The sequence below is a fragment of the Bos mutus genome, unplaced genomic scaffold (genome assembly GCF_027580195.1).
Source record: "Bos mutus isolate GX-2022 unplaced genomic scaffold, NWIPB_WYAK_1.1 CTG374, whole genome shotgun sequence".
Lineage (NCBI taxonomy): Eukaryota > Metazoa > Chordata > Mammalia > Artiodactyla > Bovidae > Bos > Bos mutus.
In genome coordinates this window covers 1-69690 of record NW_027219860.1, presented here as the reverse complement: position 1 = coordinate 69690, position 69690 = coordinate 1, and the positions used below count along the sequence as shown (strand labels likewise).

Genomic DNA, 69690 nt, shown 5'->3' with positions numbered 1-69690 from the left:
AAGTCCCTGTTTACCCGTCACTTCTCACAGAACACTGTCTGACAGGCCCACATACACTGCCATAACTCCTTCAACTCTCTCTTCCCTTTGCCCTGAGCCCCCAAAGGATAGGGCAGGCCTCTTTCCTCACTGAGCACTAACACAGGACACCTTCATTCCCCTCTGAGCCTTAGTTTTCATGTTGTCAAGTGTAACCTCTGGACAACACGATGGCTCATGCTGGGAGAGTGCCACCTGCCCTTTGAGTAAATGCAGAGTGGCCAGGGCTTGGTGGGGGAGGAGGGGAGAAAGCTGGTGGATTATCCAGAGAATGTCAACATTGCTGAGTAAGATAAAATGGCAGATGAAACTGATTAAAGTTTTCAAACTTAGAAAGATACTCAAAGTATCGGGGATCCTGGATGTTTTATTACTGATTTTAATAAACAAACAAAACACCCAGAAGCAAAATAAATCAAAATAGAATGAAATAAAATAAAATGCTCATGGGCTTCACATAAGACAACATTCAGAAAGAGCAAGCATGAGTTGGTGCAGTCACCATGGAGAACAGTATGGAGATTCCTCAGAAAAACAGAGGTACCAGAAGATCCAGCAATCCCACTCCTGGGCACAGATTCAGAGAAAACTGTAATTCAAAAATACATGCACCCCAATGTGCACCCCAACAGCAGCACTACTTACAATAGTCAAGACATGGAAACAACCTAAATGCCCACAGACAGATGAATGGGGAAAGAAGATGTGGTACATATATATTCAATACAATGGAGTTTTACCATTCTCTAGGTCCATCTAGGAACAGGGAATGGCAATCCCTACTCCAGTACTAAGTCAGATGGAAAAGACCCATCACGGAGATAACCTGGTAGGCTGCAGTCCAAAATAAGACTCAAATGAACTTATAGAAACAGACATGACTTACATAGAGTGACTTCACTTTCACTGGTCAGGGATGGAGTTCATTATATAAGGAATGGCAAAACACTTACCAGTGTTCTTGCCTGAGAGAATCCCAGGATGGGGAGCCCTGGTATAAATCATAATGGATATATGGGACTGAATTACTTTTCTGTACAGAGTCCGGACATTATAATCAGACTGAAGTGACAAATTTAAAAATTAAAGAAGAGCAGCAGCAAAAGCAGGTCCATCTAGGAACAGGGATGGGTGAATCCAGGGATGGGTGAATCCTACTAATGATTTAAAGAAGTAAAACAAGAGCTCAGATGGAGAAAGACAAATATCATATGATATCACTTATATGTGGAATCTAAAATAAGACTCAAATGAACTTATATATGAAACAGAAATAGATTTACATAGAGAACAGACTTGTGGTTGCCAAGAAGGAGGGGGCTGGAGGAGGGATGGAGTGGGAGGTTGGGACTAGCAGATGCAAACTATTATATATAGAATGGAAAAACAAGGTCCTACCATGTAGCACAGAGAACTGTATAGCACTGAGAATATATATCTCAGGATATATATTCAATATCTTGAGATAAATCATAATGGATATATGTATGACTGAATTACTTTGTTTGTACAGCAGAAATTAGGACATTATAAATCAGCTATACTTCAATTAAAAATTTCTTCAGGGATCAATGCAAAGAAATAGAGCAAAACAATAGAATGGGAGATTAGAATAAGCAAAAATTAAAAAAGAGGAAGCAGAAAAAAAAAATCCAAATTTGAGTTTGATATGGAATTATAATATGCAGATAAGAAATATTAAGCAGGTATAATAACTTTGATGATGGTGATGACAACCATGGTGCTAATGATCTAAAGGTCCTTTTAAGGAGGAAAAAATTATAAACAAGAGCTTTCCACAGAAACTAAGGGGAGCCTAGACTGGAGGGCACTTATTTGCCACGATGGCTGTTCATTGGACAGCTGAATAGACTAGCAATGCCCGTGTCCAAACTACCACACAATTGGCCATCTCACATACTAGTAAAGTAATGTGCTCCCACCAGTTCCACAGCACCAGGATGGCTCCCAGTCCTCACTGGTTTTAGAAAAGCCCCACTGGCCAGAGATTAAATTGCACTGCTGGAAAAAAAGGTCTGAAAAACATCTATTTCTGCCTCAGGAAATGTCTGCTTTCTTCTCAAGGGCTCAGACTTCCTCTCCTGACCTAGAGCAGTTGCCCGTGGTTCACGTTTCTAAGTCTGTTTAAGATAAGTAGAAGCAAAGATCTTGAGCAGCGCCTGGTCAGTGGCCCATGGGGAGGGGTCCTAAGTGAAGATTCAGAGGCCAGGCAAGGGCCCAGTGGGCTATCAATAATCTCAGATTGCAGATGACACATTCTGGTGAGAGGGTGGAGGCCCAACGAAACAGAAGCGAGAGATGGGGAAAAAAGTTACCTCAGAGCAAATTCAGAAAACGAAGATCATATTTCTTCCCCACTTTTATTTATTGATAAAACCATTATCACTTTATTTTTGTTCCTAAGGATTTTTTTTTTTATTTGAACAGAGGTAATTTATTTTTTTCAATTAAAAATAATTTTTTTTTTAGATTATTATTATTTTTTTTTGCCACAGTCATCTAGTCACAATTTTTTTTTTTGGATGTGAGAGTTGGACTGTGAAGAACTTTACAATATTGTGCTTGGTTTTGGTGTTGGAGAAGACTCTTGAGAGTCCCTTGGATACATCAACATGAATCCATTCTAAGGAGAGTGTACCTTGTGTTCCCATTCTGAACCCCAGTCCTCCCACCTCCTTCCCAATACCACTCATTGGGAAAAGACTTCTCCATTAGAACTACAGATTGAGAAAACTTGGACAATCTGACTCCTCTCATGGAGATTATGTCTGAAAAAAGTTTATTTGGAATAGATGGCTCATTTCAGATCACATACACACATATTACGTATTTTGTGAATGTGTGTGTTTTAAGATTTCCTGAATCTAAAGTTTATACAGAGAAATACTGCTCATTTCATCCCTACAGAGTCATTATTTAAATAGATGGAGATCTTTTAAATTTTGGAATAAACTCTGCTACTTGTTTTCCTACAAATTTGTGCCAGTGATTTATCTCTCAAATTTTGATTTAGCTCATTTAGTCATATTAGTAGTTGAAAGACTTGGTTTCCTTGAATGTATCTCCTGAGCACAGGGGAAATGGCCGGGATTGGACCAGGCAGGAAGGAAAGTAACCAACATACGATTTCAAAACTGTGACCAGCCTGAACAGATTGCTGAGGACAGGTGGGATGTTCAATTGTGGCCCACGATTAGGCCTAGTGGCTAATGTGATAAATTCTACTTACTTGCTTTTTTAAAAAAAATAGCTTTATTAAGATATCATTAACATATTATTAAATGTCCACTTAAAGTGGACAGCTCACGGGACTGAACAGGGAATTCCCTGGTAGTCTAAGGGTTAGGACTCAGCGGTGTCACTGCTGAGGGATTGTCAAGGATGAGGGGACTAAGACCCCACAAGCCACATGATGTGGCCAAAAAACAAACAAATAACAAAACAAACCAAACAACAGAAAAACCCATACCCCACACCCCACAAGGCTGTGCAGCTGTCTATTCTTAGAACATTCCACCCACCAAAGGAATCTTGTCAGAGGTTAATTCCCATTCCTTTCTGCCCCCAGCCCTCAACAAGGGCTAATCTACTTCCAGATCCTATATAAATACTTGCCAATTTTGGGTGTTTCATATAAATCAAATCGCACCATATAGTCTTCTGTGACCATCTTCTTTCGCTTAGCACAGCATTTTGAAGGCTTACCCATGTTACAGCACATATCAGTGCTTGATGTCTTTTCATCGTTGAGTGCTATTCCATTGTAAGGATGTGCTGTGTTTTGTCTATCCACTCATCTGCTGATGGACATTTGAGTTTGTTTCCAGCGTTCAGATGTTACGAGTAACACTGCTGTGTGTCCTCTTCCACGGTATCCCAGGAGGGAGCTGTGGACCTCATGGCAACTCTAGGCTGACCTTTTAAAAAATGTTTTGGCCGTGTCCTTCCAGGATGTGAGAGTCACAGACATTCAAAATTGAGTTTGATGTCTTATAACAGTTGCTTCTTAAGTGTTAATCAGACTTCAGCAGGCAAAACCAGTGAGTTAACTGCTCTTTGTCAAATAAAATGACCCAGCACGGATGGGTCTAATGCTGCCATCAGCTTCAAATCTGTTGTAGAGACTAACACCTGCGTCTTGGAGACGATCCTGCCCACCCCCTTCTCTCACAACTAGCTTCTGAGTACCCATTACTGACCCCGTGATCCCAAACTTTTAAAAATTTATTTTTAATTGGAGGATAATTGCTTTACAATGTTGTGTTGGTTTCTGCCATAAACAATGTCAATCAGCTATAAGCATACACATGTCCCCTCCCTCTTGAACTTCTCTCCCACCCCCTACTCCATCTAGGTTGTCACAGAGCACTGGATTGAGCTCCCTGTGTTATACACCAACTTCCCACTAGCTATCTATTTTACATATGATTTACATACATATGTTTCAATGCTACTCTCTCAGTGCTTTCCATTTCTCTCAGCTCCCCACTGCTCCGCCAGGTCTGAGTGTGCAGTGCCAAGCAGACAGGAAGAAGGATGTCTGGCCAGTGGGCTCCTCTGCTTGGGGGGCTCAAAGCCAGTCAGGAAGATGTCACAAGGGGGTGACTGGTGGGGCCCCTGAATTCTTACAGTTTTCACTACCTAAAAAATCCAGGCTCCAGTGAAGTCCAGACAAACCTAAGAATTTAGTTTTAGACAAATCTGGCCCTCCTCTTCCCACAGGTTATAACCATCACATTGAGAGGCTCCTAAAGAAATTGAAAATGACTTCCCAAATAATAGCTTGCTGGTAAAGGAATAGCTTACTTTAGGAATTATTTTCAGCTCACTGTTGTTTAGTCACTAAGTTGTGTCCAATTCTTTTGTGACCCCATGGACTGTAGACTGCCAGGCTCCTCTACCCATGGGATTTCCCAGACACTGATACTGGATTGGGTTGCCATGTCCTCCTCCAGGGTATCTTCCCAAACCAGGGATTGAAAACTGTGTCTCCTGCATTGACAGGGGTGTGTTTACCACTGAGCCGCCAAGGAAGCCCATTTTCAGCTCTTATAAACTCCATAATGTTATTTCTAATGAGCAATTTTTAAATATCTTTTCTCCATGAACCATACTTTGACCCCAATATGTTTTACTACAAACTTTGCTAATACATCAAAAAAACTTTTTAGCAAATGCTGAAGAGAAATTAATAATTGCTCAGATACCTTCATAAGTCTCTACAAACTCACGAGAAATGTTTAAATCCTTTTTCAAAGCAAAAAATGTCTGTGGACAAGCTCGAACCAGAACTTTTCAGGGTGAGTTTTTTCCATTTTTGAACATGAGGCTTTGAGAAAGGATTTTCCCCCAAATTTAAAAACATCTCTCGAAACATGATAAGATAAAGAAGCAAGTGCAGTGACTTTTTTCCATCTAACCTTCGCCTTAGAGTTTTACATCATTTTGGAGAATTAAGTTTTAGAAAATAATTTTTCTGATATCCACAGTCTCAGATCTTTTCTTCAGTTCAGTTCAGTCGCTCAGTTGTGTCCGACTCTTTGCGACCCCATGAATCGCAGCACGCCAGGCCTCCCTGTCCATCACCAACTCCCGGAGTTCACCCAGACTCACATCCATCGAGTCGGTGATGCCATCCAGCCATCTCATCCTCTGTCGTCCCCTTCTCCTCCTGCCCCCAGTCCCTCCCAGCATCAGAGTCTTTTCCAATGAGTCAACTCTTCGCATGAGGTGGCCAAAGTACTGGAGTTTCAGCTTAAGCATCATTCCCTCCAAAGAAATCCCAGGGCTGATCTCCTTCAGAATGGACTGGTTGGATCTCCTTGCAGTCCAAGAGACTCTCAAGAGTCTTCTCCAACACCACAGTTCAAAAGCATCAATTCTTTGGCACTCAGCCTTCTTCATAGTCCAACTCTCACATCCATACATGACCACAGGAAAAACCATAGCCTTGACTAGATGGACCTTTGTTGGCAAAGTAATGTCTCTGCTTTTGAATATGCTATCTAGGTTGGTCATAACTTTCCTTCCAAGGAGTAAGCGTCTTTTAATTTCATGGCTGCAGTCAGCATCTGCAGTGATCTTGGAGCCCAGAAAAACAGTCTGACACTGTTTCCACTGTTTCCCCATCCACTTCCCACGAAGCGATGGGACCAGATGCCATGATCTTCGTTTTCTGAATGTTGAGCTTTAAGTCAACTTTTTCACTCTCCACTTTCACTTTCATCAAGAGGCTTTTTAGTTCCTCTTCACTTTCTGCCATAAGGGTGGTGTCATCTGCATATCTGAGGTTATTGATATTTCTCCCGGCAATCTTGATTCCAGCTGTGCTTCTTCCAGTCCAGCGTTTCTCATGATGTACTCTGCATATAAGTTAAATAAGCAGGGTGACAATATACAGCCTTGACATACTCCTTTTCCTATTTGGAACCAGTCTGTTGTTCCATGTCCAGTTCTAACTGTTGCTTCCAAATGATAGGATACTGAAAGAGGAAATCCCCAGGTCAGTAGGTGCCCAATATGCTACTGGAGATCAGTGGAGAAATAACTCCAGAAAGAATGAAGGGATGGAGCCAAAGCAAAAACAATACCCAGCTGTGGATGTGACTGGTGATAGAAGCAAGGTCCGATGCTGTAAAGAGCAATATTGCATAGGAACCTGGAATGTCAGGTCCATGAATCAAGGCAAATTGGAAGTGGTCAAACAAGAGATGGCAAGAGTGAATGTCGACATTCTAGGAATCAGCATACTAAAATGGACTGGAATGGGTGAATTTAACTCAGATGACCATTATATCTACTACTGTGGGCAGGAATCCCTCAGAAGAAATGGAGTAGCCATCATGGTCAACAAAAGAGCCCAAAATGCAGTACTTGGATGCAATCTCAAAAATGACAGAATGATCTCTATTCGTTTCCAAGGCAAACCATTCAATATCACGGTAATCCAAGTCTATGCCCCAACCAGTAATGCTGAAGAAGCTGAAGTTGAATGGTTCTGTGAAGACCTACAAGACCTTTTAGAACTAACACCCAAAAAAGATGTCCTTTTCATTATAGGGGACTGGAATGCAAAAGTAGGAAGTCAAGAAACACCTGGAGTAACAGGCAAATTTGGCCTTGGAATACAGAACGAAGCAGGGCAAAGGCTAAAAGAGTTTTGCCAAGAAAATGCACTGATCATAACAAACACCCTCTTGCAACAACACAAGAGAAGATTCTACACGTGGACATCACCAGATGGTCAACACTGAAATCAGATTGATTATATTCTTTGCAGCCAAAGATGGAGAAGCTCTATACAGTCAGCAAAAACAAGACCAGGAGCTGACTGTGGCTCAGACCATGAACTCTTTATTGCCAATTCAGAATTAAATTGAAGAAAGTAGGGAAAACCACTAGACCATTCAGGTATGACATAAATCAAATCCCTTATGATTATACAGTAGAAGTGAGAAATAGATTTAAGGGCCTAGATCTGATGGATAGAGTGCCTGATGAACTATGGAATGAGGTTCATGACATTGTACAGAAGACAGGGATCAAGACCATCCCTGTGGAAAAGAAATGCAAAAAAGCAAAATGGCTGTCTGGGGAGGCCTTCCAAATAGCTGTGAAAAGAAGAGAAGCAAAAAGCAAAGGAGCAAAAGAAAGAGAAAGCAAAAAGCAAAGGAAAGCATCTGAATGCAGAGTTCCAAAGAATAGCAAGAAGAGATAAGAAAGCCTTCTTTAGCTATCAATGGAGATCTTTTCTTAGCCATGGCTTTTTGTAAATCATTTTAGGAGAAAGAAAGGGGGAAGTTTGCTTTCCTGATCTCTAAAATCTGGTTAACATAAGCTTGTCATGATGCAGCTGAGACTTAGACTTTTCTGACCTCCAAATTGTTCTAGTCAGGAACTCAAGATAACATGTGTGCAGAGGGTCCACTTCCTGTCATCTCTTGCTGCCTCTCCTGGTCCAGAGCATCACACCTTTCACCTGGGCCACCTCAGTTACTCCCAACTCGTTTCTCAATACCATGGTCCCCCATCTCCTACACAATTGGCCCAACTGTCTCTTCTGTGCATGAATCACATCAGGTCATTCCCTTTCAAAAGCCCTGGGAGAACTTTTACTGTACCCACGATAGAAGTCAGTCTGTTTGCATGACTGCAAGGGCCTCAATGGTCAGGTCCCTGCCTGTTCCCTCAGATTCATCTCATGACCTGGAGAGCAGTCAGTCTTTTCTGTCAGGCTCTGTGACCTTCCCACACCTCTGCCAGCCAGGCTCACCATCCTGCCCCTCACCAGCCTCAAGTTCTTTAGGTGTCAGCATAAATGTTGCCTCTTCAGAAAGGCCTCCTCTGACCACACTTTCTAAATGAAACTCTTCTGCTTTTCATTCTGCAAAATTGGTTCACTCTTTACTTTCCTCATAGTGATAATTTCAACCTATAATTTAAAAATGTGTGTGTTCACTTTTTTATTGTCTGCCTCTCTCACTAGAGGGTAAGATACTCCTGGCCAGGAAATTTGCCAAGCACACAGTAGGATGTAAATATTTGCTGAATTAATAAATTCATGAATTTAATTGCCTATTATATCTTAATACATATGAATTACTCCTTTAATGAGTGTATGTCATATTCCTTACACATTCCCAGGCTCCACTGGCCACTGTTCTGTCTTGTCATTTTCCAGCCAAGGCATCTGCTACAGGGATCAGAACTAGGAGGAAGGTTTCATTATGGGTCGTTTGTCTAGAAACTGACACCTGAATTAAAGGGGTAAGTGGTTGGCCAACTTCACGTACTGCTCCATATGACAGTGCTGAGTGGAGGTCCAAGAGGCAGCTCCACTTAGGTGTCCAACGAACACATGATTACAGAACAATAAGTCTGTCTCTTTAGCTCAAGTTTATTTTTCATTGCTTTGAAAATGGTTGCTTCCTTCTACTCTGATGACACCCCATTTCAATCTGAACGCACAGCTCATACGCATACAAATGATGGAAAAAGGAATGTCAGCACTGCACGAGGCACCTTCAGTTTAATGTGCGATACCCTAAGGCGGGGAACACAGACATTTGCCTCCAACCACAGACCCCTGGGGCTGAGACCAGATCCGACTGCCCCTCGCCTGCGCAGTGGGAGGAGTAGCTGCCCTTTCTCCTGGTTCCTCAGAGTAAATTAAATGAGCAAATTAAGTTAGACAGCACTTTAAGCACAACCCTTACTAATGCCATCACTGATTAATTAAAATGTCTCAAGCTGACTACAGATGAAATGGTGACAGGCCTCCCTGCATGATGGGGCTTGAGGCCTGGCTCCTGGAGATTGGTCTCCTCGTCTAGGACACTCTCACCCCCAGGACCACCTGGTACGCTCCTAATCAGATCTGCGTCAACAGAATTCTGGAGGAACTGATCCCCCTTGTTGCTTCCCCCGCCCGTCACACTGTACCAGGGCTAGGCTATCAGCTCCGGAGAGACAGGGTCGCCATCAAATGACCGAGGGTCTCCTAGGCCTCGAAACTCAACATGCAAGGAGATGATGACCACACGTCACACAACTGGACTCTGCCTAAAAACCAAGTCCAGCTATAACAGAGCATTTGCCGGCAATGAAGCTGTCTTGGGCACAACTGTCTCCCCCAGGACCATGGTGGTCATCCATCATGGTAGTTTTCCATCACTGTGGAAAGGCATGTGTTGACAGAGGGGATATATTATACACACACACACACACACACGTGTATAGCTGATTCACTTTGCTGTGTAGCAGAAACTAACACAACACTGCACAGTAACTACACTCCAATACACATTTTTTTAAATACAAAAAAAATAAAGGAAAGAAAAGCACCAGTGCCTCCAGCACCCTGTCTAAGTCACCTAGCTCCCATCCCCCGAGCCCCCTTAGCCTCCCGAGTGGTCGGTGCTGCTGATGGCCCCCTGGGGATGAGATGAGTCCCCTGGGTCCTCACATACAAACAATGTGCTTGGGCAGCATTCATGTCAGTTTGTCCCCATCTTCTGGATAGAGTCAGCTGACATTTAAAAAATTTATTTTTCATATTTTGTGTTGCTCAATAATAATGAGTCCAGATTTCTTTGGAGATGGACCTGTAATTAATAAGTATATAAAAGCCTAGTTCCACATACATGAAAAAAATTTTTTCTGACTCAAGACAAAACCAACAGGTCAGCTGTTTAAAGCATCAAGAGGAGTAGAGCATGATTTAAAACCAAGAAAGGACAGGTCACTTCAGCATCTTCAAACAAAAGTTCATCCTTGGACTCAGAATCAAGACATTTTACCAACCAAGAAGGCAACTGCATCACTTTAATGCCTTGCATTTACAGATATGTTCTTAACATGCCTTGTCAGAATGTCACATGACCTTGTGGGTCATCATAATCAGGAGGTCATTTTATTAAATGATGCACAACAGCCACTGAATATTGAGCACGGAGACACTGCCCTACATACTCTAATAATCTTGTTCAGTTATCGTCTCTCTGCAGGACAGCTATTACTGTCTCCACTTTGCTAACTCTGAAGCCATGCCTGTCTAGGGCTCAAGCCAGCAAGCGTGTGTGCATGCTAAGTCGCTTTAGTCATGTCCGACTCTTTAAGACCCCATGGACTGTAGCCCACCAGGCTCCTGTCCAAGGGATTCTCCAGGCAAGAATACTGGAATGGGTTCTCATGCCCTTTTCCACGGGATCTAGCTGACCAGGGATCAAACCTAAGTCTCTTACATCTCCTGCCTTGGAGATGGATTCTTTACCACTAGCACTTACCTGGGAAGCCAATAAAAACTCTGGTCTGGAAATGCTTGTGTTTCCCACACCCCATTGATTAGAAAGACAGCAGACCTTTTTCCCATAGACTAGAAACTCACCATTTCAAGAAATATATCTTTAAATCATATAAGTCATCAGAAAAAGCCAAAAATAATTACTACCACTCCATATTCAAACAATTAGTAATGATTTTTATAGAGTATTTACAACCTTAAAATATTATTCAATGTAAACATTACAAATTAGAGCAAGGAAAACTTGATCAGAAAGGAAAATTTCAACCACACCATTAAAACATCTTTAGAGTTCAAGACATGCTAAGACATTCTGGTAATTACACAGGTTATTTTTAAAGGCTTAATAAATTCGGGCTGGTAGAGCATCATTTACTTGCCCCTCCCCAACTCCAGTGACACTGCCAAGAAGGGGGTTGTCACTCACGGCAATCCTCTGCTCTGGCTGCAGGACTGCTGAACCAATCACAGTCCCTGCAGAACCAACCTCTGGCCACTGTGGCTGATCCAAAGATGAACACGACTCCTCTGGAATTCCTCTCTAGGATTTCTCTAGAAGCTCGAGAATGTCCCCTCCTCCTGAGTTGGGAGAATGTGAGCCAGGGCCAGACTGATGGCCTGGGGTCCACCCTTAAAGAAACAGCCTGGCCTGGAAATTGTGCTAAAGCACAGAGCGATTGGAGGGAGGGAGTTGAAAGGCAAGAGAAGGTGAGAGTGCAGATGAGAGAGAAAGAGAGGAGAAGAGGGAGCACAGGAGGAGGAGAGGACACTGAAAAGACAGGTGGAGGGTGGCAGGTACAGACACACGTGATCAACGCCCCTACCCAACCCCAGGCTGTGGTTGGCATTTCTGCAGTGAGGCACCCACAGACACCTTCCACCCTGTCCTCCAGAGGGCTAAGGAGCTCTCTCACCTCCATGGCTCCTCCTCAGTCCTCTGTTCAGAGCAAACGAGCCGTGTGCACTGGACAGCTCCTGTCACCTGCCTGTTAACATCACTACGAGATGAAATGAAGTCACCTCCAGCGAGCCAAAAAGCCCACTGGATTTTTTTAAGCACAGGAGAAGTATTAAAAGAGGATCGGGTTGATTGTATGAGATATTCAGCGAGCATGTCCAATGCCTAAAATCTCCTAAATGGTGGACTGTTGTCAACAGAGTTTCCTGGAAACCCAGCTCTATCTCAGGGACAAGGCCTTCGCCATTCCTGAAGGTGAATGACTTGCTCCAGGCCAACATCATCTCCATGGGAGCCGCTCAGCACTTCTGGACAGGCCACGTGGTGAAGAGAGCTTGGATGAGAGACCCCCTGTGATCTCCTGCCAGGACCTTAGCTGAGAATCCCTTGCTCACTTACGTGCCCTCAGGCCCTCTCCACTCCTGCTGTCTGTGCCTACCTCTCGCCATTTCCACTCTGTCAGTATTGAGGTAGGAGATAGCCGGCCTCTGGGCCAGACACCTGGTATTTGTCAAGTGGAGTAAAATTCAAGCTTTGTTCTCACCCAGACACTCCAAGGACAAAGCTAGTGGTAAAAGCTGAGTTCTGCTAAAGCAAAGAGAAAAGGTGCCCACTCCTGAGGTCAAGGAAGACTTCCCTGTCTGCACATGTTCAGGAAGTCTTCTTTGGGGTTGAAAAGGGAAGGGACCCCACCCCATAATAAGTGTGGACACGCACCCATAGGCCTCTATGGAGGGATACATCTTAGAAGAAACTTGCACACACATCTTTGGGAAGGTGTGTGGACCAGTCAGGTGTGAAGAAAGATACAAGGTAATTGGCCAAAGGTAAACAAAGGCCTAGAAGGGCTGTCCTATATAAGTGATTTAAACACGTCCAGACTGTGTTCCTCCTCACTCACTCCGCACTCCTCTGCAGGTGTGTATCTCTGCCCTCCTTCTGAGCTGGATGAACAAACTGTTTTCCTGTGTGCTCTCCCATACGTTGTGCTATGTATCTAATCATAAACGTTGGACCTGTTTTTACAGTTTTTGCCTCCTTGAAACAGTCTTGCTTACAAACAGGGGCAAGAGCCCGGGCCACTTTTGCTTCTCGCCTCTAGTCCCTGGTGGTCTAGCGGCTAGGACTCTTGGTTTTCATCCAGGTTGCCCAGGTTTAATTCCGGGCAGGGAACTAGGATCTCTCCCTCTGAGATCAGTATCATCCCAGCTCCTGTGCAAAGTGAAACACTGATCTTTCTATATTCTTTCCCAGTGTGACTGAGCCCCAGGCCCTTCCCAGGCTTAGGTCAGAGCTGAAAGGAGGCATGCGTGGGAGCAGTGAGCACCAGGGAGGGAGGCTGTCTGCGACATGCCAAAGTCATTCCTCACCATTTTCCAAACCGAGCAAGACTTGCTCGGTGAAAAGGTGGAAACATCCACGTCTGAACAGTGGTCCAGATAGGCCCATGTTCACTCAGTTCTCTCTCCTGCATCACCAACCTGGACTCCTGGCAAATGTCCTTTACAGTAACCTGGGTGATGCATCTTGAGGTAGAACAAGTTCACTGTCTCCAAATAGATGTTTACAGTGTTTCCCTTCCATTCAGACCGCTCTCTTTTCCATCCACTCGTCACCGAGGCAGACTTCCTGCTCTGATGGAGTCGTGGGCTCTAGGTACGTAATTCTATTAGTGAGAACGGTCCACTTGCTCAGCAAGTGTCAGCAATTAATCTCACCTGATTTTAAGACCGATTGAAATCTACTTACAAGTGAAAACTAGGTGAGCCAGCATGGTTTTGTATAACCAAGACCAAAATGAAGATGATATGAAAAAAAAAACTGTGGAACTTTGTGCTATATATCAATAAAGTCCCTTAAGAAGTACATTTTCTAAAGCAAAGTCCTTGTTAGGGTCAGGATGTGGGAAGTGCACTAATAGGCTCAGGATTAGGGTTTGGTTTCCCTTTCATTCTCCCTTCAGACCCCACAATTTGGGGACATGCTTCCCAACTTGGTAACAATGCACTTGTGTAAGCTTCATAATCAAGGGACAGGACTCTATTCCATGTACTTAAGAAGGGAAATTTCCCTTCATTTCTGAAGATTTACTTAAGGAAATGTGATACAATAATAAGTCTTGAAAATATCTCTTAAAAATATTGATCATCTTTTTCTTGGTGACACCTGGGAGAAATTTTGATATGAATGGTGAAATGTGCGACAATATCCCATGAATTGAGCAAAAGTTAATAAACCAAACTGATTCATCTTACCTTATCAAGGTTTTTTGGAAATGAGTGGGCCTGTCATCTCAGCAGGGCTCTTTCATTCCTCTTCTTGCCTGCCTGCTTCTGTGTGGTTTCCTCACCACATAATCTGGTCTACCAGACAGTGGTCCTGGCAAACCATCACCCCAGCTGCCCTTTGCAGCATCACAGCCACTGTGCTGACTCTTCTTATTTGAACTCCAAGTACTGCCCAACCTCAGCACCCTCTTAGACTGGAAACCCCAGGTGAGGACCTAGTTTTTCATTCAGGCTGTGAAAGTTGGCAACCCCTAACAGGTCACACCTGAGAAAACACCAGTTTTAAAATGCCACTGTGTAAATGAAAAACACCTACCTTTCTTGTAGAATAAGTTTGTTCTCTTTCTTCCAAAAGTCTTTAAAGTCAGAGCTGAATTCATGCCAGATACCGAAGAAAACGTTTGGGGACACTTCCTTCTCTCCAATTTTTGGTCTCATGAAGAAATAGGCTGTAGTCTCCAAAAAGCTGTGAAAGCACACACACACACACACACACACACACACACACACAAAGTGTAAAAGCTATAATTACTTTCCAATATGGGGTATTCTTTCTCCATCCAAAGGCTGATTTCATTCAGGCAGTTACTATTACCAAGAGGACTCAAATCTCAGGCACAGGAGTTCTCTTAAGGTTTCATGTTTGAGTTTTTGAACACAGATGTTAGCAGCAGATAAGAGTCTATCCATAACTATCCAGGTAACTATCCCTGGTCCATCCATTTTCAAAATTAATCACTATCTGTCTGACCTATTTCAGAAATGAACCTGTAATCAAGTTGGGACATAAGGGAAGTTTATGGGTCTACCTTTTTCTAGACTCTAAACAAATGAAACATCAGCCCTCTGCCCCTAAACTAACATGTATCTATATGTGTATTGTTCTCCTTCTATACTATCTGACTTCCTATATTGCTGATGGGGAAAAATCAACAGCCCTGGGAGATACTGACAGAGGCTGCCCCTGAAGATCACGGTAACACAGCTGAGTGGGTGTGAGCAGGGCGGCCAGCATCCTGACAGTGGCAGCAGTGCCCATCTCCAGGGCCATCAAGGCCGCTTCATATTACACGTACGCGATGCTCAGAAGAGTTTCAAAGGGTTGACAGCACACAACTAGTAAATCGTAGATTTATGCTGCATCTTGACGTGGACCTCCCCGACTCCAGAAGTGTGCACTGTGTAAGCCATCCAGTATGGTATTTTGTGATAACACTCAGAACTAAGGCAAATGATCTAGATTTTTAAATACATAAATTTCAGGGGGCAAAGTCTATTATAAACACTTAAAAGACACTGTCTAAGTATAATGGTTTGAATTTCTTTATATCTTGCTCCAAACAAACTAAGAAAATAAAATCATTTATTACATATATGAACTAATTGGAGTTTTGAAAAGAAACTGGGTATTTGATGAGATTAGAGGTTATTACTATTGTTGGGGATGAAACTGCTGGTGGTTATTTTTTAAAGGGGATCTTTTACAGACACATAGTAAAATATACATGGATGACATTATACCTGTTGAGGACTTGCTTAAAAACCAGTGGGGAGGGGGCAAGCGGGCAGGGGTATAGATGAAGCCAACTCAGGAACTGCTGAACCTGGGTGATGAATGCATGATGGTCACTGTACATTCTGTTTACTGCCTCTGAATCACAGTTAAGCTCTTCACCTGCATGGTGTTTAATTTACCTACCCCTGCTTCCTTTAGCAAAGTATCAAATTCAACAGGTATAAGCAAGTCCTCAACAGGTATAATGTCATCCATGTATCAAATCAAAAAATTGTCTTCTATTTCTGGCATCCAAGATCTCTTATTATTGGATTTTCCTCCAGATCCTAAGAGTATATGCAGATTTCTGCATCTATAAATAATATTCTTTCAGCCATGCAGACTCATTGAAAGATACTATTATTTATATACAAATGTTATTTGTAATTCAATGTTCCCATGTCCTCACTCATTTTAAAATCTGGCTTCATAGACCACAATTCCATTACTTTTCTCTCAAGAGTCTTTGATCTAAATGTATAATTTTTAGCAATTTTCCTTCTCATGACCTAAAATAATGGAACCATTATTGTTTTGTTTATTGAACTTGAAAGTGAGAAATTATTAACAGCTTTCTTTTGCTCCTTTAGGTTAAACTGATGCAAACTGAATTAAATATATTCCATTTTCCCCTTACAAAAGTCTCAGGAGTTTACAGGAGACAGTTGACATAATGGTCACCTATTTCATGGCCTAAGTTTGTATTAATTTTAGATTAAAAAAAAAGTTGAAAAGATAATGTAGAGAATTCCAATATAGCCTTCATTCAGCTTCTCCTAATATTAACATCTCACACAACCACCAAGAGATAACACTGAAAATGAAAGGATTCTCTTGTTAGGAGCCATTGCAAACTATCTGCTGAGTAAAGTGAGTGAAACTGTACAGATGAGTAGGGAGGACAGGTAAGGGTGGTCACCCCACTGTGGTGCCTGCTGACCTAAGAGACCCTAAAAAGACACAAAGGTATATAAAATTGACATATTAAAGGTATATATATTTAATTATTTTTTCAGATTCTTTTCCATTATTAGTTGTTCAGTTCAGTACTAATTTCAACTCTTTGGTAATACATCATGCCAGTGATTCAGTTATTTTTTCAGATTCTTTTCCATTATAGGTTATTACAAAATACTGACTATAATTTCTAAAATACTGACTATAAAGTAGGTCTTTGTTGCTAATCTATTTTATGCACAGTGGTTATGTCTGCTAATCCAAAACTTCTAATTACTTATATTACATGAAAGTAAGATCATAAGAGTATTTGCGTTACTCTGCCTGGTGATTTCAATAGGTGTAATGTTCTCTAGTCATGTCTAGCTCTTTGAAACATGGACTGCAGCACGCCAGGCTCCTGTTATTTACCATCTCCTGGAGTTTCCTCAAATTCATGCCCATTGAATCAATGATGCCATCCAACTATCTCATCCTCTGTCACCCCCTTCTCCTCCTGCCTTCAAACTTTCCCAGCATCAGCGTCTTTTCCAATGAGTTGACTCTTAAAATCAAGTAGACAAAGTATTGGAGTTTCAGCTTCAGCGTCAGTCCTTCCAATGAATATTCAAGATTGGTTTCCTTTAGGATTGACTTGTTTGATGTCCCTGCTGTCCAAGGCACTCTTAAGAGTCTTCTCCAGCACCACAGTTCAAAAACATCAATTCTTTGGCACTCAGTCTTCTTTATGGTCCAACTCTCACATCCATACTTCCGATGGTTACTAGAAAAACCATAACTTTGGCTACACAGACCTTTGTCAGCAAAGTGATGTCTCTGCTTTTTAATATGGTATCTAGGTTTGTCACATCTTTTCTTCCAAGGAGCAAGCATCCTTTAATTTCATGGCTGCAGTCACCATCCACAGAGATTCTGGAGCCCAAGAAGATAAAGTCTGTCACTGTTTCCACTTTCCACTATTTTCCCACCTATTTGCTACTGTTTCCATTTTCCCCCATCTATCAGGCAAAATAATGGGCTGGATAAAGCACAAGCTAGAATCAAGATTGCCAGGAGAAATATCAATAACCTCAGATATGCAGATGACATCACCATTATAGCAGAAAGCAAAGAGGAACTAAAGAGACTCTTGATGAAGGTCAAAGAGGAGAATGAAAAAGCTGGCTTAAAACTCAGCATTCAAAAAACTAAATCATGGCCTCCAGTCCCATCACTTCATTGCAAATAGATGGGGAAACAATGGAACAGTGACAGACTTTATTTTCTTGGGCTCCAAAATCACTGCAAATGGTGACTGCAGCCATGAAATAAAAAGATGCTTGCTCCTTGAAAGGAAAGGTTTGACAAATCTAATGTGATAATAGCTCAGTCATGTCCAACTCTTTGCAACTCCATGGACTGTAGCCCACCAGGCTTCTCTGTCCATGGAATTCTCCAGGTAAGAATACTGGAGTGAGTTGTCATGCCTTCTCTTCAGGGGATCTTCCTGACCTAGGGATCAAACCTGGGTCTCCAGCATTGCAGGCAGATTCTTTACCAGTGACAAACATAGTGTATTAAAAAGCTGAGACGTTATTTTTCTGACAAAGGTCTGTACAGTCAAAGCTATGGTTTTTCCAGTAATCATGTGTGGATGTGAGAGTTGGACCATAAAGAAGACTGAGCGTCAAAAAACTGATGGTTTTGAACTGTGCTGTTGGAGGAGACTCTTGAGAGTCCCTTGTACTGTAAGGAGATCAAACCAGTCAATCCTAAAGGAAACCAATCCTGTATATTCACTGGAAGAACTGATGTTGAAACTGAAGCTCCAATATTTTGGCTGCCTGAGGCCAAGAGATGACTCATTAGAAAAGACCCTGATGCTGGGAAAGATTGAAGGCAGGAGGAGAAGGGGATGACAAATGATGGGATAGTTGGATGGCATCACTGACTCAATGGACATAAGTTTGAGCAAGCTCCAGGAGATGGTGAAGGGCAGGGAAGCCTAGAGTGCTGCAGTCCACGGGGTCACAAAGAGTCGGACAGGACTGAACAACATTTGCCATGAGGTGATGGGACCGGATGCCATGATCCTAGTTTTTTGAATGTTGAGTTTTAAGTCAGCTTTTTCATTTTCATCTTTCACCCTCATCAAGAGGCTCTTGAGTTCCTCTTCACTTTCTGCCATGGGTGGTGTCATCCGCACATCTGTGGTTATTGACATTTCTCCCGGCAATCTTAGTTTCAGCTTGATCTTCATCCAGCCTGGGATTTTGCATGATTGTTCTGCATAAAAGTTAAATAAGCAGAGTGACAAATATAGCTTTGATGTACTCCTTTCCCAATTCTTAATCAGTTTGTTGTTCCATGTCTAGTTCTAACTATTGCTTCTTGACTTGCATACAGGTTACTCAGGTAAGTTGTTCTGGTAACCCCATCCCTTTAAGAATTTCCCAGTTTGTTGTGATCCACACAGTCAAAGACTTTAGCATAGTGAATGAACCAGAAGTAGATGATTTTCTGGAATTCTCTTGCTTTTTCTATGATCCAATGGATGTTGGCAATGTGATTTCTGGTTCCTCTGCCTTTTAAAATCCAGCTTGAACATCTGGAAGTTTTCAGTTCACATACTGTTGAAGCTTAGCTTGAAGGATTTTGAACATAACCTTGCTAGCATGTGAAATGAGTGCAGTAGTTTGAACATTCTTTGGCAGTGCCCTTCTTTGGGATTGGAATGAAAACTGACCTTTTCCAGTCCTGTGGCCACTGCTGAGTTTTTTCTTTCATATTGAGTGCAGTACAGCATTATCTTTTAGGATTTGAAATCATATGGTAACCCTATTTTTAGTTTTCTAAGGAACCACTGTAATGTTTCCCATAGAAGCTGCACCAGTTTACATTCCCACCAACAGTGTAGGAGGTTCTCTCTTTCTCTATAATTTCTCCAGCATTTATTATTTGTTGACTTTTTGAAAATGGCCATTTTGACAGGTGTGAGGAGATATTTCACTGTAGTTTTGATTTATGTCTCTCTAATAATTAGCCACACTGAGCATTTTTCATGTGCTGTTGACCACCTGTAAGTCTTCTTTGGAGAAATGTCTGTTTGTGTTTTCTGCCTACTTATTGGCTGGGTTGTTTGTTTCTTTAATACTGAGTTATAAGAGCTATTTTTATATTTTCCATGATAGCATCCTGTTGGTTACATTATTTGAAGATAATTTCTCTCCTTCTGTAGGTAGCCTTTCCATTAAAAAAATTTTTTTTATGTTTTTCTTTGCTGTGTGAAAGCTTTTAAATTTGATTAGGCCTCATTTATTTTATTTTTTTTAAATATTTATTTATTCCTGGCTATGCTGCCTTTTTTTAAAAATTTTATTTTATTTTTAAACTTTACAATATTGTATTAGTTTTGCCAAATATCAAAATGAATCTTGCACAGGTATACCTGTGTTCCCCATCCTGAACCCTCCTCCCTTCTCCCTCCCCATACCCTTTGAAGTCGTCCCAGTGCTCCAGCCCCAAGCATCCAGTATCGTGCATCAACCTGGACTGGCGACTCATTTCATACATGATAGTATACATGTTTCAATGCCATTCTCCAAAATCTCCCCACCCTCTCCCTCTCCCACAGAGTCCATAAGACTGATCTATACATCAGTGTCTTTTTGCTGTCTCTTATTGTTAGCATATTTCTAAATTCCATATATATGCTATACTGTATTGGTGTTTTTCCTTCTGGCTTACTTCACACTGTATAATAGGTTCCAGTTTCATCCATCTCATTAGAACTGATTCAAATGTATTCTTTTTAATGGCTGAGTAATACTCCATTGTGTATATGTACCACAGCTTTCTTATCCATTCATCTGCTGATGGGCATCTAGGTTGCTTCCATGTCCTGGCTATTGTAAACAGTGCTGCGATGAGCACTGGGGTGCACGTGTCTCTTTCCCCTCTGGTTTCCTCGGTGTGTATGCCCAGCAGTGTGCTGCCTCTTTGTTGCTGCACTCAGGCTTTCTCTAGTGGTGGCACATGGGGACCACTCTCCCGCTGGGGTGCATGGGTTTTTCATTGTGGCGGCTTCTCTTTGTGGAGAATGGACTCTAGAGCACGGGCTCAGTAGTTGTGGTGCAGGAGCCTACTCGTTCCATGGCAGGTGGGATCTCCCCAGACCAGGGATCAAACCCATGTCCCCTGCATCGGCAGGTGAATTCTTAACCACTGGACCACCAGGAAAGTCCAGGTCTCATTTATTTTTATTTGTTATTTTTATTTAAAAAGTTAATTAATTTAAAAATTTTTTTTTATTTTTAAACTTTTATTTAATTTTTTATTTATTTTTAATTTTTTATTTAAAATTTTTAATTATTATTTTCATTTTATTTAATAAACTATTTAAAAATTTTATTTGGCTGTGCTGGGTCTTAGCTGTAGCACACAGGATCTTAGTTGCAGCATGTGGGATCTAGTTCCCTGACCACAGATCAAACCTGGGACCTCTGCATTGGGAAGTCAGAGTCTTAACTACTGGACCACTAGGAAGTCCTGGTCTTATTTATTTTTGCTTTTATTTCTTTTGCCTTGGAAGACTGATCTAAGAAAATGTTGCTGTGATTTATGTCTGAGAATGTTTTGCCTATGTTCTCTTCTAGGAGTTTTATGATGTCATGTCTTGTATTTCAGTCTTTAAACAAGTTTATTTTTGTATATGGTGTGAGGAGTGTTCTAAAAAACACAAATTAGTAATGTAAATAATGAAAGAAGGATTGTCACTACTAATTCCATGGACATTTAAAGAAATGCTATGAATAATTCTTTGACAAAAATTTTGATAACTTAGATAAAATAAGTCAAATCTTGGAAAGACACTAACTACTAGAAATCTCACAGTAGAAATAATCTGAAAACATGTACATCTATTAAAGAAATTAATTCAATAATTTATAACCTTCCAGAAAACAAACCACATGGCCTAGGTATTTCCTAGAGAATTCTATCACATCTTTATAGGGAAAAAAAAAAAAAATCTCTCTCAGAAGGTAGCAGCAGAAGAAAGAGTTCCTAACTCATTCTATGAAGCCAGAAATTGTCTCATACCCAAACAAGATAATGATATTACAAGAAAAAAAAAAAGTGCAGGCCAATATGCCTCTTGAGAATCAATTAAAAAATTCAAAACAAAATTAGCCAATAGAATTCAACATGAATAAAAAGAACTATACACCATGACCAAGTGTTTTATTCTAGTTATGCAAATTAGTTCAATATTCAAATTAAAAAATTTAATTACTGCATCAATAAACTAAAGAAAAAATAATATGATGATATTAATTTATGCAGGAAAGATATTTGATAAAATACTCTCAGCAAACCAGGGATAGAGAATTTCCTTGACTTAAGAAGGAATATCTACAAAAGAACTTCTATAGCCAACACCATACTAAATGTTAAGATACTGAAATTTTTCCTCCTAAGAATGGTTATAAGGCTAGACTGTCCTCTCTTTTACTTCTGTTTCACATCACATTGGAAGTTGTAACTAATGCAATAAGACAAGAAAAGTAAATAAGGTTTACAGATTGGGAGGGAAGAAGTAAAACTGTATTTGCAGATGAATATGCCTAAGTAGGGGTTTCCCTGGTAGCTCAGCTGGTAAAGAATCCACCTGCTATGCAGGAATCAAATTTACCCAGTTTAATTCCTGGGTCAGGAAGATCCCTGTGGAGAAGGAGTAGGCTACCCACTCCAGTATTCTTCAGCTTCCCTGGTGGTTCAGACAGCAAAAATCTGCCTGCAACACAGAAGACCTCAGGTTCAATCCCTGGGTCTGGAAGATTCTCTGGAGGAGTGCATGGCAACCCACTCCAGTATTCTTGCCTGAGAATCCCAATGGATAGAGGAGCCTGGAGGGTTACAGTCCTTGGGGTCACAAAAAGTCAGACATGAGTGAACAATGACACACACAGCACAGCATGTCTATGTAGAAGTGCCAAAGAATCTACAAAATAATTCCTGGAACTAATAAACAAATATAGGAACATTGAAGGATACAGGTCAATAAATAAAACTCAAATGTTTTCTGATATACTAGCATTGAATAATTAAATTTTGAAATTAAAAACAAATAATTTCCTATAGCACAAAAAAATGGAATAATAAGGTATAAATCTAGTTACAGATATAAAGTCTGTGAGGAAAATTATAAAACTATGATGAAAATATCAAATAAGATCTAAATAAGTGGAGAGATATACTATGAACATGGGTTGTTGTTCAGTCACTAAGTTGCATCTGACTCTTTGTGACCCCGTGAACTGCAACACGCCAGGCTTCTCTGTCCATCACTATCTCCCTAAGTTTGCTCAAACTCATGTCCATTGAGTGAGTGGTGCCATCTAACCATCTCATCCTCTGTCACCCCATTCTCCTCTTTCCTTCAATTTTTTCCAGTATCAGAGTCCTTTCTGATAAGTTAGCTCTTCACATCAGGTGGCCAAAGTATTGGAGGTTCAGCATTGGTTCTTCCAATGAATATTCAGGGTTGATTTCCTTTAGGATTGACTGGTTTGATCTCTTTGCTGTTCAAGGGACCCTCAAGACTATTCTCCAGCACCACAGTTCAGAAGTGTCAATTCACTGGTGCTTAGTTTTCTTTATGGTCCAACTCTCAGATCCATACATGACTACTGGAAAAAACAGCAGGTTTGACTACACAGACCGTTGTCAGCAAAGTGATGTCTCTGCTTTTTAATACACTGTCTAGGTTTGACATAGCTATTCTTCCAAGGAGCAAGTGTCTTTTAATTTTGTGGCTACACTTACTGTCTGCATTGATTCTGGACCCCAAGAAAATGAAATCTGACATTGTTTCCACATTTCCCCATCTATTTGCCATGAAGTGGTAGGACTGGATGCCATGATCTTAGCTTTTTGAATCTTGAGTTTTAAGCCAGCTTTTTCACTCTCCTCTTTCACTTTCATCAAGAGACTCTTTAGTTCCTCTTCACTTTCTGCCATAGGTGGTGTCATCTGCATATCTGAGGCTGTTGATATTTCTCCTGCCAGTCTTGAGCAAAGCCTGTGATGCATCTAGCCCAGCATTTCACATGATGTGCTCTACCTATAAGCTTAAGTAAGCAGGGTGACAATATACAGCCTTGATGTCCCCCCTTCCCAATTTTGAACCAGTCCTTTGTTCCAATGAACATGGGTAGGAATAGTCAATATTGTAAAGATGCCAGTTCTTCCCAACTTAATTTTATCCATGTAATTCCAATAAAAATCCTAACAAGTTATTTTGTGGATGTTGACAAACTGATTCACTTTTAAGACACACTATAAAGTGGGACAGTGTGATATATTAGTGAAAGAGTAGACATATACATTAATGAAACAGAATAGAGTGTCCAAACGCAGGCTCAGAAATGTAGCTGACTGATCTTTGAAAAGAGAACAAAGGTAACTCAATGGAGAAATGATAGTCTTTTCAACAAATGTGCTGGAACAGCTGAATATTTATATGCAAAAAAATAACAAAATGAGTCTATAAACAGACATCACATCTTACACACACACACACACATAAACACACAAACCTAAAATACTGATCAACAACCTGTGGTGAGAAAAGTTAAACAATTTGAAGGTGTTATATTATTTTGGGAAGGGGCAAAGATATTAAATAAACATTGGTTAATTTAAAGGTATTAAAAATAGGAGAAATAAAAATATCATGTTTGTGGCAGCCAGAAGTATGCATCTTTCAGATCTCCCAGGTTCCAACTGTGGAAAATGGAAATGACCAAGGGCCTTAGATGCTGTTTTGAAGCCCATCACTTCATCTGTACGGAGGCCCAGGGTTGCTCCTGGCCAGCAAGTGCACTCAGCAGGGATGCTGGTGTGGGTGTCATCTAGGACACACAGGCTCCTCTAAATGGTGACTTTGGCTCAAGGACTTTCATTTGGCTTTACCAAAACTTTCTGGTAACTGCACTGCAGTCTAAGGCTTTTGCTATTTAGGCTTTCTTCCTTCGCTCTCCACCATGAGAGCTCGACCTGCATCTGGGTCTAATAGCTGCCCCAGCTTCCTCTGCCTCCATTACTGTTTTTCCCAGTAAATCCAGTCTTGGCAACAGGTTTGTGGAGAACTTGAAATAGTATAAGTGGAGCCACGAGGAGCCTGAGAAAACAAGCAGTAAGATGAGGTCTGAGACACAGTCAGCCAGCACCCCACTGTCCTGGGTGGTACACAAGGCAGACCCTGGCACAGTGGAGGAGGCCATGAACTTGTAAAGATATCAGCAGAGTGGCCTAGAAAATGTCCTCACAGGTGTGATGATTCAGGTTGCTGAAGATATGGTGAGAAAAAGCCACAGAGATAGTGGAATTGGCTGACTACAGCTGAGTTGGACTGACACCCCACAGAGAGATAATGAGGGATCCTGAGCAGTAACAGACAGCTAAAGACTAGGGGGCAACTCGATAATTGGAAAGAGGCCATTATCACCTGTAGTGAGAGAACAGAAACAGCAACACAGCAAAAAGATCTAACAGAACTGAAGATCTCCAGAGACATTTAGAAGCACAGCCAAGCAGGTCTGCTATGCTAAAATCAGATCCCTGGCTAGGAAAATCTTGGATCCTGAAACAAGTGAGAAAGATATGAGTCACCCTTACAGATCCCTGAAACTATCAGTAGTTTGTAGAGGGGGCCTACTCTTCTCTAGTAAAGGTGAGCTCCCCATCTAGAAAAGTGCCAGAACTGATGAAGGAAAAGAGATTATACACACAGGTGGCTGCAAGAAAACTTTCCTGAGGTAGCAGGACCCAGGGGTAGCTCTTACAGGTCTAGAGTAAATGGTGGCCAATGCAGAGAAAAGCAGACATGACTCAGCTGCTCTGGAAAACAGAAGAGGGAGTGAGGAGGCTGAGATCTGTGGGCATGTCCATATATAGTAAAAGAATCCAGAGCACTAAGCAACGGAACACTCCATGGGAAGTCCCAGAGGGCCCACTGTGCACCAAGGCAGTCAAGACTGCTGGTTACAGGGATACTGTTTTCAGTCCATGCTGTGGGCCAGGAAAGGAGAGGAGGTCATAGCTGAGCCCATTAACATCCATGGAGATGATGATGAATTAACAGGGGCCAATGGTGAAGCCCAGGGATCACAGTTACCATCCTGTCTGCCCCACAGGGAGTGTGGAGATAGTTAATAGATCATGGTATCCTTAGAGGTACATGGGCACATGCACGCACGTGTGTGCGTGCGCACACACACACACACACACACACACACACACAACACTGTTTAACATCTATAACCAGAGGAAAGGGCAAGAATAGAGAAACAGGAGGATAACAGTTGCTCTAATAAAAAATCAAGATGCCTTGCTCAGTTCCTGGAGTTGAGCTGATTTCAGATCCAGAACTCACTGACCAGAGGGATGACCCTGAAACACTGTGGGGAGCGTGTACTGTACTAATCCCCTGGTCCTTCTCCACTGCTCAGGGACAAAGGGAAATATTCAGGCATTTCAAGAGGTGTGGGACCCAGGGTCTGAGCAGCCACTACAGCCTCATCGTGGTCACCTGCACTGGAGGGGGTCCCACACACCAGTATGCAGACACCAGTCTCAGAAGTCCCTGGGCCTCACCCCACCCATCAGCAAGAAGGCAGGACTTGGCAATCAAAGGGCCCAGGGCCCAGCAATGCCTAGGAGACCATCCACAATAGCCAGCCTGCCTCAAGAGAAGGACCAAGGCAACCCAACAGGGGTAGTCCTAGATCATGAAGCTATGGTATCCAGAGAATGTGCTGCTGGAACCTACAGGATGCCACTGCTCCCAGGTCGGGAAATGTAACCAAGCCACCAGATACATAGAAGTAAGAACAGCAAATTAGGAAAAATGAGATGACAGAGGAACACATTCCAAGAAGAAAAAAATAAAACCCCAGAAGAACTAAGTGATGTGGAGATAGGCAATATATCTGATAGAGTTCAAGGTAATGATCATAATAATCAAACAATTTGGGAGAAGACTGGATGAACAGAGGGAGAAGGTAGTTTTTAAAAACGAATTAAAAAAATAAAAGAATTGAACAGAGATGAAGAATACAATAACTGAGTTCCAAAGAGGAGACTCAAGCAGTTAATGATGAGAGAAGTGAGAAAACGCAGAAACAGAGGAAGACTGGTTAAAGCCTGAAGATTGATGATGGAGATTCTCAAATCATCACCCTGTTACCTCATCACCAATCAGTCAGAAGAATAACTAGACATGATCATGTACCCTGTGACTCTTACCCCTAATGTGGTCTTTCAACCCATGTGTGAAAGCCATCAGGGAGTTCTAGTCCTTTGAGCATGACTGGCCTGTTCTCCTTGCTTGACACCTGCAATAAATGCTGTATTTTCCTTCATCACAACCCAGTATTAGCAGATTGACTTTTCTGCACATTGGTGAGCTGACCCAAGCTTGATTTGGTAACAAAGTGAGTTAAAACTTCACCTACCTGTATTGCAAATTAGTAATGAACTAGTAGTACAAGGTTATTATTGAGAAATATGGCAGAAATATGAGAGGAAACTGCTAAGAGAAATGTAATCGGGTGTAGGGAAGGGTGGAGCAGGGGAGGCCGCCTTTTGTTACAAGCCTGGTGGTACTAATTGACTTTTTCAATTCCGTCTACAATTAAAACCTTAAGAAAAATAAAAATTAATCAAAAGTGAAACGAACTGGAGAAACAGTGTATGCCTAGAAAATATGAGGATAACAAGCTGAAAAACCTTTCCTGAATGAACCTGACTATGTATCCTCTGCAGTTTGCTACTGAGAAGAACACCAACAAACAACAGGTAATTCAGGAACAGTAAGAAAAATAGAGATAAACATTGATACTCTGTGGCTACAATGCTTAGAAGACTTCCCCCAATTTTAAAATCTACAATATTTCCCATTATTTTCTTCTGGTTTAAGTTTCAATTTTAATGTTTATTTCCTTAATTCTTTTGCAATTTATTTGGTCAATGGCCTGAGGCAGAAATCTAGAAATCTAGGTCTACTTCTGGCAGAACCAATATCCTAAGGTTGATTTCCCCCTACTTCTTCTTTTTTCCCCCCATAACCAAGTTAGTTTGTTTCAGGATTGCAAGGTTGGCTCAACATTTTTTTAAAAAAACCAATGTATTTCACATTAACATGTTAAAGGAGAAAATTAATGCAACCATTCAATAGCTTTAGAAAAAATGTTTGAAAAAATTTAATCCCTATTCATAATTTTAAAGCTTAGCAAATGAGGTAACTGAAGGAGATTCTTAATTTGATAAGGAGTATTTACAAAACTTATAGCACAAGTAATGTTACTTAACTATACCTATCTTCTTTCCTGTTTGTCATTTATAGTTAATCTAGTTGATTTTATTTCTCCTTGTTTTCCTCCTTTCAGAGCTCTTCTCAGAAGCATCCTATGCAAAAAAGACCACTTCAAAGTGGTGAAAAGATAAATCCTTTCATTTTCCCCTGTTAACACAGGCCTTCTTCTCATTGTCTCCTTCTGAATGCTAACACCTTGTTCACTATTTCAGAGCCTTCATTTTGCTGCCCTATCACTGACTGTCAATTTTTCAGATTCCTTTATCTAGCTAGTGAGAAAATGCAAACAGAAAACTTTAAAGATAGTGTTTCACTTCTGAGCTGGCACTGAAATATGTCTTTTTTACGATGGAATTAAGAAATAATGATTTTTAAAATGCCAGTATCATTTTATATTACCTAGCAGCAAACCTTCTCTTTTTTCTTATTTATGAACTATTATCTGGGAGACAGGCTATCCCATCCTTCACTCATTGTTCTATAAATCTTATAATTAACATCACTACATTTATTCTGCACCAAATGATAAACATTATAATTGAAACAAGCTACGAAGTGCTGGATTTTGACATTTAGTTTTCTTTTAAAATTTATTTTCCATCAAAATAATTTGAGTGGGTAGTTATTTGTGGTTACTGATTCTAAAAAAATTTAACATTAAAAATTACTTAGATATGCATCCCCTGATATTTCTGGTAAATTTTGTTCTTGAACTATACAATAGGCTATGAAAAAAATGCCACTGTCTTAAATCAACATAGTAATATTTAACAACTGTAGATTTAGCAAAGCAATAAGGACATTTATGACTATTTTAACCTCTTGCTACTTGTTTTCCTTATTATCTGGTCATTTCTATTAAAATGATGGATAATTTATGGAGTTTACACAAATATTATAATGCTGAATAACTGTGTGTGTACAAATTATTGGGGAGGATAGGGGAGAAATTCTCCCCTCCCCCAGAGATTTATTTGAGGAAATTAGATCTCATAATCCATTAAAATAGAATCTCACATTTTTATATAGGCACTTTGTACAGAAAGAAGATTCAATAGCATGAAACTGTAAAATGCCCTATGCAAATACAAACTCGAACCATAGAGCTGCTTTTAACACGAGGTCCAAATTCTGAAAGCCTGGATTTGAGAACATGACTTAGCCACTTGAATAGCACGGGTGATAAAACACATATTTCATATTAAGTTAGTAGATGTGAAATATTATTTTCATCTGTACCTAACCTGCAATATGTGGGATATAGCTAAGGGAAAAAGGAAAGATATGTGGCATGAGTTTTGAAAAAAAAATGGGACCTATATTTTTATGTTTATTAAGTAAGGACAGGAATTAAAAGGTTCTTAACACCAATTTTAAAAATGTGTATGCCAACCTATAAGGCACTGTTTCTCCTAAGACATCAGTGGAGCCTTCAAGTGAAGAAAGAGTAGCTCAGTTTTAAAGTGTAGACTTGGAGGTACAAGGGGTTTGGATGATTTTTCTTCTGATTATATGAGCACGTTGATTCAACAAATCGCCAGTCCAGGTTTGATGCATGATACAGGATGCTTGGGGCTGGTGCACTGGGATGACCCAGAGGGATGGGATGGGAGGGAGGTGGAAGGGGTATTCAGGATGGGGAACATGTATACCCGTGGTGGATTCATGTCAATGTATGGCAAAACCAATACAATATTGCAAAGTAATTAGCCTCCAATTAAAATAAATAAATTTATATTAATAAAAAAAAGAAAAGTAAAAAAAGCATAGTGTCTAGGGAAAAAGCGGTGTGTATGGTGGATCTACTGCATGTTTGGCTTCTGTGTTAAAAACTGTCTGCTTGACCACGTTGACCTCCCATGCACATGAAGGAAACAGATCAGAAAGATGGATTGGCCTGCAGTCAGCCTAGGTGTATTGCTGTCTTCCTCCGGGACACTTTCTGCAGAAGTACAACTTCAGTGGGGCAAGAGTCTATGACGTGATTTCCTGCCAGCTCTGATGCAAAGTTTGCAAAGTAAATGCAGCTGAAATTTCCACTAGTCTAAGTCTGAAACTCTCAGGACAAATGGTGAGCAAATCAGGCAAAACAATTCTTCATGCTACTTTTCATGTAAGTTTACTCACATCTGATGTATGCAGCTACAGTCCCAAAAAGTGAAATGATGCGCTTTGTGATGTAAAATTCCCACAAAGAAACAAGTTCAACCTATAAAAGGTCATTGGCTATTCACCGAATTATCTCTTTTTAACCCTTACTGTTACACTACCTATGCCCCCTAAGTCAATGGGCCATTACTTCTTAGCTTGGCAAGACTTGCCGCACCAGCCACCCACAGCCTCAGCTGAACTTCGGGAGCCCATGCCACCTGTCTAGAAGTTAACCAAACTCACCCTTTTCAGAATCTGCAGTAATAGCCACAGGGAAAATTCAAACTTGGGTCATTAGTGGCAGGTCCCCATAGTAAACATCATGAAGTGAGAAGAATACCAAGAATACCAAGAATACTAAGAATACCAATATACGGTGCTGATACTGTGCCTGGCACTGTTCTATTATTCTCCTCATTTTAGAAGTGAGGAAATGGAGGTACAGTTCAATAAATATCTCCAAATCAGACAACTTGAAAAAAGTGAAACCACGACTTGCCACTGACTCTAATCTGGCCAGGGCCTGGGCCCTGTGCTCATCCCTGCCGAGTTTCCACACCTGGAGGCTGTTTCCCTTTACCGCGCAGCCTGGAGGCCTCCAAGAACCCCACGAGTTACTTAATCCCATGGAATTTAACTGAGTTACTTAATCCCATGTGTTACTTAATTGAAGGTGGTTCTCTGTAGCTTGTAACCAAATATGCCCCTCTAACAACAACCTTCTAAAGAAGATTTCTTTTTTTTAAATTTTATTTTATTTTTAAACTTTACAATATTGTATTGGTTTTGCCAAATATCGAAATGAATCCGCCACAGGTATACACGTGTTCCCCATCCTGAACCCTCCTCCCTCTTCCCTCCCTGTACCATCCCTCTGGGTTGTCCCAGTGCACCAGCCCCAAGCATCCAGTATCGTGCATCGAACCTGGACTGGCGACTCGTTCCATATATGATATTATACGTATTTCAATGCCATTCTCCCAAATCATCCCACCCTCTCCCTCTCCCACAGAGTCCAAAAGACTGTTCTATACATCAGTGTCTCTTTTGCTGTCTCGTACACAGGGTTATTGTTACCATCTTTCTAAATACCATATATATGCGTTAGTATACTGTATTGGTGTTTTTCTTTCTGGCTTACTTCACTCTGTATAATAGGCTCCAGTTTCATCCACCTCATTAGAACTGATTCAAATGTATTCTTTTTAATGGCTGACTAATACTCCATTGTGTATATGTACCACTGCTTTCTTATCCATTCATCTGCAGATGGACATCTAGGTTGCTTCCATGTCCTGGCTATTATAAACAGTGCTGTGATGAACATTGGGGTACACGTGTCTCTTTCAATTCTGGTTTCCTCAGTATGTAGGTTTCCTACACACTGGTTTCCTATATGCTGGTTTCCTCCAGCAGTGGGGTTGCTGGATCATAAGGCAGTTCTATTTCCAGTTTTTTAAGGAATCTCCACACTGTTCTCCATAGTGACTGTACTAGTTTGCATTCCCACCAACAGTGTAAGAGGGTTCCCTTTTCTCCACACCCTCTCCAGCATTTATTGCTTGTAGACTTTTGGATCACAGCCATTCTGACTGGTCTGAAATGGTACCTAATAGTGGTTTGATTTGCATTTCTCTGATAATGAGTGATGTGGAGCATCTTTTCATGTGTTTGTTAGCCATCTGTATGTCTTCTTTGGAGAAATGTCTATTTAGTTCTTTGGCCCATTTTTTGATTGGGTCATTTATTTTTCTGGAATTGAGCTGTAGGAGTTGCTTGTATATTTTTGAGATTAGTTGTTTGTCAGTTGCTTCATTTGCTATTATTTTCTCCCATTCTGAAGGCTGCCTTTTCACCTTGATTATAGTTTCCTTTGATGTGCAGAAGCTTTTAAGTTTAATTAGGTCCCACTTGTTTATTTTTGCTTTTATTTCCAATATTCTGGGAGGTGGGTCATAGAGGATCCTGCTGTGATGTATGTCGGAGAGTGTTTTGCCTATGTTCTCCTCTAGGAGTTGTATAGTTTCTGGTCTTATGTTTAGATCTTTAATCCATTTTGAGTTTATTTTTGTGTATGGTGTTAGAAAGTGTTCTAGTTTCATTCTTTTACAAGTGGTTGACCAGTTTTCCCAGCACCACTTGTTAAAGAGATTGTCTTTAATCCATTGTATATTCTTGCCTCCTTTGTCAAAGATAAGGTGTCCATAGGTGTGTGGGTTTATCTCTGGGCTTTCTATTTTGTTCCATTGATCTATATTTCTGTCTTTGTGCCAGTACCATACTGTCTTGATGACTGTGGCTCTGTAGTAGAGCCTGAAGTCAGGCAGGTTGATTCCTCCAGTTCCATTCTTCTTTCTCAAGATAGCTTTGGCTATTCGAGGTTTTTTGTATTTCCATACAAATTGTGAAATTATTTGTTCTAGCTCTGTGAAGAATACCGTTGGTTAAAGAAGATTTCTAATTTGCCTTATGAAATGTGTGTATAGGTAGAGTCACTGATAACTTTCATTTTTCTTTTAGTTTCATTCTAGCCTGAAAAATATTTTCTTTCAATATGAAAGTGACTACTTTTATTCAACTGTTTTTTCTAGAACATCTACTGGGCTAGCAGCATAGTTTCTTAAAACATACAACTCTAATGGATTTGAATCATGATATGATTGAATACAACTGTTATCTTAAATTACTAAGACTAGAGATCTCTTCAAGAAAATTAGAGATACGAAGGGAACATTTCATGCAAAGATGGGCACAATAAAGGATAGAAATGGTAAGGACCTAACAGAAGCTGAAAATACTAAGAGGAGGTGTCAAGAATGCACAGATGAACTTGTACAATAAAGGTCTTAATGGTCTGGATAACCACAATGATGTGGTCACTCACCTAGAGCCAGACATCCTGGAGTGTGAAGTCAAGTGGACCTAAGGAATCATTACTATGAACAAAGCTAGTGGAGGTGATGGAATTCCAGCTGAGCTATTTCGAATCCTAAAAGATGATACTGTTAAAAGTATTGCACTCAATATGACAGCAAATTTGGAAAACTCAGCTGTGGCCACAGGACTGGAAAAGGTCAGGTTTCATTCCAATCCCAAAGAAGGGCAATGCTAAAGAATGTTCAAATTACTGCACAATTGCATTCATTTCACTTGCTAGCAAGATTATGCTGAAAATCCTTCAAGATCAGCTTTAACAGTATGTGAATTGAGAACTTCCAGATGTTCAAGCTAGATTTAGAAAAGGCAGAGGAAACAGAGATCACATTGCTAACACCCACTGAGATCAGAAAACATCTACTTCTGCTTCATTTGACTATGCTAAAGCCTTTGACTGTATGGATCACAACAAACTGAAAAATTCTTAAAGAGATGGGAATACCAGAACACTTTACCTGTCTCCTGAGAAACTGGTATGCAGGTTAAGAGGCAACAGTTAGAACTGGATGTGGAACAATGAACTGGTTCAAAATTGGGAAAGGAGCACATCAAGGCTGTATATAGTCACCCTGTTTTTTTAACTTATATACAGAGCACATCATGTGAAATGGCAGACTGGATGAAGAGTAAGCTGGAATCAAGATTGCCAGGAGAAATATCAATAACATCAGATATGCAGATGACACCACCTTAATCACAGAAAGCAAAGAGGAACAAAAGAGTTCTTGATGAAGGTGAAAGAGGAAAGTGAAAAAGCTGGCTTAAAATTCAATGTTCAAACAATGAAGATCATGGTATCCGGTCTCATCACTTCATGGCAAATAGATGGGGAAACAATCGAAACAGTGACATACTTTATTTTCTTGGGCTTCAAAATCACTGTGGACAGTGACTGCAGCCATGAAATTGAAAGATGCTCCTTGCAGGGAAAGCTGTGACAAACCTAGACATGGTATTAAAAAGCAGAGACATCACTTTGCCAACAAAGGTCCACATAGTCAAAGTTATAATTTTCCTAGTAGTCATGTATGGATGTGAGAAAGTCAGACCATAAAGAAGGCTGAGTACTGAAGAACTGATGTTTTCAAATTGTGGTGCTGGAGAAGAACTTTTGAGAATCTCTTAGACAGCAAGGAGATCAAACCAGTCCATCCTAAAGGAAATCAACCCTGATTTCGGACGGACTGATGCAGAAACTCCAATACTTTGGTCACCTGATGCAAAGAGTGAATTCGTGGGAAAGGACTCTGATGCTGGGAAAGATTGAGGATAGGAGGAGAAGGGGGAGACAGAGGATGAGATGGTTGAATGACATCACCAATTCAATGGACATGAGTTTGAATAAATTCCAGAAGATGGTGATGGACAGGGAAGCCTGGTGTGCTGCAGTCCATAGGGATGCAAAGAATCGGATATGACTGAGTGACTGAACAATAACAACAAAGCTTTTCTATAACTTTCTATTGTCTAAAACATAAAACAGTGGGCAAGATAGTGTATACTTTCTTATGTGTCTCTTTTCCCCACATATTGCAAGAACACAGGGATCAGAATCTCTAATAAAAATGTGGCCATTTCTTTTCTTCTTTGTTACAGAGGACAAAAATTTTGGAGTTCTAAACTCTTTTAAGTTTAAGAACTTAGCTTCTGGAAACACTTTAGGCCCAAATATATTTTAAAATATTGCAGTGGGGAAGATTTTATCAACCTGATACAATAGCAAAGTTTCCATTTTTAAAACAAAACTCTGTAGAAGAGCAGAAATTATTTGATGCATATTTCCCCTTTATAATTACAAACCAAAACTGGAAGGAAACTTAAAACTCTATAAAGCAGAAGGTCCTGAAGCTGTTCTACTCAGAATACATACAAGCTAAAACAAAAAAAATTCCAGGAGAGATAACCACCTCAGAATGTTTTTTATAACTGACAGAGGCCAGCAAATCTGCAGTGGGTTTCACAGGCCCCACACTGTTGAAAGTCAGTGGGTTTGGTAAAAATTCCAATAATGTAGTGACTGAAGAAAATGCCTTTGTACACAGAAAAGTGCTGCACCCCAGACGTGCCAAAGCCTGAGCCTGGAAGGTGTGAAGCAGTTTTCTTCCTCTGCCCTGGAAGCGTCCCTCCTGCAGGCCCCCACATGGTGACTCTTCGGCAGGATTTGAGGTAGTTAACTAAGAAATCCAAATTGGAAAATACAAACTCCAACTTTGTTTTTACTTGATCACCATTGTTACAATGATATTAACTGTTACGAGAATGATATTAACTGTTTGAGGGAATTTTCAGAGATATTCCATATCACTTCAGTTTTAATACCAGGTTGCAACCTGCCTGGTTTGTCAGCCTAAGCCAGATAAACACAGACTATTCATCTCTAGACAGTTACTCAGAAAGATCTGGAAAACAGGCGTATCATGAACTGAACATTTCACTTCTCATTTTATCCATGTCCAGAAGTTCATTCCCGGGACAACACTTTAAAAGCTGACCCCTTAAAAGTCACCACACATGACAGAGTGTGCATATGTCATTTCAGGACTGATTCAGTATTTTCTCCATCATGATGGTGAAAGTTACATATTACATATAATGATTAAAACTAATGTTCTTTTTCTTCCTTCACTTTGTCTACTTTTTGGGAAATATTTTCCATTTAAATTCATGTTATACAATCCTGACTTTGGTAAAATACCACTCAGTGAAACTTACATGCAGAAAAATAATATTCATTTTTTTAAGATGTGTGATTTAAAATTCTTTCACACATGTGTTTTCTCCCACTACTATTGTTTTCCTTTGATTAGTGGTTATTTCCAATTGCCTTTGTTATTAAATAAATGAGGGGAGAGAAATAGTGTATTCAAAATTTAAAAAAAATTGGTACTATGAGGTACACTAACTATATTTTTAAACTGTACAGTCAAACCTTCATCTCATAATAATTCTCAAATAAGGCACATTAATTTTTTAATCTGTAAGTATGTCTGCAAAAATTACTTCTCCATTCAACAAATTTACTAGTCTTACTTATAAAGATTAATTATATTCAAATCTTTTCATTGTCTTTAATTTCTGGTGGAGAGAGAACTTAAAAAAAAAGAACTTCCATTCTGAAATATATTTTAAAAACAGTTTTATGTAAAAATTTCAGTAGCATATATATCCCATTGGAAAAATACAAACATCTTTAAACCAAATGTTTTAATCTGTAGGAAAAGTCACAAGCTTCCTAGAAAAATGAGACAGCCTAATTTCCTTTATCTAGTACAACATGTAAATTAACTGAATAAGGTAAATTATTTAATGTGATTTTTGTAATATAGTTCAAATTTTACCTTTAGTCATTTCTATCTGCTTTATTGATGCCAAAACTAAATTTAGTGAAACTAAAGGAACCCATAGCTAAAACAAACTGTTTCTAAAATCTGCTCTTTCTCAGCTACTGGCTGGCTGTCCACTTAGGCATCAGGGTTCCCTTAAAGGGCTCTCAAAATTACTGGAGACATTGGATCTACTCTTTCTACTAAACCCAATGCTGGTTCTTGACACCACATCTGGCAATGAGCCTTATCATTTGATGCCATTCAAAGTGCCATTGAATGAGACAGTCAAGTGGGCCTTAGGAAGCATCACTATGAACAAAGCTAGTGGAGGTGATGGAATTCCAGTTGAGCTATTTCAAATACTAAACATGATGCTGTTAAAGTGCCACACTCAATATGCCAGCAAATTTGGAAAACTCAGCAGTGACCACAGGACTGGAAAAGGTCCATTTTCATTCCAATCCCAAAGAAAAGCAATGCCAAAGAATGTTCAAACTACTGCACAGTTGCACTCATCTCACACACTAGTAAAGTAATGCTCAAAATTCTCCAAGCCAGGCTTCAACAGTATGGGAACCATGAACTTTCAGATGTTCAAGGTGGATTTAGAAAAGGCAGAAGAACAAGAGATCAAACTGCCAATATCCACTGGATCATCGAAAAAGCAAGAGTTCCAGAAAAACATCTACTTCTGCTTTATTGACTGTGCCAAAGCCTTTGTGTGGATCACAAAAAACTGTGGAAAATTCTTCAAGAGATGGGAATACCAGACCACCTGACCTGCCTCCTGAGAAATCTGTATGCAGGCCAAGAAGCAACAGTTAGAAACAGACATGGAACAATGGACTGGTTCAAAATTGGGAAAGGAATGCATCAAGGCTGTATATTGTCACACTGCTTATTTAGTTTATATGCAGAGTACATCATGGGAAATACCAGGCTGGATGAAGCACAGGCTGGAATCAAGATTGCTGGGAGAAATACAAATAACCTCAGATACACAGATGACACCACCCTTATGGCAGAAAGAGAAGAACTAAAGAGCCTCCTGAAAAAAGTGAAAGAGGACAGTGAAAAAGCTGGCTTAAAACTCATTCAGAAACCAAAATCATGGCATCTGGTCCCATCACTTTATGGCAAATAGATGGGGAAACAGTGAAACAGTGACAGACTTTCTTTTTTGGCCTCCAAAATCACTGCAGATGGTGATTGCAGCCATGAAATTAAAAGACACTTGCTCCTTGGAAGGAAAGCTATGACCAACCTAGACAACAAAGGTCCATCTAGTCAAAGCTATGGTTTTTCCAATAGTCATGTATGGATGTGAGAGTTGGACTATAAAGAAAGCTGAGTGCCACAGAATCAATGCTTTTGAACTGTGGTGTTGGTGAAGACTCTTGAGAGTCCCTTGGACTGCAAGGAGAACCAACCAATCAATCCTAAAGGAAATCAGTTTTGCATATTCATTGGAAGGACTGATGCTGAAGCTGAAACTCCAATACTTTGGCTACCTGATGCTAAGAACGGACTTTTTGGAAAAGACCCTGATGCTGGGAAAGATTGAAGGCAGGAGGAGAAGGGGACAACAGAGGATGAGATGGTTTGATGGCATCACCAACTCGATGGACATGAGTTTGAGCAAGCTCTGGGAGTTGGTGATGGACAGGGAAGCCTGGCATGCTGCAGTCCATGGGATTGCAAAGAGTCAGACATGACTGTGCAACTGAATTGAACTGAAATGATTCAAAGTGCCCTGGAAATTTTTCCTATTGCATTTATAGCAGCAATAAATTTACTACACATGAGAGGACAAGATTATGGAGTAGAAGGACTTGAGCTCACTTCCTATTATGAGGACACCAGAATCACTGAATAATTATCAATATAAAAGACTGGAGTCTATTAAAAAAATTCTGCATCCAAAGACATATTGAAGAAACCTAATTAGATAGTTGGAGGGGTGCATCTGTGATATAATCAAGTCCCACACCACTTGGGTGGCTGGCCCACAGACTGGAAAATAATTAAATGGCAGATATTCTCCCACAGGAGAGAATTCTGAGCCTCCTGTCAGGGTCCTCAGCCTGAGGAACTGGCATTCAATAGAGGAGTGCCCAGACCATTTGGTTTGATGGCCAAACAGGGCTGGGGTGCGGGAACTGCACAGGAGTGTGGTAAAACAGAAACTCTACTTTTGGGGAGGGTTCACACAAGGACTCAAATGCACCAGGACCCATGACAAAAGGACTGACTTTATAGGAGCCTGGGTCAGACCTACTTGCTGGTCTTGGAGGGTCTCCTGGGGGTAGGGTGGCTCTGGCTCACTGTGGGGACAAGAACACTGGTAGTGGAAATATTCACCAGCATGAGCTCCCTGGAGGCTGTCAGTTTGGTACCAAGACCTGGCCCCACTCAACAGTCTTCAGTGTCCAGTGCTGGAATGCCTCAGGCTAAACAACCAACAAGGTGGGGACATAGACCCATCCATCAGTAACTAGGCTATCTAAAGTCACCCCTGAGCCCACAGCCACTTATAAACACACCCCTTCACATGGCTCTACCCACCAGAGGGACAAGACCTTGCTCTCTCCACCAGTGGGCAGACACTAGTCCTTCCTACCAAAAAGCCTGCAGAAGCTTTTCAACCAGCCTCAACCACCAGGGGGCAGACAGAAGCAAGAAAACTATGATCTGGCAGCCTGCACATGAGTTCAAGTAGGCTCTGGGAGTTGGTGATGGACAGGGAAGCCTGGCATGCTGCAGTCCATGGGGTTGCAAAGAGTTGGAAATGACTGAGTGACTGAACTGAACTGAACTGAGCAGCCTGCAGACTAAGTCCCCAAAGGTAGATCAGAACCTACCCTGGGACCAGCTGATCCCTGGCCCTTGCGACAAGAGAGGAGTGCATTGCTGGGACACATAGGACATCCCCTACAGAGGGCCACATCTCCCAGGTTGAGAAATATAACTAACTTTCCACATACATAAAAATAAAAATAGAAATTTAGATAAAATGAGATAGCAGAAGAATATGTTCCAGAAGAAGGAACAAGATAAAACCCAAGAACAAACTATGTGAAGTGGAGTTAGGCAATTTACATGAGAAAGACTTCAGAGTAATGATTATAAAGATGATCTAAGAACTTGGGAAAAGAATGGATGCACAGAGTGAGAAGTTACAAGAATTTTTAAAAACAAAGAGTCATAAAATATAAAGAACAACCAAATGGAGTTGAAGAGTAAAATAATTGAAATGAAAAATACACTAGAAGGAATCAATAGCAGAATAAATGAGGCAGAAGAACTTACAGTGAACTGGAAGAGAGTAGTGGAAATCACTGCCATGGAACAAAATAAAGGAAAAAGAATGAAAACAGTTTAATAGACCTCTGGAACAACATCAGATACACCAACATTTGCATTATGGGGTCCCAGAAGGAGGAGAGAGAGAAAGAGAGAGACAGACAGAGAAGGCCTGAAAAGATTTATGGAGAGATAATAGCAGAAAACTTTCCTAAAATGAAAACAAAAGAGTCACCCAAGTCCAGGAAGGCACAGAGTCCCACACAGGACAAACTGAAGGAAGAACACAATGAGACACAGAATAATCAAACTGACAAAAATTAAAGATAGAAAAAATTAAAAACAATAAGAGAAATGCAACAAATAAAATACAAGGGAATCCTCATAGACTATCAGCTGATTTCTCATCAGAAACTGCAGGCCAGAAAGGAGTGGCAGGATATATTTTAAAAGATTAAAGGGAAAAACCTATAAACAAGAAAACCCTACCCAACAACATTCTCATTCAGATTTGATGAAGAAATCAATTGATTTACAGACAAGCAAAAGATAAGTCAGTCCCATGAGACAAGCTTTGCAACAAATGCTAAAGAAACTTCTCTAAGTGGAAAAGAAAAAGCCACAAGAAGAAGCAAGAAAATAACAAAATGGGGAAGTTTACTGGTAAAGGCAAACATATAGCAAAGATGGGAAATCATCTATACACATATGATATCTAACCCAGTAATTGTGAGAGGAGGAGAGTACAAATGCAGGGTATTTGAAACACATTTCAATACACACAAAAAGAAAAGGGAATCCAAACATAATACTAAAGATAGTCATCAAGAGAACTAGAGAAGAGAACAAAAGAGAAAGGGAAGAAAAAAGACCTACAAAAACAAATCCAAAACAATTAAGAAAATAACAATAGAAATATACATATTGATAATCACCTTAAATGTAATAGATTAAGTGCCCCAACCAAAAGACACAGATTGGTTGAATGGATACAAAAATAAGACCTGTATGCATGCTGTCCACAAAAGAGATCCACTTCAGATCTAGGGACACATAGAGACTGAAAGTGAGAGGATGGAAAAAAAGTATTCCATGTAAATCAAAATCAAAAGAAAGCTAGAGTAGCAATACTCAAAGCAGACAAAGGACTTTAAACTAAAGACTGTTACAAGGGACAAAGAAGGCACTATGTAATCATCAAGGGATCAGTCCAAGAAGAAGATATAACAATTGTAACAATATGTGCACCCAATTGGAGAAGGCAATGGCAACCCACTCCAGTATTCTTGCCTGGAGAGTCTCAAGAAAGATTTAACAATTGGTAACTACTTAGCAGGAGCAGCAGCATGCACCCAACAGAGAACATTTCAATAAGACAAATGTTAACAAGACAGAAAAAGAGAAATCAACAGTAACACAACAGTGGGGGATTTTAACAGCTTGCTTATATCAATCGACAGATCATCCAGACAGCAAATCAATAAGGAAACACAGGCCTTAAATGACACATTAGACCAGATGGACTTAACTGATACATATATATGTGTGTATATATATAATCATTTCATCTGAAAGTAGCAGAATACACATTCTTCTCAAGTGTATATGAAACATTCTTACATGCTGGGATTGATCACATGCCAGGATTGATCACATTCTGGACCATGAGGTGAATCTCAGTAAACTGAAGACAATTAGAATCATATCAAGCATCTTTTTCAGTCACAACCCTGTGAGATCAGAAATAAGCTACATGAGCTTCCCTGTAGCTCAGGAGTAAAGAATCCACCTGCCAATACAAGAGACATGGGTTTGATCCCTGGTCTAGGGAAATCCCACGTGCCCTGTAGTAAATAAGACTGAGGGCCACAACTACCTGAGCTTGCATTGCAGAGCCCACAGGCAGCCACTGAGCCCTCGTGCCACAACTACTGCAGCCCACATGCCCTAGAGCCCGTGCCCTGCAACAGAGAACCACCATGGTGAGAAGCCCACATATCACGACTAGAGAGCAGCCTCCACTCACCCAACTAGAGAAAAGCCCACGTAGCAATGAAGACCCAGAACAGCTAAAAATAAATAAATAGTAAAAAAGAAATAAACTAAAGAACTGCAAAAACTTCAAACATATGGAGGCTAAACAATATGATAATAAACAACCAATGGATCACTCAAGAAATCAAAGGGAAATAAAAAAAATATCTAGACACAAATGAAAATTAAAACAAAGATCAAAACCCCATGGGACACAGCAAAAGCAGTTCTAGAAGGGAAGTTTATTAACAATACAATCCATACCCCAGAAACAAGAAAAATCTCAAACATACATCCTAACCTTACACCTAAAGCAATCAGAGAAAGAAGAATAAACAAAACACAAAGTTAGTAGAAGGAAAGAAACCATAAATACCAGAGCAGAAATAAATGAAATAGAAACTAAGAAAACAATAGAAAGGATCAATGAAACTAAAAGCTGGTTCTTTGTAAAGGTAAACCAAGTTAGAACCTTTAGCCAGACTCATCAAGAAAAGAAGAGAGGGCCTAAATCAATAAAATTAGAAATGCAAAAGGAAAAGTTACAACTGACACCACATAAAGGAGCATGAATACTACTACAAGCAACTGTATGCCAATACAACGGACAATCTGGAAGAAATGAGAACAAATTCTTAGAAATTCTTAGACAGAGTCTCCCAAGATGGAACCAGGAAGAAATAGAAAATATCAACAGACCAATTACAAATACTGAAACTGAATCAGTAATTTAAAAACTCCATCAAATGAAAGTCCAGGACCAGATGACTTCACAAGTGAATTCTGCAAAATATTTAGAGAACTGTTAACACTTTTGCTTCTGAATACATTCCCCAAAATTTCAGAGGAAGGAACACTTTCAAACTCCTTTTATGAGGTCACCATCACCCTGATATTAAAACCAGAAAAAGATACCACAGAAAAATAAAATTACAAGCCCATATAACTGATTAATGGGGGCTTCCCTGGTGGCCCAGTGGAAAAGAACCTGCCTGCCAATGCAGGAGATGTGGATTTGATCCCTGGGTCAGGAAGATCCCCTGGAGAAGGAAACGGCAGCCCACTCTAGTATTCTTGCCTGAGAAATCCCATGGACAGAGGATCCTGGTGGGCTACAGTCCATGGGGTCACAGAAGTCATGGGGACATGACTTAGAGACTAAAAAGCAACCACATAACTGATGAACATAGATGGAAAAATCCTCAAAAAAATACTAGCACATCAAATCCAGCAATACATTAAAAGGACCATGCACCACGATCAAGTGAGATTTATCCCAAGGATGCAAGGATTTTTCAATATTTACAAATCAAACAATGACTGGTCACCACATCAACAAACTGAAGAAGGAAAACCATATGATCATCTCAATAGATACAAAAAAAGCTTTTGACAAAATCAACAACCATTTATGATGGAAACTATCTGGAAAGTGGACACAGAGGAAACCTACGTGAACATAGTAAAGGCCATATACAACCAACCCACTGCAAACATTACTCTCAGTGGTGAAAAACTGAAAGCATTTTCTCTCAGATCAGGAATAAGACAAGGATGTCCACTCTCATGACTATTATTCAACATAGTTTTGGAAATCCTCACCACAGGAATTGGGAAAAAAAAAAAAAAAATCCAAATTGGAAAAGAAGTAAAATTGTTATTGTTTGCAGATGACATAATACTCTACATAGAAAATCCTAAAAATGCTGCCAGAAAACTACTAAAGCTCATCAGTGAATTTGATAAAGTCTCAGGGCTTCCCTGGTAACTCAGATAGTAAAGAATCTATCTGCCTGCAATGCAGGAGACCTGGGTTTGATCCCTGGGTTGGGAAGATCCCCTAGAGAAGGGAATGCCAACCCACTCCAGTGTTCTTGCCTGGAAAATCCCATGGACAGAGGATCCTGGTGGGCTACAGTCCATGGGGTCACAAAGGTTGCATAAGACTGAGTGATTAGCACACACACACACAGGGTACAAAAAAAAAAATCAGTACACAGAAATCTGTTGCATTTCTATACAGTAACAACCAGAGGTCAGAAAGAGAAATTAAGGAAAGAATTTCATTTACCATCACATCAAAAAGAATAAAACACATCAGAATAAACCTACCTAAGGAGACAAAAGACCTATATTCTGAAAAGTGTAAGACACTGCTGAAAGAACAAAGATGACACACACAGATGAGAAGATATAACCTGTGCTTGGATTGAAAGAATCAATATTGTCAAAATGAGTTTACTACCAAGGCAATCTACAGATTCAATGTAATCCCTATCAAATTACCAATGGCATTTTCCTCAAAACTATAACAAAAATGAAGGAAACACAAAAGACCCCAAATAGCCAAAGAATCTTGAGAAAAAAGAACAGACTGGAGAAATCAGGCTCCCTGGGTTCAGACTATATTATAAAGTTATAGTAACCAAGACAATATGGGACTGGCACAAAACAGACACATAACTCCATGAAATAGAATAGGGAGCCCTAGGAATAAACCCACATAATTATGGTCAATTTGTCTACAACAAAGGAGGCAAGACTATGCAATGGAGAAAAGATGGTTTCTTTAATAAGTGATATTGGGAAAACTGGACAGCTATATGTAAAAGAACAAAATCACAACATTCTCCTACACCATATAAAAATGAACTCAAAATCAGTTAAAGGCCTAAATGTAATACCAGAAACCATAACACTTCTAGAGGGAAACATAGGCAGTACACTTTCACATAAATTGTAGCAATGCATTTTTGGATCAGTCTCCTAAAGCAAAGGAAAACAAAGCAAAAATAAAGAAATGGGACCTAATTAAATTTAAACTCACAGCAAAGGAAACCATGAACAAAATGAAAAGACAACTTACAGAACTGAAGAAAATATTTGCAAAGGATGTGACTGACAAAGGATTAATCTCCAAAACATACAAAGAGCTATGCAGCTGAATATAAAAAAAAACCCAAAACAAATCACCCAGTCAAAAAATGGGTGTATTTAAATAGATGTTTCTCCAAAGACACCATATAGATGGCCAAAAGGCACATGAAAAGATGCCCCACATTGTCAATTATTAGAGAAATACAAATCAAAACTATAAAGAGGTATCAGTTCACACCCGTCAGAGTGGTGTACAAACAACAAATGCTGGAGAGAATGTGGAGAAGAGGGAACCCTCCTACAATGTTGGTGGGAATGTAAATCGGTACAGCCACTATGGAAACAATATGCGCATTCCCTAACAAACTAACAGTAGAGCTACTCTATTATCCTGCAATTCACCCCTGGGCATATATCCAGAGAAAACCATTATGTGAAAATATATGCTTACTCCAGTGTTCATTGCAGCACTGTTTACAATAGCCAAGATAAGGAAGCAGCCTAATTGTCTGAATGGATAAGGGAGATGTGGTGTGTGTGTATATATATATATTTAATGGTATAGTACTCAAACATGAAAAATAATGAAATAATGCCTTTTGGAGCAACATAGATATACCTAGAGATTATCATATTAAGTTGCATAAGACAGAAAAATATAGGATATTGCTTATATATGAAATCTAATAAAAGTGATACAAATGGACTTATATACAAAACAGAAACAGATTCACAGATACAGAAAACAAGCTTATGGTTACCAAAGGAGAAAGCTGTGGGGAGTCAGAAATTAGGAGTTTGGGATTAACATATACATACTACTATGTAGAAAAAAATAACCAATCTACTGTATAGGACAGGGAACTATACTCAACATTTGATAATAACCCATAAGGGAAAACAATCTGAAAAAAGATATACTTGTACGTATAAATGAATCAATTTACTGTACACCTGAAACTAATACAACTTTGTAAATCACTATATTTTAATTAAAAACAGTAAAAAAAATTTAAAAAAATCTTTTATTTTTGTATTTCAAAAGCATTGTCACCATAAAGTATGGTTTTTACCCATGGAGTAAAAAAAAGAAATTCTAAGATAATTTTTAAGCTAGCCATAATTTATAAATAAGAACCACTGAATGTGAAGTTAGTTTTATAACTCTCATTCTCGTTATTTTTAAATATAGATATAAAGGAATGGCCACTTCAGTTTTCATTCCAATCCCAAACAAAGGCAATGCCAAAGAATGCTCAAGCTACTGCACAATTGCACTCATCTCACATGCTAGTAAAGTAATGCTCAAAATTCTCCAAGCCAGGCTTCAGCAATACGTGAACCGTGAACTTCCTGATGTTCAAGCTGGTTTTAGAAAAGGCAGAGGAACCAGAGATTAAATTGCCAACATCCGCTGGATCATGGAAAAAGCAAGAGAGTTCCAGAAAAACATCTATTTCTGCTTTATTGACTATGCCAAAGCCTTTGACCATGTGGATCACAATCAACTGTGGAAAATTCTGAAAGAGATGGGAATACCAGACCACCTGACCTGCCTCTTGAGAAACCTGTATGCAGGTCAGGAAGCAACAGTTAGAACTGGACATGGAACAACAGACTGGTTCCAAATAGGAAAAGGAGTACGTCAAGGCTGTCTATTGTCACCCTGCTTATTTAACTTATATGCAGAGTACATCATGAGAAATGCTGGACTGGAAGAAACACAAGTGGGAATCAAGATTGCCAGGAGAAATATCAATAACCTCAGAAATGCAGATGACACCACCCTTATGGCAGAAAGTGAAGAGGAACTAAAAAGCCTCTTGATGAAAGTGAAAGAGGAGAGTGAAAAAGTTGGCTTAAAGCTCAACATTCAGAAAACGAAGATCATGGCATCCGGTCCCACCACTTCATGGGAAATAGATGGGGAAACAGTGGGAACAGTGTCAGACTTTCTTTTGGGGGGCTCAAAAATCACTGCAGATGGGGACTGCAGCCATGAAATTAAAAGACGCTTAATCCTTGGAAGGAAAGTTATGACCAACCTAGATAGCTTATTCAAAAGCAGAGACATTACTTCACCTACAAAGGTCCGTCTAGTCAAGGCTATGGTTTTTCCTGTGGTCATGTATGGATGTGAGAGTTGGACTGTGAAGAAGGCTGAGCGCCAAAGAATTGATGCTTTTGAACTGTGGTGTTGGAGAAGACTCTTGAGAGTCCCTTGGACTGCAAGGAGATCCAACCAGTCCATTCTGAAGGAGATCAGCCCTGGGATTTCTTTGGAAGGAATGATGCTTTAATTGAAAAACCAGTACTTTGGCCACCTCATGTTCTAGTTGACTCATTGGAAAAGATTCTGATGCTGGGAGGGACTGGGGCAGGAGGAGAAGGGGAATACAGAGGATGAGATGGCTGGATGGCATCACTGACTCGATGGATAAATCTGAGAAACTCCGGGATGTTGGTGATGGACAGGGAGGCCTGGGGTGCTGTCTCATCATTTTCAAATATAGATATAATAGGACTGGCGACTGAACTGACTGAACTGAACTGAGAATTGCTAAATTCTGTACCTGTGAGTTGATACAGATGCTGAGTAATCATATTTGGTCTGGTGATATTTTTCCATAATTGAAGAAAGCTGTGGATGGGAATTAAGAAGAAATAAGACAGAGGCTGAAATAAACACATTCAGTTGGGTTGCTCTAATGGAACAGAATTCTGGTGAAGCCCTGTAAGACAAAGTGACCTCTTGGCCCACCACTGAAATCATCTGAAGATGAGAACATGCTTATCCAACGTGTATTTGGACTTTGGGTGTGTGGTTCAAGACTCATCTGCTCAGTTGTCTTACTTTCTGGGAGAACTGAAGAGTTCGGTCAAACAATTTATCTTAAAGTTACATAATTTTGTACATACAAAATAGGAACTTGAAGTCCCACTTCTCAGAATAATAGCAAAATTCTATGAATAAAAAGACAAAATTAGCACATAATACTATTATGGTAAGAAATGGAATATAAAAATGATTTGATTTGCTTTAAAAGCTTACTAACCATTTGACTACTTTTATTTAGTTAGGGAATCATAAAATGACCTGAAAAAATAATATTCCACTGCAGAAAAGAATCCTAACTGATTTCTTGAGGAGAGTTCACTATCATTTTAAAATGAATAAGACAAGGCTTTTTATTTTCTAAGTAGTCAAATATAAACACAAATGAATAAAATTCCCTTCAAAGCTAGCTGCAGAGAAGGCAATGGCACCCCACTCCAGTACTCTTGCCTGGAAAATTTGGAGGAGTCTGCAATGGTTGCTAATTGACAGGACAAGGCTTTTTTCATTTTCACTTTCATGCACTGGAGAAGGAAATAGCAAATAGTGTTCTTGCCTAAACCCAGGGTCTGTGAGTGGTGGGCTGCCATCTAATTCAGACATGACTGAAGCGACTTAGCAGCAGCAGCAAAGCTAGCTGAAAACAAGTTTGTGCAGTTTACAACACATTTTCATGTGAATATGCTTTTCTAGTAAGATCTCTTACTGTTCACACTTGAAAAAATTATGCATACTGCAAAAAGCAATGCATTCCATCCCTACAGCCCCAGACGGTGGAGGGAGGCTAAGGAAGCTGGTCTAGGCACATGGTGTGGTTTCCCAGGTGCCATTCAAGATGGACTGTCAGGGCCCTGGCACCTCACTGGCCGCCCTCCTTCATAGCAACCTTGGTGGGAATACGCAACAACACATGGCCTCAAGACCTTTGGGGACCTTTCTTTTTGGTGTAGAAAAGATGCCCAGGACATTTATAGCCCAACTCAGCTATCACAGTCTGTAAATGACTCTCAATTTGTTCTAGAAATTATATCACATACATCTCCCACCAATTTTTCACTTGGTTTCTGGTGGGGTGCAAAGTAAAACTAAATGTCTTGTTATAGGAACACCACTGCCCCAATACAGAGAATAATGAGGAAGGCCAGCTCTGCTGTGATGACGGACTAAAATCATGATAGAGGGCTAACTGTTTATAAAATGAAGTCAGGCAGCCACTGTTGTGAGCAAATTCCTTAAAATCAATCTCTTTCTCTCTCTTTTCTGGGGGAACTGTAGAAAATTCTTAAAGAGATGGGAATACCAGACCACCTTACCTGCCTCCTGAGAAATCTGTCTGTGGGTCAAGAAGCAACAGTTAGAACTGGACATGGAACAACAGACTGGTTGAAAATTGGGAAAGGAGTATGTCAAGGCTGTATACTGTCACCCTGCTTACTTGACTTATATGCAGAGTACATCATGTGAAATGCCAGGCTGGATGAAACACAAGCTGGAATCAAGATTGCCAGGAGAAATATCAATAACCTCAGAAATGCACCACACTTACGGCAGAAACCAAAGAAGAACTGAAGAGTCTCTTGATGAAAGTGAAAGAGGAGGATGAAAAAGCTGGCTTAAAACTCAACATTCAAAAAATGAAGATTATGGCATCCAGTTCCATCACTTCATGGGAAATAGATGGGGAAACAGTGGAAACAGTGACAAACTTTCGTTTCTGGCGCTCCAAAATCACTGCAGATGGTGACTGCAGCCATGAAATTAAGATGCTTGCTCCTTGGAAGAAAAGCTATGACAAACCTAGACAACATATTAAAAGACAGAGACATTACTTTGCCGACAAAGGCCCACCTAGTCAAAGCAATGGTTTTTCCAGTAGTCACGTATGGAGGTGAGAGTTGGACAATAAAGAGAGCTGAGCGCCAAAGAATTGATGCTTTTGAACTGTGCTGTTGGAGAAGACTCTTGAGAGTCCCTTGGACTGCAAGGAGATCCAACTTGTCCATACTAAAGGAAATCAGTTTTGAATATTCATTGGAAGGACTGATGCTGAAGCTGAAACTCCAATACTTTGGCCACCTGATGCTAAGAACTGACTCTTTGGAAAAGACCCTGATGCTGGGAAAGGTTGAAGGCGGGACGAGAAGGGAAGGACAGAGGATGAGACGGTTGGATGAACATGAGTTTGAGTAAACTCTGGGAGTTGGTGATGGACAGGGAAGCCTGGCATGCTGCAGTCCATGGGGTTGCAAAGAGTCAGACACGACTGAGAGACTGAACTGAACTGATGATGGCAAACCTCTACTGTGAAAGTAAGGGTCCTGCAAGGGGAACTCAGGGGCCCACCTGAACTCTGCTTTTGCACATGGAAACTCATGTCCTATAACCAAACCCTTCACACTTTTTCTTGAAATAGTTTCCTGCTGTCTTCCTTTCTGGTGTATTTCCACAGCCCTAAAACCTATTCTAAAGAGAAGGTGCTAATAAGCTATCTAGTCAAAATAATTTGATATAACAGGATTATATATCACCAGAATTATAAAAATAAAAGTCAGAAATCCAATGTATAATTAAAGTACACTGTTAGTTTCTTTTATGCTTGAAAATAAAAACTGAGCTAATGATTGACTCCTTAAGATGAAGCACATTAAATGTTTTATAAGCCTACTCTGAGAATAAATATTAAAGGAAAGTAATTTCTCACCACTTATGAGTCTCTGTCAGTGAGTTCTCCTCTGCTTTTTGGTCAATTTTAGCTGAAAATGCAAGAAAAGAAATAGATGAGATATGATAAATGGTTATAACCATCTTAAAATAAAACAAATAAATAATATGAAATATATTTCAATACATTAATGCTAATGCACTCCACCAAAAGTTTATTTTTAAAAAAATTTTATTGGAATATACTTATAGAATTTTATTTAAAATCTATGAATAGATATGATTGAATAGGTTATATTTAATTTTCATTAAGTTAATACTACTTTCTAAGTAATTTCTTTAAATTAGTCACATTAACCTGAGAAAATAAAATACCAGATAACTTGATATTCACATCAAATTTGTCTGTCAAGGATTTTAATACCAATAATTAGTTGAAAACAATTCTCTCAAGCAAAGGTCTGAAAACCAAGTAAAAACCTAAATAGAAAAGATATGTAATGATCTTTACCAGTGCTCTCCACATCAGATTGCAATTGAGTAGATCCAGAGCTGACTTCTATGCAGACATAGGATAAAATACTAATACTTTCTCCTAACTTCAAGTGATGACGTGACAGTGCACCCACTGATTTGCTACTAGATTTGTCTAGAAATAAAGAAAGGTAGCTGGACATAAACCCAAAGATCAAATTTGGGAAAGGGATTACATCACTATTTTAAAATTGTTTAAAATAACACAGAAACTCCCATCACATAAAGTGTGTATGGCAATGACTTTCACTGGCCAGTAAGCATTCTAGGAATTTATGTATTACTTTATATACATACACACATATTTGGCACAGAAGTTTAAAATATACTCCCATTTCTTACAATGCTTTTAATAATATTTTTAGTCTATTCCCCTAGATCTCAAAATGTAGTTGTGACCCACTAAATTCATTTCATTCTTCACTAATTATCTGTGACACACAGTTTGAAAATCACTGAGCTACTGGACAAAAAAATGAAAACAATCAAAGAAAAAACCACCCTGGAGCTAGTGAAAGAAGTTGTCTTTTCATAATCATTTCCTTTGGGGGCACACTTGCAGCCATTTGGAAAAATTAAAAGACAGAAAGGAGCAGGGAAAAATGATTATAAATATTGGAACTGGGCATTAAATCAAACCTGTAGCCACTTGGGAAATGTCAGTGACTGCATCACAACTTAAAACAGTTGCCAGCTTGGGCTGCTGTTGCACAATCTCAAGACTGTTTATTTGAAGGTCTGGACACATCTGCAAAGCCACCACGGAATGTTATGCAGGCTCTCTGCAAGACTGCCTGAATTTAACAGCAATCCTGGGAGATGGTAGCAGAGGTATGTTTTCCCTTTCCTTTCTGGTTTTTTAGACTGCTTCCATAAAACTACAGGTCAATCATTAGCCATATTAAGAAACAGGATAGATGTTCCATGACTTCACTTTGAAAAATCTCCAATGTTAACCTATTTACTTACAAAATCTGCTTTGGGCTGCTGTATGAAATGGTTTGTTTCAGAAGTAATTCTAGAACCACAGAAAAGTTTAAGAGAAAACAACAAAGCAACACAATGCATAACACTTTCAGGAAGGACGTTCTTCCAACTGCCCTTGCGTCATTTTTTTTTTTTTGTAAAATATAGAATTTAAGAATGAGAAAGGAAGAAATTTTTTGGACTATTCTAGATGCACCAAGTAAATTATTTATGAAATTTAAAACACCCTAGAATGAGATTCCAGTGATGTGTATTCTATTCTGATTCTGCCTCTGAAATTAGCTTTGTAATCTTAGTCTTCCCTGGTGGCTCAGATGGTAAAGAGCCTCCTTGCAATGCAGGAGAAAGAAAGTGAAAGTTTCAGCTGTGTCATGTGATCCCACTATATAGTTCTGATTCTCCAGTCAGAATCCTGGAGTGAGTAGCCGTTTCCTTCTCTAGGGATCTTCCCAACCCAGGGTTTGAACCCAGATCTCCCACACTGCAGGTGGATTTTTCACCTGCTGAGCCCCCAGGGAAGCCCCGGTTTAATCCCTGGGTCGGGAAGATCCCCTGGAGAAGGAGATGGCAACCCACTCCAGTATTCTTGCCTGGAAAATCCCAGGGACAGAGGAGCCTGGTGGGCTACAGTCCAAGGGGTTGCAAAGAGTCGGACACGACTGAGTGACTCACACACACAGAAATCTTAGGCAAATAAATTAATCTGTTAACATATACAAAATATTTAGCATAGTGCCCCCAATAATTAGTAGGGGCTACATAAATATTCTTTGAAAATGTTGGATTTCAAGCTCTTGAAATCCTAAAGTGATACAGTACATAATAATGTTTAACTGAATACACCAACTGCTATTGTATCATGCTTCAACATTATATGCAGATAAAGAAAACAGACACCTAACAGCTTTTTACATAATATAAGCCCCTAACTAGTTGTGAGTGGAATGAAGTGAGTTTCAGTTATTCATAATGATTCCTTGTGATGTATCTAAAACAGCTTTGGCTTCATTGTATGAACAAGTTTTACTGAATAAACACTGCAGTTCAATGTGGCAGATAAAACAGCTTTGGCTTCATTGTATGAGCAAGTTTTACTGAATAAACACTGCAGTTCAATGTGGCAGAAGAATGATTCTTACTAAAGGAAGAAAACAAAAATAGGCTCTCTGTCCAAACCTAATAGCCATATTACAACCATAAAACCAAATTGGGATAGCAGGGAATACTTTAAATTACTCTGTTTTCCATTTTTTAAAACATGATTTTGAAGCTAAAAGGAGTTGTTTTCTCAGCTGTAATCAGCTTTGATAAAGTCCTATGAGAGACGATTCTCTTTTGTAGGGCAATCTTAGAAATAAAAAACTTGGGACGTCCCTGTTGGTCCAGTGGTTAAGAATCCACCCTGCAATGAAGGGACGTGGGTTCAATCCTTGGTCAGGGAACTAAGATCCCACAGGCCACAACTAAGACCCAATGCAACCAAAAAAAAAAAAAAAAAAAAATAAAAAATTTTCTGGAAACTTGGGGTGCATTTCAGATTTCTGGAGACATTGAGCTACCATTTCTCAACACACTGCTTGCAGAAAAACACCATCCACATTTTGTTATCACAATCTTTTAGACACACTTATGATGTTAACTTGGGCTTCCCAAGTGATGTGAGTGGTAAAGAACCTGCTTGCCAATGCAGGGCATGTAAGAGACATGGGTTCAGTCCCTAGAGGAGGGCATGGCAACTCAGTCCAGTATTTTTGCCTGGAAGAATCCCACGGAGAGAGGATCCTGGTGGACTATAGTCCATAGGGTCACAAAGACTCTAACATGACTGCAGTGACTTAGCATGCACAGACAAGATGTTAATTTAGTGACAAATGCTGGATGTGTTTCTTTAGTTTGTGAGGATGAAACCAATCAAACTAAAATAAAATGTTACTAAGGTAGTAAAAATTAAGGTATTTTTTAGATAACTCTGCCATTCATTTAGGGAGCACTCAAATTAATTACATGCAGTGACCAAAATCTTAGACCAACTGTGTTTTTATTAGGTTGCTGCTGCTGCTGCTAAGTCACTTCAGTTGTGTTAGACTCTGTGCGACCCCCATAGGTGGCAGCCCACTAGGCTCCTCTGTCCCTGGGATTCTCCAGGCAAGAATAATGGAATGGGTTGCCATTTCCTTCTCCAACGCATGCATGCATGCTAAGTCACTTCAGTTGTGTCCGACTCTGTGAGACCCTATGGACAGCAGACCACCAGGCTCCTCTGTCCATGGGATTCTCTAGGCAAGAATACTGGAGTGGATAATTGCAGTTTCAGACCACGAATTTTAAATTATTATAACTAGGCTCAAATACATCTTTATTAATCAAAATAGGAACCATTATAATCAACACATTTTTGCCAATGAGAAATAAGTTTGTTTATTCCTAAGGCATAAAAATCTATGCTTTGGGATTTGATGAACTCTTGGAAAGCATTTTCTGAATCCTGCTGGTTGTGGACACATTTTCCCTGCAAAAAGTTGTCAAGATGCTTGAAGAAATGAAAGTTGGTTGGTGAGATGTCAGGTGAATATGGAAGGTGAGACAAAACTTCAGAGCTCAATTTATTCAACCTTTGAAGCATTGGTTGTACAACGTGTGGTCAGGAATTGTCATGGAGAAGAATTAGGCCCTTTCTGTGGACCAATGCCAGCTGTAGGCATTGCAGTTTTCGGAGAGTCTCATTGTTCTGCTGAGCATACTTCTCAGATGTAATGGTTTTGCCAGGATTCAAAAAGCTGTAGTGGATCAGACTGGTTCAGTTCAGTTCAGTCCTCAGTTGTGACTCTTTGTAACCCCATGGACTGCAGCATGCCAGGCCTCCCTGTCCATCACCAACTCCTGGAGTTTACTCAAACTCACGTCCATCGAGTTGGTGATGCCATCCAACCACCTCATCCTCTGTCCTCCCCTTCCCCTCTCGCCTTCAATCTTTCCCAGCATCAGTGTCTTTTCCAATGAGTCATGTCCATCTCTTTGTGAGTCTGTGGACTGCAGCATGCCAGGCTCTTCTGTCTTTCACTATCTCCTGGAGTTTGCTCACATTCGTGTCCATTGAGTTGGTGATGCTAGCTAACTAATTTATCCTCTCCCACCCCCTTCTCTTCATGCCCTCAATCTCTCCCAGTATCAGGGTCTTCTCCAATGAGTTGGCTCTTCACATCAGGTGGCCAAAGCATTGGAGCTTCAGTTGCAGCAACAGTCCTTCCAATGAATAGTCAGGACTGATTTCCTTTAGGATTGACTGGTTTGATCTCTTTGCAGTCCAAGGGACTCTCAAAAGTCTTCTCCAGCACCGCAATTCAAAAGCATCAATTCTTTGACACTCAGCCTTCTTAATGGTCCAAATATCACATTGGTACATGACTACTGGAAAATCCATAGCTTGGACTATACGGACCTTTGTTGGCAAATGATGTCTTTCTTTTTTAATATACTGTCTAGGTTTGTCATAACCTTCCTTCCAAGAAGCAAGCATCTTTTACATTTCATGGCTGCAGTCACTGTCAGCAGTGATCTTTCATTATTAGTATATAGGAATGCAAGAGATTTCTGTGTATTTATTTTGTAACTTGCAACTTTACCAAATTCATTGATGAGCTCTGGTTTTCTGGAAGCATCATTAGGATTTTCTATGTATAGTATCATATCTTGGAGCCCATGAAAATAAAATCTGTCACTGTTTCCATTTTTTCCTCTTCTATCTGCCATGAAGTGATTCAACCAGATGTCATGATCCTGGTTTTCTGAATGTTGAGTTTCAAGCCAGCTTTTTCACTTTCCTCTTTCACCTTCATCAAGAGGCTCTTTAGTTCCTCTTCACTTTCTGCCATTTGAGTGGTATCGTACTGCATATCCAAGGCTGTTGATATTTCTCCCAGCAATTTGACTCCAGCTTGTGATTCATCGAGCCCAGTATTTCACATGTATACACACTTGCCCTTATTTATGTTATACATACATAACCTTTCAAAGGTGATCCTCATTATTCATGGATTTTGTATTTGTGAAGTTGCCAATTCATTAAAATTGATTTTAATTCCAAAATAAACAACCGCAGTGCCTTTGTAGTTGCTCACAGATGTATGCAGAACATTGAAAAGTCTGAGTCACCAGGCACATGGTTCCTGGTTAAGGCTGAATACAGTGTGGCTCTGCTTTATTCCAAGTCTCATCCTGTACAAGTGTCCTTTTCTCAGTCTACTGGGATGCAGTTTGGCATCTTTTAACCTCCTTCTTTCTGGTGATCTCTCTTTTTAAACAGTCCACAAGCATGTAGGTGCAGAGCTATCTAGTGCCCTAAACCTGAGGAGGCTATGGTGTGCCTTATGGAGAAAATACATGTGTTGGGTAAACTTCACTCAGGGGCTGTCAGACTTGGCTGTGAGTTTGATATTAATGAATTAGCAGTATAGTAAAGAAGGTGTATTCAAACATGAACACACATAAAGCAAGACTGTACTTTGGTTGGTTGATGAAATGAGACCAAAATGTGACCAGAAGCTTGAAGAACTGTCTTTACTGCTAGGAACAGTGGTCCAGTATTCAATAATTCAGTGTTTGTGGCAACCTTGTAGAACATAATGATGGCAAATAATGAGAATTATATTTATCTTGTTTTATAAATGAAATGAATATAAAATATGAAAAATTATATGTATGTGTACATACATATGTACATAAATATGCTGTGTTTCTATTATATATAAAATAAGTTATATGTAATATAATATAAAATATCTAAAAATACATATAGTAATATTTTTAAATTTCATAATAAAAATGAAAAAGGAAAAGAAGTAAAATGTCACTGTTTGCAGATGACATGATACTATTCATAGAAAATCCTAATGATGTTGCCAGAAAACCAGAGCTCATTAATGAATTTGGTAGAGTTGCAAACTACAAAATTAAAACACAGAAATCTCTAGCATTCCTATACATTAATAGTGAAAGATCAGAAAGAGAAATTAAGGAAACAATATAATTTACCATCACATCAAAAAGAATAAAATATCTAGAAACAAACCTACCCAAGGATATAAAAGACTTATACTTCAAAAACTGTAAGATACTGATGAAAGAAATCAAAGATGACACTAACAGATGGAGAGATATACCATGCTCCTAGATTGGAAGAATCAATGTTGTCAAAATGACCATACCACCCAAAGTCATCTACAGATTCAATACAATCCCTATGAAACTATAGCATTTTTCACAGAATTAGAAGAAAAGAATTTACTATTTGTATGGAAACATGAGATAAATAATGTTTAATCAAATTCCAGTATAACTCATTCACTGGGTTATCATCATTACAGATGCCTGAACAACCTGTAAAACGACAGAAGATGAAGCCAGTCTCCAGAGCACTGCTTGGCTTCAGTCTCAGGCTTCAGTCTTGACATATAGTCTCCAGAGAATTCCTGAACTAGGAGAGCCTCCCCAGAGCACAGCTTCATACAGATCTGATCTTCAGAAGATATGTAACATTCCAAAGCAGCAATGTGTGGAGTAGTGAGTCCTTTGATATAATCATGTTTCAAGGAATTCAAACAGCAATAGATTAATAGATTTTTCCTATTAAAATTTTTTGTTCCTTTAATATTATTTGAAATTTTCCACTGCTGCTTATTTCATAGGAATATAGAAAGAATCAAGAATATAATATTTATAAAGCTTTTATGGTCCTTGGGGAAAATGTGTTAAATATCCAGGAGTATTTATACATCCTATAAAAATAGAATATAATGTTTTAAAGATCAGAAAATCGTCAATGTACTTTGTTTTGTAGCACAATGTTTTGATAAAGCAAATACCAAGTTGAACAGCATGTTTAGCTAATTGCTCATCTGTCACAACTGTATGATTTATGATACAACATCATTTATTTTTCTGTGATGTTAAAATAATTCCTTTTAAACCAATGCCTATTTTTCAAAATGCCTTCTACCTTTCTGCTGAGCAGGGAGGAAGTGCAGCATCTTTTCAGAATTTACCTTGAATAATAAATTGTTCCATGTTTTCTTTGAAAGGCTGGATGTGCTCTTTTGAGGACACTTGGTAAACTTTCCCCACTTCAACTTCACAGGCTGAAATTAAAGAGAAACAGTGTTCAGAATGTCACACTGCTAACAGTGCACTGAAACAATTACAAATCGTTTTAGGAAATCCTGTTAACCATGGCAACTGACAAATGTCAGTATCCAATGCTGTCAAAAGAAGCCCAGCATCAAGGCTTCACTTTAGGGGATTATAAAAAGAAACTAAAAATATTATAGTTGATGTACAACATTATGTTAGTTTCAGGTATACAACACTAATTCAACATTTAAATACATTATGGAATGAATACCATGGTGAGTCTAGTAACTATCTGTGACCATACAAAGCTCCATGAAACTTCATGAAAAGAAGATAAAGTAGGTGAGTGAAACAGGTGAAAGGGATTAAAGAGGTATAAACTGCCAGTTACAGAATAAATAAGTCACAGGGATGCAAGGTACAGCATGGGGAATTTAACACTGTAATACGCTGGTGTATAATATATGAAAATTTTGTTGTTGTTCAGTCACTAAGTTGTATCCAACTCTTTGTGACACCATGGACTGCAGTACACCAGGCTTCCCTGACCCTCACTATCTCCTAGAGTTTGCCCAAGTTCATTGAATCCATGATGGAATCCAACCATCTCATCTCTGTCACTCCCTTCTCCTCCTGCCCTCAATCTTTCCCACCCTCAGGGTCTCTTCCAATGAATTGGCTGTTCACACAGGTGGCCAAAGTATTGTAGCTTCAGCTTCAGTATCAGTCCCTCCAATGAGTATTCAGGGTTGATTTCCTTTAGGATTGGCTGGTTTGGTCTCCTTGTTTTCCAAGGGACTCTTAAAAGTCTTCTCCACCACTGCAATTTGAAAACATCAATTCTTCGGTGCTCAGCCTTCTTTTGGAGAAGGTGAAGGCACCCCACTCCAGTACTCTTGCCTGGAAAATCCCATGGACAGAGGAGCCTGGTAGGCTGCAGTCCATGGGGTCGCTCAGAGTTGGACACGACTGAGCGACTTCACTTTCACTTTTCACTTTCATGCATTGGAGGAGGAAATGGCAAGCCACTCCAGCGTTCTTGCCTGGAGAATCCCAGGGACAGGGGAGCCTGGTGGGCTGCCGTCTATGGGGTCACGCAGAGTCAGACACGACTGAAGCGACTTAGCAGCAGCAGCCTTCTTTATGGTCCAACTCTCACGTCTGTATATGATCACTGGAAAGACCATAGTCTGACTATATGGACCTTTGTCATCATTAAGTTGTACACCTGAAACTAATAATAATAAACCAACTGTACCTCATTTATAAAGGTAGGACAGATGAAAGGTTTTTATTTACAAAAAATAAAAAATTGTAAACTATTTGCTTTTGTGCATTACTTTAAATTTACCATTCTGAAGAATTTCAAAGTCTTTTCAAAATGATCTAAGGCTTCTCAACTAACAGTTGAGAAGAATCCTAAGAGTATGTTGGACACCAAGGAGATTAAACTGGTCAGTTTAAAGGAAATCAATCCTGAATATTCACTGGAGGGACTGATGTTGAAGCTGAAGCTCCAATATTTTGGGCACCTGATGCGAAGAGCTGACTCATTGGAAAAGACCCTGATGCTGGAAAGACTGAGGGCAGTAAGAGAAGGGGTGACAGAGATGAGATGGTTGGATGGCATCACCAACTCAGTGGACATTTGAGCCTGTGTGCTAAGTTGCTTCAGTGGTGTCTGACACTTTGAGACCCTATGGACTGTATCCAGCCAGTCTCCTCTGTCCATGGGGTTCTCCAGGCAAGAATACTGGAGTGGACCGCCACGCTCTTCTCCAGGTGATCTTCCCAACCCAGGGACTGAACCTGCATCTGTTCTGTGTCCTGCATTGTCAGCTGGGTTCTGTACCACTAGCGCCACTTGGGAGCCCCAGTGGACACGAGTGTGGGCAAACTCTGAGGGACAGTAAAGGGCAGGAAAGCCTGGTGTGCTGCAGTCCATGGAGTCACAGAGTCAGACACGACTTAGCAACTGAACAGTAACACTGAACAATAACAATAAAGCATTACACGTGCTTTTTTTTTTTTTTAACCTAATACATGAAAAAATGTTTTCTTCCTGGGAAAGTTCACATGCCACAAAATCTTAGGCAAGTATACCAAGGGTGGGTGGGGAGGAAATATGTGTCTTTTAACAAGATATGATAAATGTACAAATATTCTTGAACATAAAGTGAAAGTAAGACAATAAAATTTGTCCCTGATGAAAGAGGCTCTATTCAAATAACCAAGATGTGATTAAATAACTAGAATTCTAATACACATTTCTTTTTAAAAAATAAAAGAATAAGATTACTTGTAAAATTTTTCTTTTGCCACATATGAAAATGTTTATTTACACTGATTTTTACCTTCTTTAGAAACACCAAAAAATCTGTTCTCTCATTAAAGAAGCATAAATAACAACTGAGTTTCCTTAACATTGTAAGTTACCTCTCAGGTCTTTCTTGAGTTTTCTGAGGTCTTTTTGAAAATCTTCAAACTTCATCTGTGAGGCCTGAAAGAGGTCCTGAGGTTTGGGCAGTGGAAACACACACTGTTCTTTCCCAGCGTCCTGGTCAGCAGGAAGCACAGACTTTAAATAAATGAGGACAGAGCAGCAGCAGCAATGACAAACAACACGAAACACGACCACATCGCTCAACAACAGGGAATAACAGAATGCGACTCTGTGAACATTATCTCACCTCATCAAAATTGCGAAGATAATATGACACGATATATGACAACAGGCTTCTGCTATTGTCCTAGGCAGAGAGACCAAAGTGAGTAGAAATACGTTTTTTAAAATGACTAAATATACAGCGTTAAATAAAACTCATCCCAGTAAACCCACACATGTAGATGAAAATATTTAGGATGAAGGGAGACGTTCTGTGTCATGTTACTTTAGTTTAATGGCCCAGACAGTCTTGTCCTCCCTCGCTCTGTTCCCACCTGAGCCCCAAGTGGAAGCACAGCTGTTTCGAGGGTTGTCTCAGTTGTACACACCTTCCTGCTTTCACCTTCCTCAACCAGAAAAGTAATTCATTAATTTTATTTCTTATTATTAACAGGTGTAACTACTATCTAAACAGAAATGACTAAATAGCACCAGCATTTCTGTATGGCTGAACCAGTAGGGACCACTCCAACAGGAAGCTTGACTGAGGTTTATTACTAAGTAGATTAAGAAAATTTAAAAGTTAAATATTATCTCAAGTAAGCTGGAGCTTTAAGAATGCAAATTCATGTTATAACTTATGTCAGCAACTGAGATTCAAGAATTAGTATCTGTGCAGCTATAAAAATGCAATGTATGTAGTTCTAAAAAAGAAAAACTGCTTCATATCTAACAATCTTCAAAGAAGAGCTTTCCACCTTCTTTTCTGGCACATTTAGAGCATTAATATATGTTTTTTTTAAAATTCTCAAAATAAATACTAGATAATTGGGATGTATGAAACCAAATACATGTTTTTTAAAACATATCCTATAATAAAAACTTCGTTTTCTGGAATATTCAATCTAACCCTGACTTTCCCCTCATTGATAAAAAGAGCAACATTCCTTTATAAACAAGTCTGATGGGATATGATGATATATCTATTAGACTCCCTGATGGGCTTCCCTGGTGGCTCAGATGGTAAAGAACCCACCTGCCAATGCAGGAGATGCGGGTTCAATCCCTGGGTCGGGAAGATCCCCTGGAGAAGGGAATGGCAACCCAATCCAGTGTCCTTGTCTAGAAAATCACATGGATAGAGGAGCCTGGTGGGCTGCAGTCCATGGGGTCACAAAGAGTTGGACACGAGTGAGTGACTAACACAACACAGACTCCCTGAACACACTACGGGCTTCCCTGGTGGCTCCGCAATAGAGAATCCACCTGCCAATGCAGGAGACAGGGGTTCAATCCCTGGGTGGGGAAAATCCCCTGGAGAAGGAAATGGCAGCCCACTCCAGGATTCTTGCCTGGGAAATCCCATGGACAGAGGAGCCTGGTGGGCTAGTGTTCATGGGGTTGCAAAGGGTTGGACATGACTTAACAACTAAGCAGCAACAACAACAACATATTTTACTATATACATCGATTACACGGAAATACAGAGCTGTAATAACAAAAGTAGTACATTTATTAGAAGCAGGATTACTTGTAAAATGATTTAAGCAACTTCCTTTGTCTTTCCTAACTTGTAAATCAGTGAAATGATCAGCAATACCTCAGTCAATTAACAAAACACTTATTAAGTGCCTAGGTAATTCTGAGTGATCTGAGTAACAGTTCCACACATGCAAGTCTATGAAACTACAGACATAGTTATCTTTATTTTATAGAGAAAGAACCAAATGGACTTTGCATAGCCCTTGTGAGAATGCAAGTTAAATTATTAAAAATCTTACTTCTTGATTATTCTTATCCATATCATTCCTTATTTAAATTAATGAAATTTAACTTATAGGAGGATTGAATAAGATACATTAAACAAAACAATAACAAATAATCCCTTATACATATATAATTATAACCATAAGAATCTATTTCAGATTCATTTTTTATAAGTAACATTTTATTGATTATATTTATATTCTAATGTTATTTGCAAAAATTACTTGTTTCAATCTAACAATCAGCTGTTAAGAACTATTCAGTATTTCCCTGGTGGTCCAGTGGTTAAGAATTCACCTTCCAATGCAGGGGACACAGTTGGATTCCCCAATCCGGGAAGATTCCACACGGGAATGTGGAAAGTGGAATGTGGGGCTAAGCCCGTGTGCCACAACTACTGAGCTCATGTTCCAGAGCCTGAGAGCTGCAACCACTGAAGCCTGCACACCTGGAGCCCATGCTGCAGAACAGGAGAAACCACTGCAATGAGAAGCCCGTGCACTGCAACTGGAGAGTAGCCCCCGCTCACTGAAGTTAGAGAAAGACTGCATGTGCAGCAGCGAAGACCCAGCACAAAAATAAATAAATGAATCTTTTCAAAAAAGAACTATTCAAAACCTACCATATGTTTAGAAGAATAAATAAATTTTGAATAAATGTGATTTATCAGGTTGACATATTGAAGGTTCCTGAGAAAATGTGTGTCATACAAATAAAAAGGCACTTGAACAAATAGAACCATAAAAATCACAAAAGTTATATGTTGTTGGTGTTCCAAGAAAGGACTATGCTTTTCCCAATTTTGGAAAAGTACAGTGTCTGGCATTTCATAGAAGTTGGATAAAAGAATGTCAAATGAACATATGAGTGTAATGACTAAATAAACCAGTAAGTTGTTGACTGCAGAAAAAAGCAAAATAAGCATCTCCCTTCTGTCAGGGAGATTATTTCCTTATTATTTCCTTATCTAGGAAGACAATTCTCTATATTTTCATTTTTACAGGCCAATTGTTCACTTAAACTTGTGAGTGTGCATGTTAAGTCACTTCAGTCATGTCCGACTCTTTGAGACCCAGTGGACTGTAGCCTGCCTGGTTTCTCTATCCATGGGATTCTTCAGCAAGAATATTGGAGTGGGTTGCCATGCCCTCCTCCAGGGGATCTTCCTGACCTGGGAATCAAACCTGACCCAGGATCTCTTATGTCTCCTTCACTGGCAAGCACATTCTTTATCCCTAGTGCCACCTGGAAATTCCCTCAGTTGAACTTAATATTTTAAAAATATTTCTACATCATATAGATCTTTGTGAAGCTTCCATAATCTCTATCCTTTAGAAATAAATGCTATTATTTTCAAAGTTTACAATGTCAGACATTAACCACTCTGGTGGTTTCCCTGATCTTATATTTCTACCGACACTCTCATAATCTCTTAGATGTTAATTTTAAGTAAACACAACTAGAGAAGTAGAATTAAAAAAATAATTATGCTTGCAAAAGGGCTTAGATGTTCCCATGCCTATCAATATCAAGAAGAAGATTATATGGAGAAAAAATATTTAAAAGATGATTCGCAAATCAAAACCACTATGAGGTACCATTTCACGCCAGTCAGAATGGCTGCGATCCAAAAGTCTACAAGCAATAAATGCTGGACACGGTGTGGAGAAAAGGGAACCCTCTTACACTGTTGGTGGGAATGCAAACTAGTACAGCCACTATGGAGACCAGTGTGGAGATTCCTTAAAAAACTGGAAATAGAACTGCCTTATGATCCAGCAATCCCACTGCTGGGCATACACACTAAGGAAACCAGAAGGGAAAGAGACACGTGTACCCCAGTGTTCATCGCAGCACTGTTTATAATAGCCAGGACAAGGAAGCAACCTAGATGTCCATCAGCAGATGAATGGATAAGAAAGCTGTGGTACATATACCCAATGGAGTATTACTCAGCCATTAAAAAGAATACATTTGAATCAGTTCTAATGAGGTGGATGAAACTGGAGCCTATTATACAGAGTGAAGTAAGCCAGAAAGAAAAACACCAATACAGTATCAGATCAGATCAGATCAAATCAGTCGCTCAGTCATGTCCGACTCTTTGCGACCCCATGAATCCCAGCACGCCAGGCCTCCCTGTCCATCACCAACTCCCGGAGTTCACTGAGACTCACATCCATCGAGTCAGTGATGCCATCCAGCCATCTCATCCTCTGTCGTCCCCTTCTCCTCCTGCCCCCAGTCCCTCCCAGCATCAGAGTCTTTTCCAATGAGTCAACTCTTCGCATGAGGTGGCCAAAGTACTGGAGTTTCAGCTTTAGCATCATTCCTTCCAAAGAAATCCCAGGGCTGATCTCCTTCACAATGGACTGGTTGGATCTCCTTGCAGTCCAAGGGACTCTCAAGAGTCTTCTCCAACACCACAGTTCAAAAGCATCAATTCTTCAGCGCTCAGCCTTCTTTACAGTCCAACTCTCACATCCATACATGACCACAGGAAAAACCATAGCCTTGACTAGACGAACCTTTGTTGGCAAAGTAATGTCTCTGCTTTTGAATATGCTATCTAGGTTGGTCATAACTTTCCTTCCAAGGAGTAAGCGTCTTTTAATTTCATGGCTGCAGTCACCATCTGTAGTGATTTTGGAGCCCAGAAAAATAAAGTCTGACACTGTTTCCACTATTTCCCCATTTATTTCCCATGAAGTGGTGGGACCAGATGCCATGATCTTCGTTTTCTGAATGTTGAGCTTTAAGCCAACTTTTTCACTCTCCTCTTTCACTTTCATCAAGAGGCTTTTGAGTTCCTCTTCACTTTCTGCCATAAGGGTGGTGTCATCTGCATATCTGAGGTTATTGATATTTCTCCCAGCAATCTTGATTCCAGTTTGTGTTTCTTCCAGTCCAGCGTTTCTCATGATGTACTCTGCATATAAGTTAAATAAACAGGGTGACAATATACAGCCTTGACGTACTCCTTTTCCTATTTGGAACCAGTCTGTTGTTCCATGTCCAGTTCTAACTGTTGCTTTCTGGCCTGCATACAAATTTCTCAAGAGGCAGATCAGGTGGTCTGGTATTCCCATCTCTTTCAGAATTTTCCACAGTTTATTGTGATCCACACGGTCAAAGGCTTTGGCATAGTCAATAAAGCAGAAATAGATGTTTTTCTGGAACTCTCTTGCTTTTTCTATGATCCAGCAGATGTTGGATATTTGATCTCTCATTCCTCTGCCTTTTCTAAAACCAGCTTGAACATCAGGAAGTTCATGGTTCACATGTTGCTGAAGCCTGGCTTGGAGAATTTTGAGCATTACTTTACTAGCGTGTGAGATGAGTGCAATCGTGCAGTAGTTTGAGCATTCTTTGGCATTGCCTTTCTTTGGGATTGGAATGAAAACTGACCTTTTCCAGTCCTGTGGCCACTGCTGAGTTTTCCAGATTTGCTGGCATATTGAGTGCAGCACTTTCACGGCATCATCTTTCAGGATTTGGAATAGCTCAACTGGAATTCCATCACCTCCACTAGCTTTGTTCATAGTGATGCTTTCTAAGGCCCATTTGACTTCACATTCCAGGATGTCTGGCTCTAGGTCAGTGATCACATCATCGTGATTATCTGAGTCATGAAGATCTTTTTTGTACAGTTCTTCTGTGTATTCTTGCCATCTCTTCTTAATATCTTATGCTTCTGTTAGGTCCATACCATTTCTGTCCTTTATCGAGCTCATCTTTGCATGAAATGTTCCTACTAACACATATATATGGAATTTACAAAGATGGTAACAATAACCCTATATACAAGACAGCAAAAGAAACACTCATGTATAGAACAGTCTATTGGACTCTGTGGGAGAGGGAGAGGGTGGGATGATTTGGGAGAATGGCATTGAAACATGTATAATATCATATATGAAATGAGTCGCCAGTCCAGGTTTGATGCACGATACTGGATGCTTGTGGCTGGTGCACTGGGATGACCCAAAGGGATGGTACGGGGAGGGAGGAGGGAGGAGGGTTCAGGATGGGGAACACGTGTATACCTGTGGAAGATTCATTTTGATATATGGCAAAACCAATACAATATTGTAAAGTTAAAAAAAAAAAAAAGATGATTCTTTTTTTCTCCATATAATCCTCTCCTTGATATTGGTAGGCATGGGAACATCCTTTAGGAAGCCTAATTATTTTTAAAAAATTCTACTTCTCTAGTTGTGTTTGCTTAAAATTAACATCTAAGAGATTATGAGAGTGTTGGTAGAAATATAAGATCAGGGAGACCACCAGAGTGGTTAAAGTCTGACATTGTAAACTTTGAAAATAATAGAACTTATTTATAAAGAATAGAGATTAAAGAAGCTTCACAAAGAGGGATTAGATTTTCCATATATACCAATATCAAAGAGAGGATTATATGGAGAAAAAGAGAATCATCTTTATTTTTATTTTTGTGTGTGTGTGTGATATCCTTTTTTATTTTTATTATTTTACTTTTATTTATTTATTTTTAAATTTAAATTTATTTATTTTAATTGGAGGCTAATTACTTTACAATATTGTATTGGTTCTGAGAATCATCTTTTAAATTTTGGGCTTTTCTGATAGCTCAGTTGGTAAAGAATCCACCTACAATGCAGGAGATCCTGGTTCAATTCCTAGATTGAGAAGATCCACTGGAGAAGGGTGAGACTACCCACTCCAGTACTCTTGGGCTTCCCTTGTGGCTCAGCTAGTAAAGAATCCACCAGCAATGCAGGGGACCTGAGTTTGATCCCTTGGTTGGAAAGATCCTCTGGAGAAGGGAAAGGCTACCCACTCCAGTATTCTGGCCTGGAGAATTCCACAGATTGTGTAGGCCATGGGGTCACAAAGAGTCAGACACAGCTGAGTGACTTTCACTCATCTTTGTTTTGTTTTTAAAATCTGGGCCTGTTGGGGGTCACTTGCTTAACATGGAGAGAAGAAGAAAGTGATGGGTATACTGTCTAATTCATAAAAATTAACTAGTCCTCAATCCAAATAGATAAATATTAGCAGACATGGTAAAGAAAGCAAAAATTAATTATTTTTATTTTAAAATACTGTCTATTCAATTATTCATTACATACAGGGTTCAAAATTACTCACTTTAGGAAAATTATTCTTCTCTTGATCACAAATATATGGTGGCCATTACCTTTATCTGGCTCAGAACATAATAGAACTTTTGGCCTTGGAGCATAAACATTTATCGCACTGGTTTACAGTTCAACTTATTACAAAACAGACATCCACTCCTCAGTTTGCTACATTCACTCACTCAAAATACTTACTCTGCTTTTAACATCTTTCAGCTTCAGGAGAATATCTAATCCAAAACCGTCTGCCTGTCCCCGAGTATTATTTCCACCATTCATGTAGTTGCCAAAGGCAAGAACCAAACCCAAAACCTGCATAACCCCTGAGCCATGTTTTAAAGTCTGTAAAACAGGATAAAGAAGAATTTCTCACTATTTAAATTTTCTTAAGTCAGTGGCAGATATTCAGATCATACTAATAATTATGGATCACATCCAAACTTCATCAGTGCTCATTTTAAGTATATTTAAGAACAGCGTCTCCAAAGATAACTTTGAAAAAGCTGCACCACTAACATCATGCAGGCTGTGCTTCTCCAGCTGAGAGGTACCAGCCTAGGATGCTTCTGTGGTGTAATTACAAGGAAACCAAACACACCCATAACATGAGAACCACCACAGTGTAATGTCACTGCCATCAGTCCAACTGCACCTGCCTCTGTGTAACATTTTTAGCATAAGGTGTGGGAAACCGAAACACAGTTATAAAGTTTAATTTCCAAATTTAGATTTATCCCTGAAAGGTTCACACTCACTTCTTCCAAAACACACAGTTTAACTTGAATTTGTGCATCACTTCCTCTGAAAATCTCTTTAATGACATAATGCTACTTTTCAAAATAATTTACCACAACCAGAATGAATGGTGCTATTAAATTTTGACAAACTGTTTTAGATGTTAATATCGGTCATTTCTGCCAATCATTTGCTCTTTATTTTCAGAGAATATTTCTCTTCTGTCAAGTCATATAGCTATTCCTGAAGCATTTGGTTGGAATCACTAACAATTTGTTGGGGGTTCTCTGCAAAATGGAGGAAAATAAAGAAAATGCATTCAAATGGTTTGGTACTCAAATGGTACTGAAAAGTTGGGCAGTATTTACTGTAAATTAAAGACAACTTGTTTTAAATATGAACATGACTGAGCACAATTAAGTATCAGAACCCAAGCACCCACCTCACACAACTTCTGTAGTAGCTCCAGTTTGCATCGAATTGAGCAAATGCTTTCTGAAAATGTGGACTGAAACAGGATGCAAAAGACTCGCTCTGAAAAGTTGGGGATTAGTGACAGTTCATAAAGGAACCTAAGGAAATAAAGCCAAGTTAAGAGGAAAAATCTGGAATCAAGATTGCAAGAAGAAATATCAATAATCTCAGATATGCAGATGACACCACCCTTATGGCAGAAAGTGAAGAAGAACTAAAGAGCCTCTTGATGAAAGTGAAAGAGGAGAGTGGAAAAGTTGGCTTAAAGCTCACATTCAGAAAACTAAGATCATGGCATCTGGTCCCATCACTTCATGGGAAATAGATGGGGAAACAGTGGAGACAGCGGCTGACTATTTTTCTGGGCTCCAAAATCACTGCAGATGGTGATTGCAGCCATGAAATTAAAAGATGCTTACTCCTTGGAAGGAAAGTTATGACCAACCTAGGCAGCATATTCAAAAGCAGAGACATTACTCTGTCAACAAAGGTCCGTCTAGTCAAGGTTATGGTTTTTCCAGTGGTTATGTATGGATGTGAGAGTTGGACCATAAAAAAAGCTGAGTGCAGAAGAATTGATGCTTTTGAACTGTGGTATTGGAGAAGACTCTTGAGAGTCCTTTGGACTGCAAGGAGATCCAACCTGTCCATCCTAAAGGAGATCAGTCCTGGGTTTTCATTGTAAGGACTGATGTTGAAGCTGAAACTCGAATACTTTGGCTACCTGATGTGAAGAGCGGACTCATTTGAAAAGACTCTGATGCTGGGAAAGATTGAGGGAAGGAGCAGAAGGGGACAACAGAGGGTGAGATGGTTGGATAGCATCACCGACACAATGGACATGGGTTTGGGTGGACTGTGGGGGTTGGTGAGGGACAGGCATGCTGCAGTTCATGGGGTCGCAAAGAGTCGGACACAACTGAGCAACTGAACTCAACTGAACTGAACTAAGAGGAAAAAGATGATGCACATAAACACGTTCATCCTCACATCATTCATGACACTGATGCACAGAAGATACTTCATTTTCCCAATGGAAAGAGCCCCCATGACCTGCATGCTGCCCATGGGGCCAACAGTGTGCTTACTGCTCAGGTTTGTCCAGAGACTTGGTGTTTTCCTTGTCTTTGGAGGACCTATCATGCTTTTCAATTTTTCCCAGTCCAACTGACTGTGCTCCTGGAAAAACAAAAACCAAGCAGTTTTTAGATAATGATCTTAAATACAGCAAAACTCTACATA

At 39.7% G+C, this 69690-nt stretch overlaps 1 protein-coding gene across 1 annotated transcript; it reads right to left on the bottom strand.

Moving 5' to 3' along the window:
* Window positions 1-12218: 12218 nt before the first annotated feature.
* Window positions 12219-67602, bottom strand: LOC138986992 (formin-2-like; the record flags this gene model as incomplete). The annotated part of the gene is made up of 8 exons (XM_070366973.1): window positions 67435-67602; window positions 60438-60497; window positions 60184-60304; window positions 57663-57755; window positions 50141-50192; window positions 14424-14573; window positions 13190-13345; window positions 12219-12320 (listed from the first exon to the last, which is right to left on the bottom strand). Coding segments are annotated over exons 1-8 (857 nt in total), but the record flags the coding sequence as incomplete, so codon positions are not given.
* Between the last annotated feature and the right edge of the window lie 2088 nt (window positions 67603-69690).